This window comes from Heloderma suspectum, chromosome 5, assembly GCF_057233095.1.
Source record: "Heloderma suspectum isolate Gila_16-S chromosome 5, 16-S_ref, whole genome shotgun sequence".
Classification (NCBI taxonomy): Eukaryota; Metazoa; Chordata; class Lepidosauria; order Squamata; family Helodermatidae; genus Heloderma; species Heloderma suspectum.
In genome coordinates this window covers 88,912,197-88,984,285 of record NC_139462.1, presented here as the reverse complement: position 1 = coordinate 88,984,285, position 72,089 = coordinate 88,912,197, and the positions used below count along the sequence as shown (strand labels likewise).

Here is a 72,089-nt window from a genome sequence, read left to right as displayed (position 1 = left end):
GAAATTGGTGGAGAAACGGTCCGCCACCCCCCGGGATGGGACTTACCTTCGGCGAATGTCCCTGGCGGCAGTGGCTCCCGGCGGCAGTTCGGCGGCGGTGCGGCGGCGGCAGCGGCAGCGGCGGCAGCCGGTCTTCCGACCGGCTGCCACTGCTGCCATTTCCAAGTAAAAAAACAACAACAACAAACGTGATAGGATATGTAAAGATTTACTTAGCCTATCAACGGCTAGATTTTCAAAAAACACCATGATAGGCTACGTAAATCTTTACATAGCCTATCACGGCTGACTTGGGGGGGGGAAGCGCGTAGGCAAATGGCGGCGCCCATGGGCACCACCATTTGCGTTCCTTATTTTGGCCCAGGTAGTCTACGTAAATATTTACGTAGACTACGGCGAAAATAAGGGCAACGCTATTTGCATTGCCCTTATTTTTGCCTTAGTCTACATAAATATTTACATAGACTACCCGGGCCAAAATAAGGAACGCAAATGGCGGCGCCCATGGGCGCCGCCATTTGCGTATGCGCTTTTTTTTTTTTCAAAGTCAGCCGTGATAGGCTACATAAAGATTTACGTAGCCTATCACGGCTGACTGCAGGCCAGGGATGCAAACGGACGTGGCTACGGCCGCCGCCATTTGCGTCCTGGCAGGAGAAGAACTTTCGCGGCCGGAGAGGCGGGGCGCTCCCCCCCGGCCAGAATTTCGGCGGGGAGGGACGGGGCACCTCCCCCCCTGCCCAGAATTTCGGGGGGAGGGACGGAGCGCCTCCCCCCCACCGCGAAGCAAGCTGTGGGACCAGGTAAGTGACTTTCGTCCATCCCTAGACAGGGAGGAGGCAAACTGCTCTGGCTGGCAAGAAGCAGCCAAGTACCATTCCGCCTCCAGTCCTCCTGGAGTGGAGGTAAGTGGTCCCTATCTGCTGCAGATTGCTGAAGCCGGATTCCAAAGAATCCGGCCTCATTTGAATCCGCAGCGGATTTCTCTGACATCCCTACGGCCTGCTTGTGATTGAATACATGTGAAACTGACATGGACCAGATATAAACTGACCTGTACATCCCTGTACATCTTAACTATACATAATTATAGTGTACAACATGGGAACTATGCAATGTCAATATCACATAGAGGGATAATTTTCAGGCCCTATGGCAATTCCTATGAACAGAGGAAGGAGTCACAAATTATTTTGGGGTTGTAATTAAATATATTATATGGTATAAACCAAAAGTGATGACCACATCTTACAAATGTTTATCGGTCCTCCTACTTTTTTTTACCTCCCATTAAATATAGTCATTGTATTATAAAATTCCTAACCATGTGCTCAGAACATGCAAGGCTACAAGTATTTATGAGAAATGCCACAATTTAAGGAGTAGCCACCACTTTGGCAATTCACAGATATTCTATTAATCTTTTTCCTATGGCGATAGCCGGGATCATTTTGTAAATTCAGATTCTATTTATTTTATTGCTGTGGGTTTCAATTATGGGAAGTTATGTGGTATTTAAGTTGTATTTCATTTTTAAATCCCTATATAAGATGCCAGATTTCCCTGGCAGGGAGACAATGTATGAAGATATGTATTGCACTGGGGAATTTTGCTTCTTATTCTTTTTTCAATGTAATGCATATGAGAGCAATCCTCTGGCCCTTAGACAATGTCTGAGGGGCAAAGGATGCTGCAAATTTCTCCCCACCCCTCCGGGCCACCATGGAAGGCTATGCTGTGGCTCCCTCTCTCAAGATCTGAGCTACAACCTTGGGAATAAGAAGGAAATGGAGGGATTGGGGAGGGGTGCTGGTTGGTGGGGTGGGGGTGGGGAGAAGAAAGGCAGAGGATCCAGAGACCTCTCAGTCACTGCCACTGGTGAAGAGACCCATCTAGGGAAAATAGCCAAATCAGAGGATGGAAAGGCTAAGAAAGTCTCTGCCATTCCTCCCAGCCTGACAGGCTCTCTCCATCCGCTGAGCATCTGTCTGATAGTTAGGGATGTTACTAGAGAATTCCGCCACGGACTCCAGTGAGGCTGCATTCTTTAGAGTCTGGCCCCCCTGAGTCCATGGTGGAACAGAGCAATCCCCCCAGCCACCCCGCAAAATTTCCCCGGGGTGGACCTTATCTTTTGTCGGCCGTCCGCTGCCCTCATCTGTGGCTGCGAATGGCTGCCCCGGTCTGTGGCCACCATTTCCCTCCCTAGTTTAACCATGATAAGCTACGTAAATACTTATACGTAAATACTTAAATGCTATGCCATTTGCGTCCCTGCCTTTTGCTGTGATGGGCTATGTAAATATATACGTAGCCTATCACGGCTAACGCAGGGATGCAAATGGCGGCCGCTACAGCGGCTGCCATTTCCAGCCGCAGCCCGGCAGTGGACGGAGGTCCGGCTGTGGACGGCCCCAGCTGGCGGCTCCGTGGACTCACCGCAGAGCGCAGCTGGCCAGGGTGGATTCCTGGGGAGGGATGGAACACCTCCCCCCCACCACGAAAGCCCTGGACCGGGATGGGGTGAGTAATCCGTACACCCCTACTGATAGTATTAAATTCCAAATGCGCATACAGTGCAACCCTATATATGCCTACTCAGAAGTAAGTCCCATTGAGTTCAGTGGCTTGTAGGATTGCACTGGGGTAAGTGGGTATAGGATTGCAGCTTTAGTCTTTCTTCTAAGGATGACAGGTTATGAAGGATTCTGCAAATGAGTTTATTTATTCACAGATTTCTAAACTGCCTTTCAGACCTTAAAGGTCCTCACATAGTGTACAAACAATAAACAGAATGTAATCATACTATCATATATATATATATATATATATATATACACACACACACACACACACACACACACACCTCTAAAATGAACAGCACTAAAATCCACAGGATGGCAATTATTCAAATATAGATTCAAATTAAAAAGTCTTCAAGTTCTTCTTTTTTTTTAGACTATTAATGATAGAGCCACACAAATGCAGGGCCACCACTGAGAATGCCTCACTATTTAAAATGCTGGTTTTAGTCTTTAAAGCCTTAAATGGGTTGGGACCTGGCCTTAATCCATATGAGCTGATCCATTTGTTGAGATTAATGTGTGGAGCCCTGTGTTCAGGTCCATCTTAAGAGATCTAATGTAGAGAGCATTGCAGTAATGCAGCCTGTAGACAACCAGACCATAACTCACTGAGGGAAGGTCTATTTTCTCCACTTAAGGTACAATTGGCAAACCAGCTGCAGCTAGGAAAAAGTGTTCTAGGCCATCAATACCACTTCTTGTGCTCGCATCAAGAGTGCTGAATCCAGGAGCACCTCCAAAATGTGCAGCTGACCCTTCAGAGGGTGTGTGACCCCATCAAAGACAAGCTGCACACCTAAATTATCAGTGTTCCCAGTCCATAGGACTGCCATCTTTTCAGGATTTATTATGAAGGTTAATTTATTAGAATGACAGCAAGATCCTGTGCACATGTGTTTACTCAGAAGTAAGGCCTCCTGTATTCAATGGGGCTTTCTCCCAGAAAAGTGTGGATAGGATTGTAGCTGTAGACTTTTCACAGCATATATAATTGTCTTAGTTTTTTATTTAACCTTTGGGGGTTCAAATACACGTTGCTTGCAGAAATACCTAAGAAAACCCAACTATTGGTTTCCTTCCCATAAAGCAACATTAAAAGGAGTGATTGGATGTGGGAGATCAGTGGGGGCAGGTTGCTTAATCTTTTCCCAACTCACCACATGATTTGTATAGTGTGCAAATTAGGCTGCTCAGATTTAGGGAACTGGAAAATGGCGACTGTAGTCTGGGTCCAATCTGCACCACCCGTAAACAGAGTGGGCATGGGAAGTGGAGACTGCTCCTCCATCTCCTTAGTCCTGTCACTCACTGCTCACTTGGGGAGGGCAGGCTAACAGTCAGCAACAGCAAGAAGGGGGAGCAGAAGGATCAGAAGGCTCTAGCAGTTGTGGGCCTCCTGCTGGAGCATCGGCCCTGGCCCTGTGATGCCAGCCCCTGACTCTGGTCCTGTCTGCTCAGTATGACTGTATAATTCCTTGACCAGATATAATGCATTTGTGTGATTTGGTCCCTGTTGTGCTCTGCATGTGTTTTGAATGGCTTATGGATTCAATGGCTTTGCAAATGGTTCATTAATTCAATGGGTTGCAGTCAGTGTTAATCCTTCTTGAGTAGGCCCATTGAAATGAATGGGATTTATGTTAGACTAACATTGGATACAGCCCTGTGAATTTCATGTTGAACAATATGTAATACCTCTGATGTTACACAGGTCTAGTGGTAAACCAGATAATCTGTATTACAGATTTGCACATTGTGTTATCCTGGGGGATCATGTAAAGGCTGCCTGTTTAATCAATAGGCTGCCTGTTTAATCAATATGATTCCCAGAGTAGGAGTTAATTAAGTTTAACCATCCAAAAAAGGTAAGTAGAATTTATTATGCTTTCTTGCCCTCGCCCCTTTAGCTGTTTGTATAGGTATGTGAGAGTTAACATGAAAGATTTGCCCAAGACTCTTGCAATATTTAGAAATCCACTCCAGGTTTTTCTAGTAGTTTAATTCTAACAAACCAGAATGTTGAGTTCCAACAGAGTTTTACACAGAATAATTTTTCTCTCTCTCTCCATAAGTTATACCAGCTCAGGCAGCAATGAAAGATTCTAGTGAGCTTCACTCCACTTGTTCAAACTAAAGTAGTTTTAATGAAGCCACACTGTGCCCTGAACTCCTGGGTCTCCAAAGTATCATCCACCTTCTTTGTTTGTCATGTGGAATGAATAATTTCTTCTTCCCTGTTCTCTCCTGACAATTGAAATCTGGAGAAACCATTGTTTTGTTCAACAGAGATCTAGTGCTTTGTCAGAACCAATCCAATGAAGTCTTTAGAGTCCCAAGAACTAACCTCAGGGCCATTCAAACTGTGCCAGTCTGTGTGGTCTCTTGTACAAATGACAAGTCAGTCACTGCAAACATGTAATGTCTAGTTTTGAGTAGCATTGTTTTCTTGAGTTCCGATGTTAAAATGACTTACCTGAGAGTATTCCTGCTGACTTAATGGAACTTCTTATGGGTGAGTAGTTTTTCAGGTATGTTTTTAATTTTAATTAAAATATACAATGCTGTACACTCAATTACAAGTGTACAATATTGAAATTTGGAATTCAGGCCCCATACTTATTCCTCCAATACTGGCTACACTGCATGTGAGTTAGTTAAACTGCATTGTGAATTACTTTTAATCAGACTGTATTTCACACACAAAAGCACATGCTTCTTTGTACAAAATATGTCCCTTATTTGTCTAGATATTTGCCATGTATGTTTAGTAGGGATGGATGAGCCCATCTCCATCCGGGGGGAGCCTGACGAACTGCCCCCTGGAGCTCACACAGCCTGGGCCTGCTCAGCGAGCTTCTTTGCTCCCCCTGCCTGCCCGCGAGCTGCGCGAGCTTCCCCTCTTTCTCGTATGGGCTGTTGAGGGCCGGTGTGGGGAAGGAGGGCCTTGGCGCAGCCACGCCTCAGCATCTCGCCCTGGCCTTCTCTAGAGGAGGCCAGGGCGAGAGTGCTGGGGTGCCACCATTGCCCCTCTTCCATGCGCCAGCTGTCAAGGGCCGATGCGGGGAAGAAGGGCAATGACGTCCAGCCCCCCCCACTCTCCCTGGCGTCCAGCAGGTGGGGGGTGGGGGAGAAGAGGATAGGTGCCTCCTTCTTCCCTCTGTCCCCACCTGCTACAGCCGCGGCAGCTAGGGACAAGCTGGTTGTTTTCTGTAAGGTCAGGAAAACATACGGAAAATGACCAGCCTTTCCTGTGCCAATGCCACTGTAGCAAGGATGGGGATGCTGCCCTTCTTCCCTTCTCCTTGCTGAGGGAGCAGGCACCTGAGCTCTTGCCCGACTCAGCGCGCTGTTAGTCGGGCAAGAGCCCAGGTCTGCGAGCTGGTGTCTGGAGGACTGAACTGGCAACTTCTCGCCGGGCTTGGAGCCCCAGCTGGATGCTTGCAACATCCCTAATGTTTAGGCATTATGTGAATTTCATGGGTTTTATTGCCATCCCAAGGAATGTGTTGCTGTGGGGACAAGGGTAATCGGATTTGTATGGGTTTGTAGGCGCACACCAGATAATATTCTCCCTGAAGTTAAGTAACAGAAACAACTGTATGTCATACATGTCACATGTACACGTGAATGAGAAAGCAGAGATTGGGGGAGGGGGGAGCTGAGGTAATGCTCAGGTAGACCTGAGGTAATGCTAAACATTCAAAAAGTAATACGACTTTGGAGACAATGATCAGACATTTAAACAGCTCGATGAAGTGAAATACGTAGGACTATAGGTTTCTCCACACACAGCTTTTATCCTGTGATTGAGATTGCTTACTCACGGAAGTTTGCAGGTCCTGTACATGACATCATCAATCTCCAGTGCCTCTCTTGTATTTTCCTAGTATTTCCATGGCTTAATTTGAAACAGAAATAATTATGATACTTTTCTAATATTTTGAGTTTAAAACATACTTCTAACACCACAGACACATTTCTCGTTGTGGGGTATTTTACCCCCCGAGATTCCTTTGGAAAATGGCTTGGGGTAGTAAAATGTCCCTACAAGCATATTTGTGTTTACTTTTATGTATGATGGATGACATATCAAGCCAACCTGATTTGCACTTCTCGGGTTAATGTGCAGATGAGGTTTTCCTCCATTTTCACACTTCTCCAAATTCTGAGATACAGTTCTCAGCTTAAAAAATGTACCAAAATGTGTATAAAAATACATACAAAAATAAACAAGTATGTTTTGGAATTGTATGTTAAAAATGTGAAATTTTATGCACCTTTTTTAATGCAGATTGATGTGGAAACAGGACGAAACAGACTAATGAATGAACATAGCATCATAGGGTTGGAAGGGGCCTACAAGACCATCGAGTCCAACCCCCTGCTCCATGCAGGAAGCCTGAGTCCCAGGCAGTCTCCCATCAAAGTACTAACCAGGGCTGGCCCTGCTTAGCTTCTGAGATCAGACAAGATCAGGCACATCCAGCCCTTAGATATGTGAAACTGTCATGGACTGGAAATAGACTGCTCCATCAATTTCTAATCTCCAGTGGTAAAGCTGAAAACATAAACTCTAGAGACATGGTTCAAGATTTTACTGAGCTTTTTTGAAATAGTGAAATATTACTTCAGCATTATATATATATATACACATACACACACACACACACACATACACATACATACATACATATACATACACACATACATACATACATATACATACACACACACACACACGTACGTATAAATATATATATATATATATGCTGTGCACAGATGGCCTCTCAGGAGTCTCCATCTTATTTGTGGGCAGAGACATTTGGGAGATAATTTCACTGAATTTCTCCAGGGGAAAGATAAATTCTCAGCAGTTTCTCCCAGGTAGGACTCCCCATTGGCAGGGCTTGTGGCACAGCTTCTTTTGTTTCTGGTAAGGGTTTGCAGGTTTTCATGCTGCAACAGCATCAACTGTGTTGGGAAGCTGGTCTCCATTTTGCATCTATCACAATGCAGGTGTCGGGGGGGGGGGCAGTGTTGTGTCCAGCTCCAGGGATGAGGTGGAGTTAGTGCTTTGCCAAAATCTGTCCTCCAATTTCAAGAAAGTTTTCTTCCCCCATGAAAGGGGCTTCCATTGTTCTGCCTCATTCTCACGACAGTCTATAATTTATGTTGAATTTCTTTTGGTGGTGCTTTTGAGCTGACCTAATCTCAGCTAGACTCCCAGGCTGCCTGTATTTCCTGATCTGAAAAAGCCCTAAGGGAGGAATTACCTGATGGTGCCTTAACCTGGGCTTCAATTCAAGTGTAGGGATCTAAGGAGGCTTGTTGTTGTTCAGTCGTTCAGTCATGTCCGACTCTTCGTGACCCCATGAACCAGATAATTGTACAATGAAATAAAGGACACTTGTGCTCATTCGTCGGCTACCTCCTAAGGAAGGTAAGCTCAAGAAACCCAACCCCAGCCCCTGAGAATTCCTCCAAAATTTCTTCAGTATTATTCAATTTCTTTTTGAAAGTGATTTCTATCAAATTGAATGGGAATGGTAAAAAAAAAGTGGGAGAAATTTTCAGCACAGCATGAGAGAGAGAGAGAGAGAGAGAGAATCTCCCCACAGGTGTGACTCGCAGGAGTGCGCTGGTAACTTTTGAAATGCAAATAAATAAACAAAGTACATATTACCCATGTCTTTCATGACTTAAAAACTCATTCTAAACAAACAGCAAATGCTACATGCCTGTTGTTGAGCAATGTGTGAGCATTTCCATAATACTATTCAAACCTTTTCTAAAAGTACATAAAATAGCTCGTTTGAGTTGATGATGTTTGTGGCATTTATTAACAATTGCTGTGTAATGAATCTGAAAAATTATATCTTGAGAATACTTGAAAAGTCAGCCAAATCATGAGGATTGCTGCCAACATTTAAGCAAATCATTACCAAGGAGGAGTGAGGGAAAGGGCCATTGTTCTAGTCTATAAAATGTAGCTATTACTTGGTTCTCTTCCATTTCTGGTGTTTTTAATTTCACAATTAGGAAGAAACTTGTCAGAAGCACAATGAATGTACAATGAATGACACCAGGGAAAAGTCTTGCAGAATGTAACTGCCATCAATAGCAGGAGAAACAATGCAATTGTTGCAATGTTTAAATTTTTAAACCATTTGGCAGCTTAATCTATCTGAACAGTCGGGCATAAAATCTGTTATATCTGTTATGTTAGCTCTGATTTACACACAAGTGGTTATTTTGCTTTTGCTGTGGTACAAACAAAAGATGTCTTGCTCCAATAAAATGAAATGCTAATGAGGATTTGTTTGAATGATTTTTAATAGCTTGCCATGGCCTATAAGATGTGTAATGTATGTGTATGTGTATCCCATAAGCAGCATGTGGGAAAAAAGGAGAGCCTTTTAGAACAAAGTGGGTACGGAATTATTTAGACACTAGACAAGACCAGACATTGAAGTATATCAGCCTTCCCCAACCTGGTGCCCTCCGGATGTTTTGGACCAAAACTCCCATAATCTCATGGGATGATGAGAGTTGTAGTCCAACATGGTTGAAGGATATCAGGTTGAAGAATACTGAAGTACATATATGATTTTTTTTCAATGTTAGAGAATATTTAGGTTGCTAACTGGCAGCCCTGTTCTATGCTTTAGCTGCAACACTGAGCTTTTCTACACAAGGCATTTATTGCATGCTCATCATTCCTTACTTGCAGTTGTTTACAGGTCCTGTAGACGATGTCACAAACCTCCAGTTTCATTTCTGTTTTTCAAGAGCACTTTCGGGGGGGGGGGGTTAAGAGCAGGGAAATTTGAGTATTATTTGTGAAAGCAAAATGAAACGTATTTCCCTACTTGGTCTGAATTTTTATACTAGGTTACCCAGTTTACACATCCCAAATCTATATGTGAACCAGAACATAGTTTTGTGCCAAAGTTGGCACTTTTCAGAATTTTGCAATGCTGTTCAAGAATATGCATTTTATATATGCAATTTGTACCCTGCCTTTCTACCAAGAAAATGGCACTCAAGGTGGTCTATTAAGGGAAAATGTGAGAAAGGATGCACAAAATATATTATATTAGGGGAAATCGCTTTCACAAGGTGCATGCACTAAAAGAAGGGCAAACGTAAGTGCATAGTTTTGGGGAAAATGAGCATGACAATGCATATGAACATTCCTGTAAACCTTTTATTTTTTGCTGAATTCACAAAATGATGCGGAAATAGGCTGAAAAAAAACTTATAGTCGGGTAAATGAGAAACTGAGTGATACTGACAAATTGACAGATTCACCCATATGTAGCTTACAGCCCTCTAGATATTACTATCCTTTGCAAATATGCAGAAGTTTCTAGCAGATAAGTTAATGATAACAAGATTCCCTGAGGACTGGAAGTATGAAAAACAATGATGTAGGTAAAGAATCTTAACTTGAGAATATGATCTAAGGTTGGACTGGTTGGACTATTGTAAAAAGCACCACAATCTGGGTTAAGGGATGGCTGGACACTGTGCCTAGATCCTCCTAAACTAGAAGAAGTGGAAGTGATATGATAGAAGTACCATTGTCATTGATGTACACACACATTTATTGAACCTGTTCAGACCACACACTAAGCCATGATGGTTAGGAGTTTTGAGCTAACCATGGCTTAGTGTGACATCTGAAGGGGGGTCAGACCCAACCATTGTTGTTTATTAACCACACACAAACCGTGCTCACTAACCACCTACTGCAAGATCACTAGCAGCGCTAATCTTGGCTTAACATGATGTCTGAACAGGCCCATGGTTAATGGAGCACTTCCATCGAGCTCTGCAGCAAGAGAGGCCAAAAATGGACATTACAGGAGTGGGGCTGCTGATGGCTGTTGGCAGCCATTTTCTTCTTTCTTATTCTGTTATAGAAATAACTAAGCAAAACATAAATAGAAACAATGGAAAATTGTGCAGAAATTGCCACGTTGCTAAAATGTGCATTCACACCTGTGCACATGTGTGCAAAATCGCTATATCAATATAGCGATTTTGTGCACATGTGCATAGGCACAAATGTGTGTTTTAGCAATATACAGGGATAATGCACGTTTAGCGATATACAGCAATTGTGTGCATATGCGCATATGTGGATTTTAGCAATATCGTGATTTTTGAACAATTTTCTGCCATTTTTATTTATTTATTGCTTATTTCTGTAATGGAATCAGAAAGAAAGAAAGAAGAAAATGGCCACCAGCAGCCATCAGTAGCCCTGCTCCTGTCATGGCCATGTGAACCGCTGAGGCTGCTGGGATGCCGGATGGAGCAGTTGGAGGACTGCAGGAGGGAGGGTGGTTACAGAGTGGTTAGGCTTACCATGCTGCAGGCCATGCTTAGCTGCACGTGTGGCAGGGGTTCTCGCAGTGGTTAGAGCAGCAGCATGGTTAGCCTAACCACCCTGCCCCAATGTGAACAGGGTCATTTTGTCCCACTGTTGTCTCTGGTGAAAGAGATTTTGCAAGTTTTTAAACACTGAACTTAGGCAGCTGTAAAAGCTGTTTACTCATTACAAGCAGAAATACTTCTATCATGCAACATTTAATTCTCTGAAAAAGTATTATTTGTTCCTAGCACACTGATTCTAACCTCCCCATCCAGGATGCAGGAAAAACAAATTATACTTCAGCAGATGTCCAGAAGCTGTTTTAGAGTTCATATGAAGCAGAGAATTTATTTGGTTAAACAGCCAAATATTACATATTTGGGAACCAATCTCATGAATTTGTGCACTTGAATTAATAAGTTCTAACGCAGCTCCTCTGAAGGTTTAAATTAGTTTCCCTTTGTTATTTTCCTTTACTTCAATACTTCCCCCTGTTGGATGTTTAACAATTTGAAATGTCTGTACTTCATTTAAGCTGTCTGCCTCTGCAATACTATAAACCTGCTAAAATAATAATAAACAATGAAATGGATGGACTGGGAGCTGGGAGATCCGGGTTCTAGTCCCCACTCGGCCATGGAAGCTCACTGGGTGACTTTGGGCCAGTCACACACTCTCAGCCCAAACTACACAGTAACCCTCACAGGGTTGTTGTTGTGAGGATAAAATGGAGAGGAGGTGGATAATGTAAGCCGCCTTGGGTTCCTTGCAAGAGGAATAAAGGCGGGATATAAATGCAATAATAATAATGATAATAATAATAAAATAATAATGAATTCACCACAATGCAAAATACATACCTGAGCATCTGTATTGCACATTTTGGAATATGAACTCATTCAAATATAAATTGCTTTCAAAGAAAAATTCACCAGGTACATACAATGCTACATGAATACAACTAAACAAATCTTTTAAAAAAAGCAAGAAGAAGACAACAACAATGACTATAGGACTAAATAAATCTATGAGGCAGGTGTCGAATAGAAGCTTGGGTAAGAAGTCTAAGGGTGCAATCTTATGCATGTTTAGACAGAAAAATGTCCCACAACTCCCAGCATGACTGAGGCATGCTGGGAGTTGTGGGACATTTTAAAAAAAAATGCATAGGATTGCACCCTAAAGGCTGAGATAGTATTGTGTTCCAGTGAGAACCATTGTTGTGAAGAGAAAGATGGCAACAGAATTAGGATGAGATAGGTTTAAGAGTGGCTAGAAGAGGACTGGGAGAATCAGTCACACATTTGTATTGAAATTCCATAATTAGAAGCCAGAAGCAAACTGTACCGGCATTAAATTATTAAAAAGTTGATATATACTGAGCCCAGCAAGAAAATAATATGTGGGGAAACATAACATGTTATGATTTTAAATGTGATATATTTGTCCATTAAAAGATTCCACTAGTATGAAACTGACATCCTGCTGATGAAGACCAAAGCCCCAGTCAGGTGTTCTGATTCTGTGTGGAGTAAACATGCAAGGAGAGGGAATGTACTAGCCCCTCCCCTCCCTGTCTTCGCTTTTGTCATCCTGAAGATGTGGAGGACGACTTTCTGAAGAGGACAGCCTCATGTATCCATGGAAGCTCTCCACGTGATTCAGGACACTGTCTTCCCTTCATTCTGAATTGTGTGGAGCCCCACCATGAATACAGGAGGCTTTCCTCTTCAGAAAGTCGCCTTCTACATGTACAGAGTGAGCAGGGCTAGCACACTCCCTCTCCTCACATATTTACACTACTCAGAATCAGAACACCTGACTAGGGCTTCTGTTGTTGACAAATCATAGGCTTCGTCTATTGTAGACACCTATGGCTGAAAATACCTGTCATGTGCCAGAGCACTTTCAAAATACCTTTTGTTCTTGACAGTTTCTTCAACTCCCACTCCTTCATATCTCAATGTTCTGTGCTTAATTTTCTGGCTTTGGTCTGTACGTATTATGAAGAAGACAGCACGATTGATTGCGTAAGCCAATTGTCTTTTTTTTTCCGTTTAAACTACTATATGCCAATTCCACATTGCTACTACAGCTTCAGGTTGCTTTAATACCAAATTAAGGACAGAACTAGATGTTTGGTGGCAAACCCTGCACTCGATGTTGTGTTTGCCTCTAGTGAGCAAGAAATTGGGAATCCCGTGTTTGCTGCCAAACCTTTAGTTCCAGTTTACAGTACCTAACCTGACTCAAGTAAAGTGTTAAATCTTTGAAATAATCCATTGATGCAGTGCAATCCTATGCACAATTGTTTACTCACAAGGACACCCTATGGTGTTCAATGGGGCTCACTCCCAGGGTCACAGGATTGCAGCCTTGTAGTTGAGTTTCAAAGGTCCTGAGAAGGCAATTTGTTGTTCAGTCGTTCAGTCGTGTCCGACTCTTCGTGACCCCATGGACCATAGCACGCCAGGCCTTACTGTCCTGCGCTCTCTCCCGGAGCGTGCTCAAGTCCATATTCATTGCATCAGTGATGCTATCTAGCCATCTCATCCTCTGCTATCCCCTTCTCCTTTTGCCTTCAGTCTTTCCCAGCATCAGGGTCTTTTCCAGAGAGTTTTCTCTTCGCATTAGGTGGCCAAAATATTTGAGCTTCAGCTTCAGTATCTGTCCTTCCAATGAGCACTCAGGGTTGATTTCCTTTAGGATGGACTGATTGGAACTCCTTGCAGTCCAGGGGACTCGTAAGAGTCTTCTCCAGCACCACAGTTCGAAAGCATCAATTCTTCGGCGCTCAACCTTCCTTATAGTCCAGCTCTCACATCCATACGTTACTACTGGGAAAACCATAGCTTTGATTAGATGGACCTTTGTCGGCAAGGTGATGTCTCTGCTTCTTACTATGCTGTCTAGGTTTGCCATAGCTTTCCTCCCAAGGAGCAAGCGTCTTTTAATTTCATGGCTACAGTCACCGTCTGCAGTGATCTTGGAGCCCAAGAAAATAAAATCTGTCACTGCTTCCATTTCTTCCCCTTCTATATGCCAGGAAGTGATGGGGCCAGATGCCATAATCTTCATTTTTTTAATGTTGAGTTTCAAACCAGCTTTTGCACTCTCCACTTTCACCCTCAACAAGAGGCTCTTGAGATCCTCTTCGCTTTCTGCCATTAGGGTGGTGTCATCTGCATATCTGAGGTTGTTGATAATTCTCCCGGCAATCTTAATTCTGACCTGTGATTCATCCAACCCGGCGTTTCTCATGATGTACTCTGCATATAAGTTAAATAAGCAGGGGGACAATATGCAGCCTTGTCGTACTCCTTTCCCAATTTTGAACCAATTGGTTGTTCCATGTCTGGTTCTTACTGTTGCTTCTTGACCCTTGTACAGGTTTCTCAGGAGACAGGTAAGGTGGTCTGGTACTCCCATCTCTTTCAGAATTTGCCAGAGTTTGTTGTGATCCACACAATCAAAGGCTTTAGCATAGTCAATGAAGCAGAAATAGACGTTTTTCTGGAATACTCTTGCTTTCCCCATGATCCAGTGAAAGTTGGCATCTGTAGGAAATCTAATTAGAAAGAATGTCACTGGTTTTGCCACAATGACCCATACTGGGGACAACCATCTCCCCCCACCCCAATGTACCTGAAAAAACACTATGTTGTGACATAGCATTCTTCAGCATAGGTTGGCCCAGGGTGGGAAGCACATTTGGGACAAAATGACGCAGGATTAGAAGTGAGAATACCAACTTCTTCAGGCAGAAAACACAATTTTAAAAAGGGGGAGGCTCTGCTGCTATTGCAAATGTAAGTCTCCTGCTAGTGGAATGTAGGGCTGTGCCCCCCGCCCCCACTTCAGAGGCCAGTTTGGAGCTTTGGACTCAGCCCTGATCTGCCTTGGACCAATTCGAACCTGATCCAATCTGCTTCAGATTCCGGATCCAAAGGAAGATTTGGACATCTGAATTATTCGGATTTTACATTTTCCCATTGACCTGCATTGGAAAACAGAAATGGACATAACTTTTTTTTTAGTTTTTGTGATAAACACATAAAATTTGGAGACCTGGCAGTCAATCCAATAATAAAATACTCTCCTCCTTCTACCAAGTCTCTGTCACACTGGGAAATGAAAGCAGAATCTCCTGTTATATACAACCCCCTCCTCCACCACTGTGATTGGAGACTCCAGGGTTAAAAGTTCAGTCCTATTGGCACCTAGAGATGTCACTTGCCAAGGCTTAGTTCTCCCCTCCCAACTCTTCCTCTCCCCCTCCCTAATCTTAAGCAAATTGTTACATTTCCCAGACAGGCTGTCTGGCCTTCAGAATCATCCAAATCAGTCTGAAGTGATCCGAAGCAATTCAGTTCAATCCAACCTGCTTTGGACTGCTTCAGACCAATTTGGATCCAGATTGATTTGGTCCAAAACACCCTGCTTTGGTTCAGAATTTGGATCCAGAACCAAAGTGGTGCACAGTCCTAGTGGAATGTATATGAATTTCACCAGCCCACTACCAAAAAGTGCAGAAAGCACCTTTTCCCGCTTCCACCTAAGAATGAGGCTATGAAGGTGGAGAGGCCCTTTCAGCTCACACACTAGTACATTTTAATATGAACTGACTTGATCCACTCCACTCCACTCAGACTAATGTGAACATCAGAATTTAATCACATAGTGGCTTTCAAATGCTCCAGTCACTCACAAGTTCAAGGCTCACAGCTCAAGAAAACAAGACAAAACAAGCAACACAGATTTTAAAATCAATATTTTGAGAGAATGTATGCTTAGAAATGCATATTATGAGGGAAATGGCTTTAAAGGACATATTTAAATGCATATTTAAATTCTCATTTTTGTGTGGAATTTTTATGACAAAATCACAGATGAATGCAGAAACAAGATGGTACTTCTGGACAAACATATGACAGTGATACAAACTGATTCATCCAACCCTAGGTGAGAAGCACAGTGGTTTATTTTTAAATGTTGTTTGGTTTCCTTATATTCTGATTACAATACTCTACTCCTTCCATGTTTGACTCCTTTAGATCCTTTCTTACCCATTTTCAGCTGGAGCCTTCTGTTTCAGATGATTCCCCTTCCTCTTGGAGTCAATCAGGAGGTAAGCTCTAGCTTTAAGCCATTTCCTGTTTCTTGTCTCTAAAGGATTCCTGGGCTTCACAGTTATCAATTAAACGTTCTTATTAGCTATGACTCAATCTGCCAGGTGCATTTTCAACCACTGGACAGATACCGAAGGAGGGAAAAGAGATTGTAAAATATCTTTCCCATTCATCTGGGAAAACGGTCAGGTTACCTAACCACCGGCTACTCATTTGTTGGTTATCTGTTACCTTCAGTTAGCTCCAGAGGATAATCATCTGCCTTGAAAATCTGTACAGGTTCATAATTCTTTTATTGACCCAAATTGGATGAAATAGAGTATCACCATTTTCCTGCAGAATAACAAAAGGAGCACAGCCCTTATGAGCTATTCTAAGCTAAATCAGGAAGCAAGTGATATCCTAAGAAGCTGCAAGAAAAACAAATGAGAAAAAAATAAAACATCAGAAGCTAAAAAATTGAGCATTTCTGTTCTATAGAAACTAGGGATGGATGGGCGACCCCCCATCTGGGTTATCTAGGTGCCCACCCAGCCCCTGCCCCCACTCGCATGCCCCCAGACCTATGTTCGAGCACCACACTGACTCTCTGAGCTGTCCAGCCTCACCCGGACCCTGTCCTCCTGCGCCACGATTGCTGTGTTGCGAAAAAAGCATGGCGATGCAAAAATGCTCACATAGACTTATATGCAAAATGGTGCCATGAATGGCCCACATATGCAAGATTACCAGTGTAAATGGGCTATTTATGCCTGTAATCTTGTTTATATCGGCAATTCATGGTGCCACTTTTCACAGAACTCGATGTGCACATTTTTGCAATCACCATGTTTTTTCTAGGGGGGCACGAAAGTCCCTTACTTGTCCTCGAAGCTTTTCACGGTGGGGGGGAGGCGCTTCGCTGCTCCCCCCGCGAAGTTCAGGCCAGGGGGGGAGGCTTCCCGCCTCGCCCGGCCGAAATTCAGGCCGGGGGGGAGGCGCCTCGCCTCGTGCGGCCGCGAACTAAACAGTTTAAAAAAAAAAAACGCCCCCGTGATAGGCTGCATGACGATTAACGTAGCCTATCATGGCTAGATCTGCAAAGTCAGCCGTGATAGGCTACGTAAATCATCACGTAGCCTATCACGGGTGACTTAAAAAAAAAAAAAAGCGCGTACGGATAATGGCGGCCCCCATAGGGAGCCACCATTCCCGTTCCTTATTTGGTCGCTGTAGTCTACGTAAATCTTTACGTAGACTACGGCGAAAATAAGGGCAACGCTATTTGCGTTGCCCTTATTTTTGCCGTAGTCTACGTAGAGATTTACGTAGACTACAGCGACCAAATAAGGAACGCGAATGGCGGCTCCCTATGGGGGCCGCCATTTGCGTACGCGCTTTTTTTTTAAAAAAAAAGTCACCCGTGATAGGCTACGTGACGATTTACGTAGCCTATCACGGCTGACTTTGCAAATCTACCCATGATAGGCTACGTTAATCGTCACGTAGCCTATCACGGGGGCGTTTTTTTTTTCTTTTATTGGAATGGCGGCGGCGGCAGCCGGTCGAAAGACCGGCTGCCGCTCCTGCCCCGGACGAAGACCCGCCGAACCGCCAGCCGGACCCGCCGCCGGGAGGGACATTCGGGAAAGGTAAGTCCCGTCCCGGGGGGGGTGCAGGGTGTGGGGGGTGTGGAGAATTTCTCCCCGAAACTTGTTTGGGGGGCCGAACACGTTGGCGCTCGGCCCCCCGAAGTTTCGGGGAGAAATTCTCCGCCAACCCTAGTTTTTTCGCAACCTGGAGATCACAGTGCAGGAGGACAGGGCCTGGGTGAGTGCGGCTGGCTTGGCAAAGATGGGGGCAGGAGCTTGGGGGCAGGGGCTCTGCAGGAACAGCATGGGTGGTCCCCGGACTCTGGAACTGAAACGGGTGCCTGCTCCATCCCTAGTAGAAATGAGAAAAGCAGCATTCAGTATGGGTCATTTGTGTTTTTTTTGGAAGAGTGCTTGAAGAACCTAAAGAAATCTTATATTGCAAGATCAAATCAAAGACCATCTCGTTTTATATTCTACTACCACCATCGCCTCTTTGTTTAAGGTGAAACTAGACATTTGTTACCATGCTGCCAAGTGCCTTGGAGCCATTCTGTATCTGTATCTCTGTCCCTGCCTCCCGCTCATCTACATCTACTTTATCACATCAGATGACATGACCTCATTGTGTTGTACATTGCTCTGCCCCACTGCCCGCCCTGTCATTGTGTTACATTACGAGTAAGGAGGAGGAAAAGAGACACGAAATGGCAGCCATCCCAAGTGTCTCATAACTAAGGATGTACAGATTGTGTAAAATCCATTCCATCTGCATTTCACACATTGTCAGGTGCCTTTTACTTCTTTGTCTGCCCATCGATGGAATAGGATTTTTTTGTTTCTGAATTTGTGCAAATGTGCATTTGCACAACATTGCATGTGCAAAAATGCACAATTTCCCCCCAAAATATGCATTTTTATGTTTTAGCCTATGTGGGAAATGTAAATCTCTGGATTTTTTTTTTTAATTTTGCATATTTTTGACACCAAAGTTTTGCGAGAAATTCAGGAAAGTTAGAAAGCCAGACCGCAAGTCTGCAGAATCCATCGGATGGGGGAAGCTGGTCCACTGAGGACTTCGCAGGGCAGATTCATGAAAATCCAAATTCATTTGGTTCCATTGAGGATTTCTCTGACATCCATAACATCTTATTCCATCCTTACAAGCAAGACATGGATCATTACCCATTGGTTGTACTCATATCTGGCACTCAGAGGTACACCCCTTACAAACATAGAAATTTCATTTAGCAATTTTGACTAATATTTTGATATGCCTAGCCTCTTCCATAAATTGGTTTAGCCATTTTTAATGGTGCTGCTGTTGCCAGACATGTTCACCACAGCTGAGATGTTTCCCACCACTGAGAGTGGCAGGTTTATCACCTGCTCCTCTCTGCTTGGTCTTTTGGGGATCCCTTGATCAGAGAGGCCCTGGACTTCAGCCCTAAGGTCCAAACCAAGCTGCACCACTGGGGTTACCTCTTTTTGTTGCACCAGTTCAGGGGACCATGGTAGTCCATAACACTGGAGCAAGTGATGTCTTATACTGATACCCTTATGATGATCTTTATGATGATAGTATATGGAGCATTGTCAACCACTTCTTTAGTCTGGCAAACAACTAAGATGATTCCTTGGAGGTAAAGTGGGTAAAACTCAAATAGTTGATAGTTGTTATAGAAAATCCTTTGTTTCCACAGGCTGTTTAAACTGTTAAATGAAAATTGCATGCTTCCATACTATTGCAACAGCAGACACTGGCAAGATAGGAACAGTTAAGAAATCTTTTGTCTTGAGACAATGTTCTTATTTTTAACTCCAAACAATTTTCCAGATCTAAAATCTGGGCAAAATTATGGCTTTTAGATTAAAACAAGACTCAGCACTTATTTTTATATTTCAATATTCCATTGTGGTATCAGTGGGATAGCACATACCCAAACTAAACTTATAAATGTGAAGTTTCATCAGATACATAGCGATGCTTTAGCTTGAAATTGTGCAATGGACATTTTTGAGGTCATTCATTTCATAGTCTCATCTTTTTCCCCTCCTTTAATTCTACCTGCATAAAGTTGCCTTTTAAGTGTGAAGAGTGAAGACAGGAAGATGGGTAATACAAACAAACCCAATATAGCATATTGTTATGGAAATCGGTGGATTGTTTTTGCAAGAACATGCATCATTTATGCAACTGAATGTAAGCTGCAACATTTTGTTACACCTTCAACTGAAGAAAGCATGCAGGGGACAAAACTGAAACCAATTGCTCAAAATAACAGTTCTTTTATTATTTACAGAATGCTAGGAGAATTTCAGAGCCACAACATTTACTCTGGAAAGAAATAAAGAAAGCAGAAGAGAAACGCATAAAATGTATTGCCACAAAAAGGCCCAATTTGAAGACCTTTCTGTTCTGCAAGCAAACTGATACATGAACTTTCTGCATTCTTCAATATATCTAGGTATGTCAGAGAATTCTGCCACGGATCTCGGTGAGGCCGAATGCCAGTTCATTCAGCCCCCCCAAAACCATGGTGGAACGAAGCCCCCCGCCCCCCACCCCATGAAAGGCACGTGAAACGGGACACCTACCTGGTGCCGTTCGCGCTGCTTTGCGAATGGCGGCTGCATCTGCGGCCGCCATTCACTTCTTCATTATACCCTGCGGAGGCTGTGATAGGCTATGTAAATATTTACGTAGCCTATCACGGCAAAAGACAGGGGCGCAAATGGTGTATTGGCCACCATTTGCGTCCCTGTCTTTTGCCGTAATAGGTTACGTAAATATATACGTAGACTATCACGGCAAAATACAGGGACGCAAATGGCGGCGGCTATGAAGGCCGCCATTTGCGTCCCTGCATAGCCCAGTGGCCGGATGTCTGGCTGCGGGCGGCTGAGGGCAGGCTTGTCTGGCGGCTCCGCAGAGTCGCTGCAGAGTGGAGCCAGCCGGGAAGAATTTCGGGGGGAGGGACAGAGCACCTCCCCCCAGCGCGAATGTCACCCTTCGAAAAGGTAAGTGACTTTCGTACATCCCTAATATATATCTCACTCATTCGGTTTATTAAAACTCTGAAAGCTACAGGAACAGATATTATATTACAACCCTTGTATATTCTGAATAATGTTAGTGAGACCGTTCAATTACTTTTCATTCATTCTGAAATATGAGCCGGTTTAGTGTAGTGGTTAGAGTAGGACTGGGGAGTCCCAGGTTCAAGCCCCCTTCAGCCATGAAGCCCCTGGATGACTGTGAACCAGTTCTTAGTAGGGGTGGACGAAAGTCACTTACCTGTCGTCGAAGGCCGTTCGCGGTGGGGGGGAGGCGCTTCGCTGGTCCCCCTGTGAAGTTCAGGCCGGGGGGGGAGGCTTCCTGCCTCGCCCAGCCAAAATTCAGGCCGGGGGGGAGGCTTCCCGCCTCGCCCGGCCGAAATTCAGGCCGGGGAAGAGGCGCCTCGCCTCGCCCGGCCACAAACGCGAAAGTAAAAAAAAAAAAAAAAACGCCCCCTGAAAGGCTACGTGACGATTCACGTAGCCTATCACGGCTAGATCTGCAAAGTCAGCCATGATAGGCTACGTGAATCGTCACGTAGCGTATCACGGGTGACTTAAAAAAAAAAAAAGCGCGTACGTGAATGGCAGCCCCCATAGGGAGCCGCCATTCGCGTTCCTTATTTAGTCGCTGTAGTCTACATAAATGTTTACGTAGACTACGGCGAAAATAAGGGCAACGCAAATAGCGTTGCCCTTATTTTCGCCGTAGTCTACGTAAACATTTACTTAGACTACAGAGACCAAATAAGGAACGGGAATGGCGGCTCCCTATGGGGGCCGCCATTAGCGTACGCGCTTTTTTTCTTTTTTTTTCAAAGTCACCCGTGATAGGCTACGTGACGATTCACGTAGCCTATCACGGCTGACTTTGCAAATCTAGCCGTGATAGGCTACGTGAATCGTCACGTAGCCTATCAGGGGGCGTTTTTTTTCTTTCTTTCTTTCATTGTAATGGCGGCGGCGGCAGCCGGTCGAAAGACCGGCTGCTGCTTCCGCCTCGCTCGAACACCCGCCGAACCGCCGGCCGGACCAGCCACCGGGAGGGACATTCGGTGAAGGTAAGTCCCATCCCGGGGGGGTGCGGGAGGGGTGCGGAGGATTTCTCCCCGAAACTTGTTCGGGGGGCTGAACACGTTGGCGCTCGGCCCCCCGAAGTTTCAGGGAGAAGTTCTCCGCCATCCCTAGTTCTTAGCTCTCAGGCTAACCTACCTCGCAGGGTTATTGTGGGGAGAAATGGTGGGAGAAGGGAAGAACCATGTATGTCACCTTGAGCGCCTTGGCATAAAGGCAGGATATAAATATCACTTGCATTTGGTTACAGAAACCTGAGAGAGACTCTGAAGCATATGTGTGCAAGCTGAAGCCCACATGCAGTCATTGGTGGCCCCACATGCAGCCCACCAGTACCCATTCTTTCTCTCCTTCCTTCTGCGAACAATGATAACAATTTTTTTTTCAGCTCCTTCCCTCAGCAGGGAAGGTTTTCCTCTCCTGCTTGGAGGGGAGAGAGAAGGCTATTCTAGCCAGCTGGACTCTTTGATTCTTAAGAGAGAATCAAAGAATAAGGAGGGTTATAGCATCTTTTGCCTTTCTAGCTCACTGTACTTGAGGGTTTCTTTATCAAGAATAAGACCTCTGAGAGTGAAACAATGGAGCATATCAGCAAAAGATGCTCTGGCCCTCCATACTCTGTAGTTTTGCTCAAGAATCTGAAAGAGAAACAAAGGAGTAAGACAGCAGGCTAAATCAGCTCCTTTGTATTTTCCTGCCCAGGAAGGGGGAGTCATGGGTGAAGGCAGGTTTAATCTGCAAAAAGGGAAGGGAAGAGACTGTTTGTAGGGGGAGTGTGTGTGTGTGTGCATGTGTGTGTGAAAGAGAGAGAAGGGGAGGCATGTGTGTGTGCCCACTGACAGCCCAGGCCCCAAATACCTCCATCACTGGCAATGCCTACCCCCGGCATATGTCCCTTGACCTGTCACTATTAGGGATGTACGAAAGTTCCACCTGGGATATCGGTGAGGCCGAATGCCAGTGCATTCAGCCCCCCAAAATCGGTGGCGGAACGGCCTGACACCCCCCCACCCACACCCCCGGGACGGGACTTACCTTGGGCGGAACTTCCTGGTGGCGGCGGCTCCAGCGGTGGCTCCAGAGGCGGTTTGGCGGCGGTGGTGGCGGCGGCCGGTCTTCCAACCGGCTGCCACTGCCGCCATTTCCAGGTTAAAAACAAAACAAAAAAAGTGATAGGCTACATAAAGATTTACGTAGCCTATCATGGCTAGATTTTAAAAAAAACACCATGATAGGCTACGTAAATGTTTACGTAGCCTATCACAGCTGATTTAAAACAAAAACAAAAAACGCGCGTACACAAATGCACGTACGCATCTACGCTATTTGCGTTCCCCTTATTTTCTCCGTCTTAGTCTACGTAAATGTTTACGTAGACTAAGACATGCCAAACTAAGGAATGCAAATGGCGGCGGCCCTGGCCGCCACCATTTGCGTACGCGCGTTTTTTGTTTAAATCAGCCATGATAGGCTATGTAAATACTTATGTAGCCTATCACGGCTGACTGCAGGGATGCAAACGGTGGCGGCTACAGCCGCCGCCATTTGCGTCCCTGCTAGCCAGCGGCCGGATGTCCGGCTGGTGGCAGAGCCGGCTAGCGGCTCCGCAGAATCACTGCGGAGCACAGCCAGCCGGCCAGGATTCTGGGGGGGAGGAACGGAGCACCTCGCCCCCCCGGCGAGGATTCCGGGGGGAGGGACGGAATGCCTTCCCCCCCACCATCAACATAATCTGCGAACAGGTAAGTGACTTTCATACATCCCTAGCACTATCCAGCACATTTGACCCTTGGTGGCAGAAACGTTGGCCACTCCAACAGTATAGTATGAAGCTTCACCATTTTGATAATTGTTGTTCAGTCATTAAGTCGTGTCCGACTCTTCGTGACCCCATGGACCATAGCATGCCCCGTCTTCCTGTCCTCCGCTCTCTCCCGGAGTGTGCTCAAGTTCATATCCATTGCATCGGTGAAGCTATCTAGCCATCTCATCCTCTGCCATCCCCTTCTCCTTTTGCCTTCAATCTTTCCCAGTATCAGCGTCTTTTCCAGAGAGTTTTCTCTTCTCATTAGGTGGCCAAAATGTTTGAGCTTCGGCTTCAGTATCTGTCCTTCCAATGAGCACTCAGGGTTAATTTCCTTTAGGATGGACTGATTTGACCTCCTTGCAGTCCAGGGGACTCGTAAGAGTCTTCTCCAGCACCACAGTTCGAAAGCATCAATTCTAGTAGGGATGGCGGAGAATTTCTCCCCGAAACTTCGGGGGGCCGAGCGCCAACGTGTTCGGCCCCCCGAACAAGTTTCGGGGAGAAATCCTCCGCCCCCCCCGCCCCCCGCCCCCCCCCCGGGACGGGACTTACCTTCCCTGAATGTCCCTCCCTGCGGCGGGTCCGGCTGGCGGTTCGTCCGGTGTTCGAGCGGGACGGGAGCGGCAGCCGGTCTTTCGACCGGCTGCCGCCCCCGCCATTGCAATGAAAGAAAAAAAAAAAAACGTCCCCTGATAGGCTACATGACGATTCACGTAGCCTATCACGGCAAGATTTGCAAAGTCAGCCGTGATAGGCTACGTGAATCGTCACGTAGCCTATCACGGGTGACTTTAAAAAAAAAAAAAAAGTGTGTACGGATAATGGCGGCCCCCATAGGGAGCCGCCATTCCCGTTCCTTATTTGGTCGCTGTAGTCTACGTCAATGTTTACGTAGACTAGGGCGAAAATAAGGGCAACGCTATTTGCGTTGCCCTTATTTTCGCCGTAGTCTACGTAAACATTGACGTAGACTACAGCAACTAAATAAGGAACGCGAATGGCGGCTCCCTATGGGGGCCGCCATTCGCGTACGCGCTTTTTTTTTTTTTTTAAGTCACCCATGATAGGCTACGTGACGATTCACGTAGCCTGTCACGGCTGACTTTCCAGATCTAGCCGTGATAGGCTACGTGAATCGTCACGTAGCCTATCAGGGGACTTTTTTTTTTTTACTTTCGTGTTCGCGGCCGGGCAAGGCGGGAAGCCTCCTCCCCGGCCTGAATTTCGGCCGGGCGAGGCGGGAAGCCTCCCCCCCCGGCCTGAATTTCGGCCGGGCGAGGCGGGAAGCCTCCCCCCCCGGCCTGAACTTCGCGGGGGGTGCAGCGAAGCGCTCCCCCCCACCGCGAAAAAGCTGCGAGAAAAGGTAAGTGACTTTCGTTCACCCCTAAATTCTAGGGTTGGCAGAGAATTTCTCCACGAATCTTCGGGAGGCTGAGCGCCGATGCATTCAGCCCCCCGAAAGTGTTGGGGAAATTCTCCGCTGGCCCCCCGGCCCCCAGGCCCCCCGCCCCCCCGAGGATGGGACTTACCTTCGGTGAATGTCCCTCTCGGCGGCGAGTCCCGGCGGCGGTTCAGTGGCGTTTCGTCGGGGGCGGGGGCGGCGGCCGGTCTCCCGACCGGCTGCCACCCCGGCCATTGCAAAAAAAAAAAGTAAAGTAAAAAAACAACAACACACACCCGTGATACGCTATGTAAAGATTTACGTAGCCTATCACGGCTAGATTTCCAGAGTCAGCCATGATAGGCTACGTAAATCGTCACGTAGCCTATCACGGGTGACTTTGAAAAAAAAAAAAAGCGCGTACGCAAATGGCAGCTCCCGTGGGGACCGCCATTTGCATTCCTTATTTTGGCACGTCTTGTCTACGTAAAGATTTACGTAGACTATGGCGAAAATAAGGGCAACGCAAATAGCGTTCCCTTATTTTCGCCGTAGTCTACGTAAATCTTTACGTAGACTAGACGTGCCAAAATAAGGAATGCAAATGGCGGTCCCCATGGGAGCTGCCATTTGCGTACGTGCTTTTTTTTTTTCAAAGTCACCCGTGATAGGCTACGTGACGATTTACGTAGCCTATCACGGCTGATTTTGGAAAGCTAGCCGTGATAGGCTACGTAAATCATTACGTAGCCTATCATGGGTGTATGTGTGTTGTTGTTTTTTTACTTTTTTTTTCACGGCCGGGTAGATGGGGCGCTCCTACCCAGCCTGAATTTCGCCGGCGAGGGATGGGGCGCCTCCCCCCCTCGCCTGAACTTCGAGGGAAGAAGCAAAGCGCCTCCCCCCCACCGCGAAACAAGCTGCGGGACAAGGTAAGTCCCTTTCGTCCATCCCTAACAATTCTTCGGCGCTCAACCTTCCTTATAGTCCAGCTCTTACAGCCATACGTTACTACTGGGAAAACCATAGCTTTGATTATACAGACCTTTGTCGGCAAGGTGATGTCTCTGCTTCTTACTATGCTGTCTAGGTTTGCCATAGCTTTCCTCCCAAGGAGCAAGCGTCTTTTAATTTCATGGCTACAGTCTCCGTCTGCGGTGATCTTGGAGCCCAAGAAAATAAAATCTGTTACTGCTTCCATTTCTTCCCCTTCTATATGCCAGGAAGTGATGGGGCCAGATGCCATGATCTTCGTTTTTTTAATGTTGAGTTTCAAACCAGCTTTTGCACTCTCCACTTTCACCCTCAACAAGAGGCTCTTTAGATCCTCTTCACTTTCTGCCATTAGGGTGGTATCGTCTGCGTATCTGAGGTTGTTGATAATTCTCCCGACAATCTTATTTCCAACCTGTGATTCATCCAACCTGGCGTTTTTCATGATGTACTCTGCCTATAAGTTAAATAAGCAGGGTGACAGTCGTACCCCTTTCCCAATTTTGAACCAATCGGTTATTCCATGTCCGGTTCTTACTGTTGCTTCTTGACCCTCGTACAGGTTTCTCAGAAGACAGGTAAGGTGGTCTGGGCATGTGAAATGAGCGCAGTTGTACGGTAGTTTGAACACTCTTTGGCATTGCCCTTCTTTGGAATTGGAATGTAAACTGACCTTTTCCAGTCTTTTGGCCACTGTCGAGTGTTCCAAATTTGTTGACATATTGAGTGCAGCACTTTAACAGCATCATCTTTTAGGATTTTAAATAGCTCAGCTGGAATACTGTCATCTCCACTAGCTTTGTTGTTAGTAATGCTTCCTAAGGCCCACTTGACTTCACTCTCTAGGATGTCCAGCTCAAGTTCAGTGACCACACTATCATGGCTATCAGGGACATTCAGATCTTTCCTGTATAGTTCTTCTGTGTATTCTTTCCACCTCTTCTTAATCTCATCTGCTTCTTAATCGCATCTGCTTCTGCCTTCTTTGTCCTTTATCATATCCATCTTTGCACAAAACACTCCCTTGAGATCTCCGATTTTCTTGAAGAGATCTCTACTCTTTCCCATTCTATTGTTTCCCTCGATTTCTTTGCATTGTTCATTTAAGAAGGCCTTCTTGTCTCTCCTTGTGATTCTCTGGAAGTCTGCATTCAGTTGGATATATCTTTCTCTTTCTCCCTTGCTTTTTGCTTCCCTTCTTTCCTCAGCTACTTGTAAAGCCTCATCAGACAGCCACTTTGCTTTCTTGCATTTCTTTTTATTTGGGATGGATTGAGTTGCTGCCTCCTGAACACTGTTACAGACCTCTGTCCATAGTTTCTCAGGCACTCTGTCCATCAGGTCTAATCCCTGAAATCTATTCCTCACCTCCACTGTTTATTCATAAGAGATATAATTTAGGTCATACCTGAATGGTTTAGTGGTTTTCCCTACATTCTTCAATTTAAGCCGAAATTTTGCAATAAGAAGCTCATGATCTGAGCCACAGTCAGCTCCAGGTCTTGTTTTATTTTCTGTATAGAGCTTCTCCATCCTTGGCTGCAAAGGACATAATCCATCTGATTTCCATATTGACCATCTGGTGATGTCCATGTGTAGAGTCGCCTCTTGTGCTGTTGGAAAAGCGTGTTTGCTATGATCAGTGTGTTCTCTTGGCAAAACTCTATTATCCTTTGTCCTTCATTCTGTACACCAAGGCCGTGCTTGCCTGTTATCCCGGTGATTTGTTGACTTCCTACTTTAGCATTCCAATCCCCTATGATGAAGAGAACATCTTTTTCTGGTGTTAGTTCTAGAAGGTGTTGTAGGTCTTCATAGAACCGATCAACCTCAACTTCTTCAGCCTCAGAGATTAGGGCATAGACTTGAATTACTGTGATGTTGAATGGTTTGCCTTGGATTCATACTGAGATCATTCTGTCATTTTTGAGATTGTACCCAGTACTGCTTTTCCCACCCTTTTGTTGACTATGAATGCTACTCCATTTCTTCTAAGGGATTCTTGCCCACAGTAGTAGATATGATGGTCACCTGAATTAAATTCGTCCATGCTTGTCCATTTTAGTTCACTGCTTCCCAAGATGTCGATGTTCAATCTTGCCATCTCATGTTTGACCACCTCCAGCTTACCTTGATTCATTGATCTTACATTCCATGTTCCTAAACAATATTGTTCTTTGCAGCATCGGATTTTCTTTTCACCTGGAGACACATCCACAGCTGAGTGTCCTTTCGGCTTTGGCTTCACTCTTTCTGGCACTACTTGGAAATTCCGTCTGCTCTTCCCCAGTAATATATTGGACACCTTCCGTACTTAGGGGCTCATCTTCTGGCGTCATACCTTTTAGCCTTGTGATACGTTCCATGGGGTTTTCTTGGCAGAAATACTGGAGTGGATTGCCATTTCCTTCTCCAGTGGACCACATTTTGTCAGAACTCTCTGCCATGACCTGTCCATCTTTTGTCCTTTCTAGGGATGTACGAAAAAAACTTACCGTAGCCGCCGCCGTTTGCGTCCCTGCAGTCAGCCGTGATAGGCTACGTAAATGTTTACGTAGCCTATCATGGCTGACTTAAAAAAAAAAAAAACAACGCGCGTAGGCAAATGGCAGCGGCCATGGCCACCACCATTTGCGTTCCTTATTTTGGCACGTCTTAGTCTACGTAAACATTTACGTAGACTAAGACGGCGAAAATAAGGGGAATGCAAATAATGTAGCGTTCCCCTTATTTTCGCCGTTTTAGTCTACGTAAATGTTTACATAGACTAAGACGTGCCAAAATAAGGAACGCAAATGGCGGCGGCCATGGCCGCCGCCATTTGCGTACGCATGTTGTTGTTGTTGTTGTTTTAAGTCAGCTGTGATAGGCTACATAAACATTTACGTATCACAGATTTTTAAAAAACCTATCCATGATAGGCTACGTAAATCTTTACGTAGCCTATCACGTGTTTTTTTTTAAAAAAACACACCTGGAAATGGCGGCGGCGGCAGCCGGTCGGAAGACTGGCTGCCGCCGCCACCGCCACGCCGCCGCCGGAGCCGCCACTGCCAGGAAGATCCGCCCAAGGTAAGTCTCATCCCGGGGGGCCCAGGGGGGTCGCAGGCCATTCCGCCACCGATTTGGAGGGCCGAATGCACTGGCATTCGGCCTCCCCGAGATCCGTGGCAGAATTTTTGTACATCCCTAGTCCCTGCATGGCATAGCTTATGGCTTCATTGAGTTACGCAAGCCCCTTCACCACAACAAGGCAGTGATCCATGAAGGGGATTTTGATGATACATATGTCTTTTATTTTAGCTTCTTCTGGCATCTTCTACATGCTCACAATAAGATCACTGTGAAATGGTCCATGGGACTGGCATCCCAGTTAGCATTCAGGTGTTCACAATGGTCCAAGGAATTCACAGTCAGAAGAGCTTGAATGGATTCTAATAGTTTGCAGTCGGAAGTAAATGAAGGGATGAAGTGTAACATTCTCCTTTTTCCATTCTATCGTGGACCTTCCCTACACAGCCCTCAGCGAGTAAGGCCATTTCTTTTTTTCAGTCTTTGATTTGTGCTAGATTATATATCTTTTATTATCAACTGTATTCGGATGAAGTGCTTTTCACCATGAGACTCTCTGTTTTTATACTATTTCATCACTTTTGTTCATTTTCTGAAGCTTCCCTCCTTCACCTGCTGTTGTGCAAACGAGGTATCATGCTTTCCACTTCAACACAGGAAGACTTAAAGATTAGGTATCCTGAGTGCCAAAGGGTGGTAAGAACCTTTCTAACCCGTACTCCCCATAGCCATAGGCACCGTTGGGTCCTATGGGGTCATCATAATTGCTGTTTCCATCTCTTAAAAGTGTACAGATTTCTCTTTGGTGATGAGTTTTTATTGCCATTTGTATTTTAAAGCAATGCTAGTGTGCACTGAGAGTTGAAACTGACTGATGAAGAGCAATTATTTTCTGAATTAATATCATGCAGCATATTAGCGAATAACTTACAATCAATTGTAAGTTAGTGTGAGGTGGGAGTGACATTATCAGGGTTCCCTTCTGTGCCCATTATCATCTTTTCACACATGCAAGGAAGAGTATCCCTGGACAGATAGGGATTTTATTTTTTTGTGGTAAAACATTTCTTCATTGGCAGCATTTTCTTTTGTGTCCAAGTCTCAGAGGATACTAGCTAAAAGGAAAGGGGCATGTAAAGAGCATCCTAGCTGACCTCTTTTCTTAAATGTGTCCCAATTAAATGCACTACTGTGGTATCTCCAAGGGATGCATTTTCCTTACATCCTCTTTCTGTCTGAAGTACATCCTTCTTCTGTTTGCCTCCACCATTAGAGTGATGGCAAAAGCAAATGAAGCTTTGGTCTTCTAGACTCTTTCTAAACACCTTGTCAGAGCTGAGCTACACTGCAAACCCAGCCAGTGTTATTCAGTTCACTTTTGTTTTCTTTTGTGCAACTTTCTCTGTGGGCCGTCACAAAGAGGTAGCTCATTACACTGATACATTATGTTCCCTCCTGTTCAAAAGCAAATCAATTTTTAAAAAATCTTTTAAGAAGAACACTGATAAGAAATGCCCAGTATGCTGTTGAACCACCATGTTCACTAAACATCAAAGAGGGTTTTTATTTTTATTGTGTGTTTTTTAAAAGATGAATAAAAGATCCTTTTTTTGATTTATTATTAGACTTTCAGAAGGGCAGGTGACATTTCCTGCAACACTGACTTTAATTCATAATCCCCTGTTTTTGGAGAGCCAACAAGAATTACAATTTAAATGATTTTCACAGTTCCGCACTCGGCTAGGAAGAAATGCAGTGGAGAGGCTCATGTCAGCTGAGCCGGGGAAAACCTCCCATTGCCAATACCACCTTTGTGTTTCAAAGTTGGCTTCTCAGTGTGGATTGGATTCACACCATTTAAAAATAAATCCGTTGTCTGGAAAGCTGAAGATTCATCTATGTTGTCATGGTATTGGTATTTCCATTTTGATGCTTGGCGATAACTTAAGCTCTAGAGCGAGTAATGGTTTGTTGCATAAAGAGCTTTTGCTTAAAAGAACAGGAGAGGAAAGGATATACACACCTAGCAACGTTACTGTAAGAGCTTGGCCAATGGCTCTTTATGATGCAATTAAAAATATATTTACTTGGTATCAGCCACTTACTTTTAAGAACTGACTTTATAGTTTGATAGGAAATCAATATACTTTGTGGCTAGATGCATGTGAGTGCATTAAAATTGCATTACGTTTCACTTCTAACATAAAATTAATTGAGTCATATACACCGAGCAATGGCTGAAACTTAATTAGCCTTTGCTATGCTCTAATGTGGCAATGTCACATGGAAATCCACATGATCACATTTCCCATCAGTATTAAAATATCTGGAACACTGTGTGTCAGGGTAAAAGTACACATTTCTTTAAATACATCTCTACCAGCTGTGTCTTAAGTAAGTGCAGGGGTCCCAATCTCAGGGGGTAGGGAAGCTTTAATTTGTTGGCCCCCACTTGGGCCTCATCTGGTTTGGGCCCTCAGGCCTGACATTTGCAAAGCCAAAAAAGGGTCCATTGAAAATAATTGATCCCTGTTGTCTTTGGAGGATGGAGACCCTGATCCTGACCAGAAGCACAGCAGGAGCAAAGGGTTAAATGCACCCCACTCCTTGCTAGAGTCTTGATCTAGATAGTCTTCCCCAGACATATATTGGAGTAAAGAAAAAACAATGTAGCTTCAAGGGATGGTGGAGAATTCCGCCACGGACTCCAGTGAGGCCGGATTCCAAAGAATCTGGCCCCCCAGAGTCTGTGGCAGAACGGAAGACTTACCCTCGCCTCCACATGGAATCTTCTTTATCTGGATCCTCCAGCTCTGGATTGCCAGCAATACTGCTGCCATACCATAAATGGCTATATTTACCTTAAACTAAAGTCTTTATGGCCGCAAATGGCGTCCCTCCTGGATGCCATTTGCAGCCGCAATCAGTAGTCCCCTTCAGCCAGCGATACGGCATGGCGGCTGTATCTCTGGCAATCCAGAGCCGGCCTGTAGCTCCACAAAATCACTATGGAGCGGAGCCGGCCAAAGAGGATTCCAGGGGGAGGAATAGATTGCCTCCCCCCCCTGCGAACCCCCCCCCCCTGGACTGGCAGGTAGGGCTTTCATACATCCCTAGTAGCTTCTAGCTACCTTTCTAATGTTTAGTTGGACTCTCACTGCTCCCATTTCCAGTCTAGTGCAACACTACCCCACCCAGGAGGAGTGTGAAAAGTGGATATGATCTAAAAATATGGTTGAGCACCGGCTCCTGGGACAAATATAGCTTCAAGAGTGATGCCAACTCATTTTCTAGTTGTCAACGCAGATTTGAAAGGGGGCAGGGAGGAAGTCGCACCTGTGGCATGAGGACTTCAGTGTTCTTGCATAGGTTGAGGACTTGACCCAAATTCAGTTTCCGAAGAGACCCTCTGGCAGTACTAGTTACTGACAGCTGCCCAAAAACTTATGACGTGCCTCAGGAATGTATTGTGCAGAATGGGTAAAAAAAAAAAAATCCTTCCCCCCAAAGCTTCAGTTTGCTTTAGGGAATGAAGTGTATCCCCTCTAGGGATGTGCGAATCCCTTACCTCGTTCTGGTGGCGGTGTCCGCTGGAGATGGGGAGGCGCTCCGTCCCTCCCCTCCCCCGGAATCCTCCCCGGTCGGCTTCACTCCGCTCCATAGCGGCCGCCATTTGCGTCCCTGCCTTTTGCCATGATAGGCTACATAGATACTTACTAGGGTTGGCGGAGAATTTCTCCCGGAAACTTCGGGGGACCGAGCGCCAACATGTTCGGCCCCCCGAACAAGTTTCGGGGAGAAATTCTCCGCAACCCCCCTGCCCCCTGCACCCCCCCCGGGACGGGACTTACCTTTGGCGAATGTCCCTCCCGGCGGCAGGTCTGGCCGGCGGTTCGGCCGGTCTTCGTCCGGGGCGGGAGCGGCAGCCGGTCTTTCGACCGGCTGCCACCACCGCCATTCCAATGAAAGAAAAAAAAAACGCCCCCGTGATAGGCTACGTGACGATTAACGTAGCCTATCACAGCTAGATTTGCAAAGTCAGCCGTGACAGGCTACGTAAATCGTCACGTAGCCTATCACGGCTAGATTTGCAAAGTCAGCCGTGACAGGCTACGTAAATCGTCACGTAGCCTATCACGGGTGACTTAAAAAAAAAAAAAAGCGCGTACAGATAATGGCGGCCCCCATAGGGAGCCGCCATTCACGTTCCTTATTTGGTCGCTGTAGTCTACGTAAATCTTTACGTAGACTATGGCGAAAATAAGGGCAACGCCTTTTTTTTTTTAAAGTCACCCGTGATAGGCTATGTGACGATTTACGTAGCCTATCACAGCTGACTTTGCAGATCTAGCCGTGATAGGCTACGTTAATCGTCACGTAGCCTATCACGGCGGTGTTTTTTTTTTTTACTTTTTAGTTTGCGGCCGGGCGAGGCGAGGCGCCTCCTCCCCGGCCTGAATTTCAGCCGGGCGAGGCGGGAAGCCTCCCCCCCCAGCCTGAACTTCGCGGGGGGAGCAGCGAAGTGCCTCCCCCCACCGCGAGAAGCTTCGAGGACAGGTAAGGGACTTTCGTGCACCCCTAATACTTACATAGCCTATCACGGCTTGGCAGGGACGCAAATGGCAGCCGGCATAGTGGCCGCCATTTGTGGCCACAGCTAGGGATGTTGGAGAATTCTGCCACAGACTCCAGTGAATCTGGCCCCCCAGAGTCCTTGGCGGAACGGTATCCCCCCACCACCACCCCACAGAATCCCCCCCGGGAAGGAGCCTACCTGGTGGCGGATGCGGCAGCGGTGAATGCGGCGGCAGATGCGGCGGTGGCTCCGGCTCGTGTTCCGGCCACTGCCAGGCTGCTGCAGCCATAAATGGCGGCCGTTGTAGCGGCTGCCATTTGCATGGCTGCCTTTTGCCGTGATAGGCTATATAAGTATTTATGTAGCCTATCACGGCAAAGAGCAAGGGTGCAAATGGTGGCCGCTACACTATTTGCGCCCCTGCTCTTTGCCATAATAGGCTACATAAGTATTTACGTAGCCTAGCATGGCAAAAGGCAGCCATGCAAATGGCATAGCAGCTGCCATTTGCATCCCTGCCTTTTGTCGTGATAGGCTACTAACTTACTTAGCCTATCATGGCTTGGCAGGGATGCAAATGTTGGCCGGCATAGTGGCTGCCATTTCTGGTCGCAGCAGCCCGGCAGCAGCTGGAAGTCCGGGTGTGGCCGGCCCCAGCTGGTGGCTCCATGGAATTGCCGCAGAGTGGAGCTGGCTGGGGAGGATTCTGGGGGGAAGGACAGAGTGCCTCCCCCCCACTGCGGATGCCCCAGAATGGAGCCAGGTAAGGGATTCGTACATCCCTAACCGGCAACGGCTGGAAGACGACCCAGAGCTGCTGGAGCTGCCACCAGAGTTGCTGTGCTGCCACCGGAGCTGCCACTGGAGCCGCTGCTGCCGCCAGGTAGGCTTCATCCCAGGGGGATTCCATGGGGTGGCAGCGAGGATTGCCCCTTTCTGCCACAAACTCCAGGAGGCCAGATTCTAAAGAATCCAGCCTCACTGGAGTCTGTGGTGGAATTCTCCAACATCCCTAATCTCATTTTGTGTTAAAACAAAGCATAATTTCTTTCTTTGTCCACTTTATGGATTTTTAAGTTGAAACAACATTCCATACTAGAAAAGCTGATAGGACTTTAAATGGGGCAGAGCTATTGCTACTTCCCAGTATAATTATTTGGTGGAAAAAAGATAAATTATACATTCGTGCAGGAGACCTTTTTTCATTAGTGCTCAATTTAAAAACATAATTGACATAACTTCTGATATTAATGTAGTTTTATTATAAAATCATCCATGTGGTACCCTGAGACTTAAAATAATGAATCAATCAAGCTTCATAATATGGACTTAGAAAAGATGTTATTTATGGTCAGAAGAAACCAATTAATATCTCTCTGTAAACGTTAAAAGCATCCCCCATGCAAAATAAATTGTTTTTAATAAGCTATCCTGCATGTGTGACTTAAATATTCTCAAAACAGGATGTAAACAGAAAGAGTTTTAAAAAAGAGTATTGACAGCATATGCATGGCTTAATTGCATGAAAAAGGAGTTGTGCAATTCCCTCTAAAGGGACTAGGTTAAAACCGATGGAAGGATATCCCCCTACTACACACCAGCAATCATTGCCTGACTATGGAGGAGTAAGAGAGGATGAAGTGGGCTTAGAGGAAATGCACAGGGGTAGGAGCTGGATTATATCATTATGAAGTTTCTCTAACACACTAGGGCTGCTGGATGAATCCAGTTAAGGGGCTGGAGCTCGGTGAGCTTTCATCGGCTCAGACCCCTGGACTTCTGTTCATCTTCCACTGGTTGACCCAACTCAGCCTGCAGCAAGTTAGGGCAGCTAGTGGATTTTCAGTGTTTTTGAATTTGCACAACTTGTGCAAAGTATGTGAATTACAGCTGCAAATTGTGCAAATTGCGCAAATTTGTGCAAATTGTAGCCAACATGGGGGGGAAAAAGATATTAAAAAGCCCCCGGAGTTCAGAGAAAACGCGTTGCTCGGCTTGCAAATGCACAATCATTTTCAGCCACAGTAGCCTAAATAAGGGAATAAGAAGGCCGCCATGGTTTACGGCACGTGCCAGGCACTCACAGATGCTCATTCCATAACCCAACCCCCGCACGTAGGTTGTCATGTCATCCAAACCCGGAGAGGGTGGGTTGTTGGTGTGCTGATGTGGTTAACAAACCACCCACAACCCTAAATCAGCCCATGGGTTGTGAGTGATTTATTAACCATGCCAACAACCTACCCTCACTGGGTTCAGAGGACACAACAACCTATGACCAGGGCTTAGGTTATGGAATGGGCACCCATGGGCAGCACATGCCACAAACCATGGTGGCTTATTTAAGCCACCTTGGCTGAAAATGATTATGTGAACCCATCCATTCCCTTGCCCCTCTCCCATCATGTTCTTCCTTGCTGACAATACCAGTGGGGGTCAAGGGAGCAAGTGCAAGGCCAGCTCCAGGTTTTTGGATTTACATCCAGACTCCAGTGACTGGCCCTTCCCAGTGTGCCCTTCCCAGCAGCTACAGCTCCTTGCCACCCAGCTTCTTCACCCAGTCAGGGTGGGCATGTTAGCAATTGGTAACAGTGGTGAGGAAGAGTAGCGGTGAATCAGAGGCTGCTGCTGCTGGCCCTTTCCAGGGTTGCTGAGGTCTCAGCAGCTGCTGAAGGATGCCAATTCCCAACACCAACCCACATCTTCATGGAGGCCCTTGTGCATTTTGCTATGCAGATATGTGGACATAGCTACAATTGCCCAGCAGGTTACTCTCCAAATTAGATGTTAGCACTGTGTTGAGTCATATTGGCATGTTTCTTTTTGTAGCCATTTATGTTGCCCTGTGGCTTATCTGGCCACATGCCATAAACCATTTATCTATCTGTTTCTTCTGTTATGAATGAACTGCTTATTCAGAGCTAGACAAATAATACATGTGAAATATTTATGGGAAAAGAATTCCAAAGAGTAGTCTTTAATAGCCCATCAAATAATAGCAATAAAAATGACATTTCTTGAGGAATCATACAATTGATGCTTGGTCCCGGTACAAACTAGATAGGATGCTGGGAGATCCTGATCTCCCATGCTTTGTTTTTGTCTGTTGGTTTAAGTTCAAAACAGCTGTGGAGAGAATTGGGATAGAATTCAGTGGGACACTTATTCCCCACCAATTCCTTTCTGCCCTGCTCATTCCCTCCCAGAAGTGGTGGGTCCTGCCAATTCCATTGTGCAAGCAGAGATTCGGTACTTCCTAGGGGAATCCGATCCCCCAAATGAGCAGAAGTGCATGTTTCTGGGAGAAGCTCCGCCGACCCGCCTCCTTCCGGAAACGAGCATTTCCACTCATTTTGGTTTGCCCTGGAAGCACTAAATTGCCATTGTGCAAGCAGTGGGAGCTACTTTTGCAACAGAATTGGCAGGGCAGGAAGAGAATCAGCAGGGCTGGAAATGCTGGGTTCTGTCTTTGGATTGCAGGAGCTATATTGGGTGAGAAGGTATTTGTTTCTCTTGTGCCATTTCCCCAGTAAAAATTTGGGTTGTGCATGGACACACACACCCCTTCGGTTCGGATGCCTATTCAGACCTTCCAAAGCAGCCCTGGTTCACTTCGGACTGATTCAGACCCCATCCACTTTGCTTCAAATTCAGTTCCGAAGCAAGATTCAGATATCCGAATCATTTGGATTTGATGTTTTCCCATTGACTTGCATTGGAAAACAGAAATGGCCATACTTTTTTCACTTTTCATGATAAACATATGAAATTTGGGGAACAGTCAGCCTCCATGGAGCAAATCACATCTGCCAAATTTCCAACAGTTTGGCCCAGTGGTTTCTCAGATAAAATGTGCTACTCTCAGAAACTCAAACCAAAGCTCATAAACAGATAATCAGAGAAGTTTGGTGTTTAAGCCATGATTAGAAGGTGGTCACTATCCCTAATCTCTACTGTAGGTTTCCTTGAAGTGCAAATTACCCCTTTCCCTTAGTACTTTCCTATTCAGCATCACAGTGGATGACCTCAGGCTCTCAGTTGCCTTTTCTGACAGACACAGGAAGCAAACCCAGCAACCCTCCCAGGAGGGCACATTGACGTGTGGGAGCTGCTCCTTTTGTAAGAGTGCTACCACTGCTGCCCGCACCAGCTCCTCCAACAGTGGCCTCCGGGCACTGTGACTGGCCTCTGCACTCTGCTGCCCTACACCAGGATGCACCATTTGGACTGGGGGCAGCTCAGCTTAGGTACCAGTTCTGCTGGTCCCACCAGTACCTCACCAGCCTCTGCCTTTGCCAAGGCCCTGAAGATGCTTCATATTGGGCTTGCTTTGCCACACGGTGTAGTATAACATTTAAATAATATATGGTTACGGGTGTAGTGCTTTGCCCACTGTTTTTTGAAATGTGGACTGTGTAGTGCTTTGCCACACACTGTTTGCTTGTCCACAACACAAGCATGCACGTGCATGTGCACGCGCACAGATACACACACAAGAGCAAAAGAAAAGCAAATACTAAACCACCTACAAGCGGGGGGGGGGACTATCTATAATCCAAACAGAAGAGGAAAGGGTATTTATGTGTTTAATTATTTAAGGGAAAAGAGATCAAAAATGGGAAGGGAAGGAATGCAGGAATTAAGAAGGGCGAGGGTGGGGGATGGGTACAGGGGAGCCAAGAACAATGAAAGGAAGATAGAGGTAGAGATAGAGATAAAATCTAGGCAGAAAATACGGGAAAACTGGGGGCTGAGAATTGAGAAGCTAAAGAACAAAGCAAGGTAAGGAAAACTAAAGTACCTTCTTAATGGTTTTTTAAATAAACCATCAAGAAAAGAATGAAAGGTGAAACTTATTAGAGAAGTGGGAGACAAAGAACCAGGCAAGGAAAGGGGGAAACTCAAACTAAGTACTTTTTACATGTTTGTTTTTTTAAAGAAATAATCTACAAAAGAAAGAATGGGAATAGTTGAATTGGGAAAGAAGAAGAAAGACAAAGCTGAAGTACAAACACACATGTGTGTACACACACAGAGAGAGAGAGAGAGAGAGAGAGAGAGATCTAGCCAACTCTCTCTAACAACAAGTAAATCACCACCTCCAAACCAGCACTCTCTCTCACACACAATGAAATGAAAGCAGGCTGATGTCTCCAATATACTCCAATATATCCAGTATCCCCCTCCACCACTGTCACTGATCGGAGACTGCTGAGTTAAGTTCAGCCCTAATTTGGCAACCAGCGTTGCCATTCACCAAGGCAATCCACAGGTGATCCAGTCATAGATCTCCCTTTGAGTCATCTTGCAATACAAACCTATATTTTTTCTTAAAGTTATTTGTATGCAGTTTTATTTGAGAAGTTCTCTTAATGTATTATTACACTCAAAAGAAGCAGAAGCACTTAGTTGCTATATTTTTAAGTGCATGAAAAGCAAAATGCAATTTGGCAGAACAAACAAGTTACCATTTGAAAATTGCCAAAAAAAACCTGAAATGCTGGTCTCTTCACAATGTATGTCTGTATTCCAAGTTGTACTGAATATATTTATACTGGTTTTCCTTTTGTATGACTAACTGTAACAACAACATTCCCTTGCTACTCTCACATCAGTAGCAGCATTACTGAAAGCCATATGGATTGTTCCTAATTTTAGAACTCTCTGGAAAATGGGGAGAAGTCTATTATTTTCCATGGAAGACAAACTTCCTATATTTCTGTATGGCAGTGGAACATCAGGTGACCTTTAGGGGGAGGTGCGTAGGAGAGGAAAGGAAACTATAGCTTAATTAGAGCAGCCAATAAAATGTACGATTCAGCTTTAATACTCCTGAACTGCTCTGCTTCCCACTGTTCCTTATTACCTATGACAGTCTTCCACTGGAGCTAAAAAGGCTGCAAGATTTTCTATATTTCTACATATTTTAGCAGCTGCTGCCTTCACATCAGACAAGGTTCAGAGTGGCTGTAAAACTTGGGAACATTGTTAACTGAATCACAATTAAAATCAGCTCTCCTTAAATGAGTTAAATGTAGGCTTCATAAAGGGGACCCAGACTGAACCTAAAGAAGTAGGATGTCGCCATGTAGGCTGACACAAGGCAGAGCTAGACATTATAAGGAATGTCACCCAAAAATGAGGCGGCCACCCAAAAATGAAAAACCCTCTCATTTGGTGAATGTCTGAAATTTACCATAGATAATTGTTGTGAGTGTCCAAAAGCTCAGAGATATACCAGTAACATACCTAAATGTGATTGCTAAGGAAATATACCTTTTGGACATTCTGGGATTGACAACATTCACTAAGGGTGCAAGCCTATGCAAGTTTAGACAGAGAAAAGTCCTACAATTCCCATCATGCCCCAGTCAGCATTGCTGGCTGGAGAGAGGCTGGGAGTTGTAGGACTTTTTTTCTGTCTAAACATGGATAGGATTGTGCCCTAAATTGATATCAACTGAATTTAGATGCAAGAAAGTATGCTTTGAACCAGAGTTCAATCAGCTATTTATCTGCGCTTTAAACAGTTCAGCAAGTCTATGTTGCTTCTTCCCTAAATTGAATTCCACACTGCAGCAGCATGCTGAGATGAAGTAAAGCCAGTACAAGAATAATTGTTCATGTATAAAGCCATTTAAAATTCTTTGTCTCCTGTGTGGACCTCATGACACTGAACAATGCCAATGTTTTTTGGGTCACAAAAGCAAAAAAATAAATCGCTGCAGTGTTTGTTGGAAAACATGGTTAAGATGTCAGTATTGGCTCTCTGCTTTATATTTCTGCTTTGGGGAATTGTGTTGAAATAGTTTGAAGGGCTCTGATAATAAGAGCACTGATCCTGCACTAATGCTAAATTTAATTCACTTTAGAAATGTTCCACAAATGTTGTTTTCGTTTATTTTCTCCAAGCATAAAGGATTTATAAAGGGCACGATGAAGTTTAATGAATAAGCCCATAAATTTTTGGTTTCACACCATTTCCATTAATCTGAAAATCCATTTAATACATACGCTCCAGTTTGGGTTCTTAACAAGAGTTGCTATCAATTTTCATCTTTGAGAGCTTTGCATACTTTGCATAAAAGGGCATCAGAGACAATAAATCAAAACCAGAATGCCCTGGAATGTAATTTCCTATCAGAGCAATACTATGCCCACAAGATGCAAGGACCGGAAATGCACCACAACAACACAAGTGGAATGGCTACCGTAACCCATACATTCTCAGACTAAAAGTGGAGAGGGGAAACACATGTTGTTGTTTTTAATGGTATAAAAATGACAAAGGCTCCCAGCATCCCTGGAAATATCAGGACTGCACCAGTGATGATGCCAACATGCCATGTGAATGTGAAGGGAACCGCTAAACTCATGACAATGGGGTATGCCCCCAGGACACCCCCCTAAATCACCACACACACACACACATTGGTTGGTTGGTTTGTCTGTTCATTTATCGGATTTCTATACCACCCAGTAGCCAAAGCTGTCTGGGCAGTTCACACCACAAAATGTAAAACCATAAAATGGGATAGCATAATCAAACAATATAAAAACACTAAAAGGTTTAAAACAAAATATAACTAACTAGAGTAAAAAAAAAAAAAAAACACCACCAAAACCAAAAGAACATAAAAGCCAGAAGCAGTGTAAAGATCTTAAAACACACTAGCGGGTTTTTTTTAAATGAAAAACTAAAAAGTGTGGGAGAATAAGAAGAGCTTCACTCGGCGCCCAAGAATCAACAACGTAGGCACCAGTTGAGCCTCTCTGGAGAGGGCCTTCCACAATCTGGATGCCACTGCTGAAAAGGCCCTCTCTTAGTAGCATCTAGGGATGTATGAACCCCGCAACTAACTGTCCTGGGCGGGGTCCACAGCAAGGAAATCTGGGCTGCTTGGGGCTCTGCAGATTTCTCAGGAGCCTTACTGCATCTCCCAGATTTCACAGGGCAGCTCTCCTCCATTTTAAATGGCACCATCAGGTAATAGTGTCTGCTATTAGTCAATTGTGGGAAAAATTTGGCCGTAAATTGTGTCGTTTATGGCACTTGCAGCTGTAAAGCACTTCCATCTGTGTAAATTGTGGCTGTTAATGCCACAATTCACATAGAAGAAAGTGTTTTACAGCCACAAATGCCATAAACTGCACAATTTGAGGCCATATTTTTCCTGTGATTGGCTAATGGCAGTTGCCATTAGCTGACTGTACCATTTGGAATGGAAGAGAGCTGCTTTGCAGAAAATCCGATGGACCGGAGGTGAGTGGGGTTGGTCCGTTGCATACTTTGCAGGTCGGATTCTTATCTGAATCAGCAGCAGATTTCTCCACCATCCCTAGCACCCCATCTCACTTCATTTGGTGGGTTGTTGTGATAGCTCATTCTGCTCCCTGTGATCCTGCAAGGTAAACACATATAGGTGTTGGGTCAGCAGTGGCAATGGTTAGAACATGGTGTCTGGACTTTGCCAGTGGTGAGCTTAACTGCATGTGGGATGTGTGTATTTCTTTCTTTTTTCATTGCATTTATATCCTACCTTTTTTCCTCTTGCAAGGAACCCAAAGTGGCTTATGTTATCCTCCTCCTCTCCATTTTATCCTCACAACAACAAACCTATGAGGTAGGTTGCGCTGAGAGTCTGGGACTGGCCCAAAGTCACCCAGTGAGCTTCCATGGCCGAGTGGGGACTAGAACCCGGGTCTCCTGGCACCCAGTCCAAGACACTGTAGAAGACACTGCTCCCTGCTGTTGGGAGGGAAGAGCAGTACAGTTGAGCCAAGACAGGGGTTTTTGTTTTTCACATGTAGCAAAGGAAGTGAGGGAGACATTAGAGAGAGTCACCGCATTTTGTACCATGAGTCTAACCTTCCCTTCCTCACCTGTGTGGGGTACTCTGTCCTCCCCCACCCGCGCTCACTGTGGGAATGGAGTGAAGCAGAGTTTGTTGTTGGATGTTTAGTTTTGGAGTCTCAAGGTGATGTAGCTGTAGGATTCAAGCTGGAGAATCGTTCGCAATGCACTCAAGTCCCTTTGAGTGTTCTGCAGACAAGGTATTTATGGAAAGTGCTCCCTTTGTGAACAAGGGTTCAGCAAGGGTTCCTTGCAAGAGGAAAAAAGGCGGGGTATAAATGCAATAAATAAATAAATAGCCCTTTCTCCCTGTTTCCTTTCATCAAATTTCCCCCTTGTGCAATCTAAGAGTGTGTGTGACTGGAGGCCAGAGAGACAGAGCCCCATGCTGTGCATCCTGTCACCTGGGTTGTGGTCTTCCTGTCTGGCATTTATATATTGGTGGTGGTGTGCTTTGATTGGGTGCTGAGTTACATTATGTCCTGTGCTCTGCCATGGTGATGCTGGTGGGGCATCTGATGACACAGGAGCAGTTATTTTTTTCCCGTCCTTCAGGGTCAGCTCTAGGTTTTTGTGGTCCTTTAGACAACTGGATAATGGTGGGCACCTTGGCTTCAGCCCTTTCCCCTGAAACCCCACTGAATCCAGTGGGGCTTACTTCTGAGTAGACATGTATGAGATTGCACGATTAGTAAAGGAAGGACCCAGAAAATATTTATGTGCGCGTGTGTGTGTGTGTGTGTGTGTGTGTGTATATATATATATATATATATATATATAATATATTTCTGCAGCCATGTGGCAACTTACAGCAGAGTAAAAAGTCAAATGGGAGTCAGGGGAAAGCATTGGCAGAAAACCATTTTCAAATCCTTGGGTTTATGTTTCTTGTGCAGGCTTTATTTTTCAAATATTGGTACAGAGCCCAAATGAGGGAGGTTGTGATTTTGGCTCTGCTTATTTCTTTTGCTTCTCTTCACCATTCAGAGAGAGAGAGAGAGAGAGAGAGAGAAACTATTACATGCTAGACAAAGACCTTGGGCAAAAAGAGAGAAAAGGTTAAACGTACCACTTACTCTACTTGTGCTTGCTTCCTCGTGTGGTCAGGGTGGTTGAGTGCAGCCTCTGCTGTCACCTCATTGCCCATCTTCAAAGGAAGTGCACCTCACTGAATTTCTGGCCTAGCACCCAGCCTCCGCCACTGCTGCCTCGCTTGGGCTGTGCGCAGTTGAAGTGGTGGCTGGCATGGCATGTGGAGGTGCAGTGGCCTTGTTTGGGCTGAGGCACAGCTAGATGGGCAGCTGGCACACTCCTCCTCCTCCTCACTGCCTTGCTTGAGCAGTATAAAACACAAGAGGCGCCTGGACTGGCCCATGGCTTCTGCCTCACTTCCTCAAGTGTGCAGCACGTGGTGCGATGGCAAGGGGTGGCTGTCTGACTTGCTTGGAGACCTCAGCCACAGATTTATAGGCAGCTCCTCAGCCACTTCCTCATCTGGGCATGGGATAAGTGCTGTGCCTGTGTGGACACAGAGCAAGCATCAAGGGCAAGCTTTTGCTGCAGATCCAAGAGAAACTGACAAAATGGACAATTTATGGGGAATGGTGGCAGCAAGTGAGTAGGATTGGCAGTGGAATAGACAGGCAGTGGAGGGCCCTTCTAAGCCCTGGGGCCATCCACAGGCGCCCTGCCATGCCAACCTCTGCCATCAGCCCCACTTTCCATTGATGCCAGGACTGGGGCATTGTGTGAAATTTTGGTGTCAGTGAAGGGATGACCATAGATTGAAGGAGTATAGCAATGGTGGGGAACCTTTGGCCCTAGTTCAGATGTTATTGACTATAACACCCATCATCCTTGACCACTGGCCAAGGTGGGCTGGAGTATAGGATGTAGTGCAAGGCTAGACAACATTTTGGGGCCCATGGGCACATTTGGCAATTTGAGAAATTGTCCTGAGCAACACCACAAAATGGGTACACCGCAGATGAAAGTATCAACCTGAAGCCACCTACAACCTTCATTTCCTAAGAATGTCTCCACCTGTAGCCTAGAGGCATTCATGGGAAAAAGAAGATGGGAGCAGCTAGAACCCTTCACTTTTCTACCAAACAATCCCATCTGCCCATAAGAAATATTGTTATTAAAAAAAAAAAAAAGTAGGGGTGGGAAAGCATGTTCTTGGGTACCACCACATTGCCTGCCCTTGAGCTAGTGTAAATGTTCTCCTCCCTTGTGCCAACATCCATATTTTGGATGTTCCATCAGCATACTGAGGGAGTTCCACCAATGTATCTGTCATGGCAGTGGCATATCTGGCATTCTGCCTGTGTAGGGGGACATCAACCAAATCCTAATGCCCCTCCAGTTTAACTCCAATATAGGATTGTGCCCCAAATCACTTCTTAAAAATCATTGTATGGGTTGTTGTTGTTGTTTTTAAAAAGATTCAATTTCTATAGATTCTATATGATGCTTAAAAATAATTACTACAGTCCTTTTAGTTTATCTCTAAAATGAATATATTTTTTCTGGGTCATAGCTGCCTGCAATTTTGGTTTTTGGTGTTGTGTTTTTAAAAAATATCATTCACTAGATTCACATACATACTATCCAAATCGCTAGATGTATAGAGTTTAAAACTGAAGTGTCTAATTATACAGCTGTATAAACATAAGAGATCAATAAGAGGACAGAAGGGTAACATTCGGAGTTCTTATTTTATATGAAATATATTGTAACTTTCATCCTGGTTCAATTCATATATGAAAGGAGCAGTGAGGTTGATAGTTGAAACGGTATTCCCTGTCTGCTGTTTGGGAGGTGGGAGGTCAGTCTCAGCCCCTTCCTGGAATAAAACAAAATGCGAATGTGGCTGGGAAAGAGATCTGCAAAGGACTTTGTGTGGTCCAGCCAATTAGGGGAGAGCAATGGCACACATACTTAAATTGGCCTTCCCTCTCCTCTGGCACATTGTCAAACAGCCATGGAAAGGGTGTGCATTCATTTTGGAAATAATGAAAAATGGAACTGAATGAGGGTTATTTGCTTCAATTTTCATCCATTCAGAAACCACTGCATTGAGAAACTGATGGATATGAATGGCTAAGATTTTTGTCATTCCCACTTGTATCTACTCAGAGTCAGGCCATTCAGGGTGGGGAGATGCCTATTATGGCAACAGTTGAGGTCTTCTTAGCAGCTGTTTCCCAAAGGCTACCATTTTATTTACCCACAATGCCCTGGAGCAACACAAAGTTCCAGGCATTGTGGGAGAACAATGGCAGCTGCCCCACCCCCAAAATGGCAACCACCAGTAAGATGGCTGCTATTGGTACCAATGGAAACTTCCCTCCTGTGCTAATAAATAGTAACATTAGGGAGTGGTTGAACCCTGCCCCTTGGATGCCATGGTCTTGATTCCTCAAGTAACTGCTATTTTTTTAAAATAAAAATCAATCATGCAGCTCCCAGTGAGGTGTTTAGCATCTCATGTAGGGATGTTGGAGATATTTGCAACAGATTTCTATGCATCTGACCTGTGGATTCTGCAGCGAACCAGCTTTTTCCAAATCACGCAGATTCTGTGTACTTACTTGCAACCATTTTTTATTTATTTTTTTACTTTTGGGGGATTTGTGCAAACGTGCATCAGCACTAATACACACTTGCACCAGTGCGCACTTGCACCACTGTGCATTTGCGAACAGGAAGTAAATTCTCAGACATCCCTAAAATAATAATAATAAAAAAATCCAATTCCACCAATGAGCAGATAACAGAATAAAAGACACCTGACCATCTGAAAAACGCAGACAGGACAGGTTTAACAAAATCCTAGTCACATGTAGCTTATCCCCAAGTATAGACAATATTTTATGCTGCTTCAGTTATGCTGAAGATGCTAGGGCAATGGGACATTCGAATGCCCCACATTTCCCTTTCTCTGCTGTTCTCTCTGAAATCAAACATTCCCATCCAGATTGTACTCCATGTCCACTCAGCAGAGAAATGTGCAAGCTGCCCTTGCATCAGGACTTTGAACATCTCCAAACAGAGTGAGATACAAAAGTTCTATTTCAGGGAATATGGAGAAGCATTGTGAACAGAAAATACAATATTTATTTTTATTCAGTTTATTCAAAGCATTTATATCCCACTCTTCAGTCAAAAGACTCCCAGAGTGGCTTACAAAAATCAACAATCAGATGGTCCCTGCCTTCAGGCTCACAATCTAAAAAGACAGGAGACACAAGGAAAGGGATTGGGAGGGAGGGAGGGGGAAAAGGATGATGATGGTGCTTAATTCAGTTGCCCAGATGGTTGAAGTCAGGTTTCCACAGCATGTATCAATTGTCCTTGCAGACTGGCCTGTTCTTTGCTGTTCTTTTTGGCATGTGGCAGTTAACTTTGGCTGCAGCAGTCCATAGATGTTAAAGTTTAAAATCTTAATCTGGGTTATCTGGTAATCCAAAGGATTCCAGTTATGGACGCATGGAGGTCACCATGTTTTTGGCAGTCTTCAGAATCCTGAGTGCAGACCTGTTACACAACAAACTCTTTCAGATGATGCAGCCCCACTTAGCACAAATGGTATCCAGGAAACAAGAATCTCTAAAGACCAATATGGCTTAGGAGGTCACAGGTGCCTGAAGGACAACTGTTCCCATCCCAACTTGCCCATGAACTGAGGTCATCTTTAGAGGCTGTCTTCCAGGTGCAGGTGGGGACCAAAGAGAGAAAGAGACAGCTAGGGAGCTGTATCATACTCCGGTGCTTCCTGTCTGTTCCTCATATGTTCCATAAAGGATAATCTTTGCAATTTCTACAAGTAGATTGTACAGAGTACAGCACTTGGCATTTTCATATTTCCCACCAAACTTTGTAGAGAATAGAATATTTCTCCATTGGACCCTTGCCATTTACTTTTACATTTTCTCATCCATGAAATAAACTATTTGATAATAGTTGGGAGGAAAGGTTTAAAGCTTACTGAGTAGAAGACTATTTGCTATGATTGCCAGCTTTGTAATCATTAAGAGAAACTATCATGGCTTAATGTGACAAGCAGATAAATGATATAGGAAAATTCATTAAATCTTGCTTAATTCATTGACAAAAGAGCACCTTATTAGAAGCAATTGTTCCTCTCCTCAGATTTTGTGTACAAAATGACTGAACAGCCTCTTCAAACACTATGTATTACCTACATAGGATAAAGCATGAAATACACAGCCCTGTGAGAATTGCACCTCTGTCTATATTTCAGTGCAAGCATATGGCCAATAACAGCTTTACAGAACGTGTATAGACACACACAGACAAAAGGAAAAGACTGGTTGTCAAGCATGGTGATCTAGATCCAGCTTTCATACTTATTTCCTTCAAGGGAGCGTGTAACATTTGAACTGGCCCTCTACTCTAGCGAGGACCAGTACACACACAACATTTTTAGCATGGATGTGCAGTGTTTCACCTCAGGTACACTGGGTGCATGAGGCAGGGATCTGAAAGTTTTTGCCAGCTGTTGCTTTGCTAGATGTACACAGAAAAGATGATGTACACAAAAAGATGTACACAAAAAAGATGTACACAAAAAAGATCCCCTGCATATGTCAGTTCCCAGTAGCTGTTGTGGCCCTTAAATAAACAGGAATATGGTATAGGATTTTCAGTGTTAGTGAGCATATATGCTGAAGAGAGAGAAAAACAGTGTGTGAAGAAATTTGTGGCTGAGGCCTTGGAGACCTAACACTAGTCACGGTGGACAACACTGGGCTAGATGGATAAACAGACTGAACTGGTACAAGGCAGTTTTCTTTCTTTTTGAGCTAGGGGTCAATCGTGTTTGAAGGATATGAGGTAGGGATGTGCAAGTTCACCCCTGTCTGGGTACTCCAGATGCCCACCCAGCCCCTGCCCCTGCTCGCTGATCCCCAGACCATGCTCAAGCCCCTCCCATGCTTGGCAAGCAGCCTGCACACACCCCAGTGGCCTTGTTGAGCTCTCCGGTTGCCATTTTAAAAAAATTAAATGGTGACCACAAAAATATGCATGTTTTTGTATGCGTGAAAATGCACATTTTTGTGAATGTGCATATTCGCATGTGCAAAATGAGTATTCTTTGCAAAGGTACATATTAGTGTGTGTGTGTGTGTGTGTGTGTGTGTGAAAATGTGCATTTTCATGCATACGCAAATAAGTGCATTTGCAAAAAATGTGCATTTTTGCATGTGTGCAAATATGCACATTTTTGTGATCATCATTTTATTTTTTTAAAAATGGCAACCATGAAGCTCGATGAGGCCACTGGGGTGAGTGCAGGCCATTCACTGAGCACAGGCAGGGGGCGACAGGGGCAAGGGCTCGGTGAGCAAGGCTTGGGGGTCCTGGCAGGAGCGGGTCCACCTTCATGATGAATGATCAAACATCACCACCAACATGGTAGTCACAACTTTTTCTAGAGATAACTGGAAGGAAAATAATCAACTTCCTCCCACAATAAAAACATGGCATGGTAGAAAAGAACTTGCAGCTAGCAGCAGCATTTGTTGTGACAGGGTTCATGGCAAGCAGCAACATCAGTTCAGTGCTCAAATTGCAGGGCTGGTGGGGAGGGGGGCAGAGAGAACTTTAATGATATCCACAAAACCCCTTGACTCCTTCCAATTTAGCTAACGAATGGTCCAAGTAGATTTCTAAAAACAGTAGCTATGGATGCCAGGCCTCCTTTGACCACCCCCCTTTCCCATAATTCAGTCACTTCATCAGCTTTCCAATTATGCAGTCAGAAATTGGCCTTCTTGTGCTCTCATATGTGATATCATTTGTACACAATTCTACATCTTCCTCATCAACAGTGGATAATTATACTGTTAGTATTGAACCATTCATTAAAGCAGAGGTGGAGTGCTTCTGGCCTGCCAGATATTGTTGGACTTCAACTCCTAGCATCCTTAATCATTACCCATGCTGGCTAGGGATGATGGGAGATGGAACCCAATAGCATCTAGAGGGCCACAGTTTCCTCACACCCGCATGAAAGCCTATTCAGATGTTCTGAAATGGAAAGAGGGGTGGGGGCAGGCTTGTGCTGGCTGGTTCTGTCCCTGAACTCCACATATTGATTGGCTCTATATCTTACATACATACAACTTACATGCATGTACATTCTGAGCACAAAGAGGTGTTTAATACCCGGAGGATTAGGGTGAAGCTGGCCACCATTTCCCATTGCTTCTCCATGCATTGATTCTATTTTTTTTTTTAATTACATAATTTATATATCACTTTCTAGTAAACTCTCAAACAGGAATAATAAAAACATAGCATACAACAGTAAAAACCCAATAACATAATCACTGGTCAATGATAAACATACAGAGCCAGTGTGGTGTGGTGCCTAGAGCGTTGGACTGGGAGTCCCCACTCGGCCATGGAAGCTCACTGGATAACTTTGGGCCAGTCACAGACTCTCAGCCCAGCCTACCTCACAGGGTTGTTGTTGTGAGGCTAAAATGGAGAGGAGGAGGATTATGTACGCCGCCTTGGGTTCCTCCAAGAGGAAAAAAGGCGGGATATAAATGCAATAAACAAACAAACAAATAAATAATACTGGCTGGGCCACCCTTCAGGTGAAAAGTCTGCATGAAGAGGTAGGTCTTCAGCAGACATCTAAGGACCAACGCTGATAATGCCTGCCTAATGACAATGGAAAATGTGTTCCAGAGCGCAGGTGCTGCAATACTAAGCACTCTGTTATAAGTACTCCTGAGTAGGGATGCTGGAGAAATTCAAGACAGATTAAAATGAGCTCGGATTTCCAAGAATCCGACCTGTGGAAACTACTATGGAGCCGTGCGGCATCTGTGGACTTTCAGATGATTTTTTTACTTTCCCGAAATTTATGCATATAAATCCATAGAAAAATACATATGTTTCTGCTGAGGAAACGTTGAATAGAATGGGGGACAATACACTAAATGTTGCGCACTGAGGTAAATTATGTAAATACTTACATAAATATTTATATAATTATTTGCACAGTTTTGTGCATGACAAAAAAAAAAAATCACATCCATCTGTGGTCAGATGACAAGGTGAAAGGCACATGACAATCCCCAAAACACAGATGGAGCAGATTTTATACAGTCCATACATCCCTATTCCTGAGGAGTACTTACCTCAGGAGCATGCAGCAGCATCAGAAGTGTTCCTTCCTTCTGAGGATTGCAAGCACTGGGCAAGGATATACAAGGAAAGGCAATCCCTTACCAAATTCATAAGGTCTGAAGTGGGACTTAAGAGTTCCCTGCTTCCTTCTTTTAGTTGTTATTGTTGTCATTGTTATATTACCCTGATTTTCCGTTATACTAATAATCAAAGCAGCTTACTTCTAGTTCTGCTCACCTTACCATCAGCTCAAGTGTCCCTATACTGAAATTGCCAGTGACATCTGCTAATGTCTAGGATGGATGGGAATTCCATTTTAGCTTGAGTTTTGATTTTTTTTTCAAGAAAAAAATCCCAAATTTCTCTAAGTTCTCCATATTTGGGACAAAAAGAAGGTGAGATTTTTTTAATTGATTTTTTTGATGTATGAAACTGATGGATTTGTCCATCCGAGCCCAGAGCTTTGAGTTCTTAGCTCTTAAAAATCTGGGTTTGAAACCCTGTATATTCAAACATGTTAGTGCTGCAGTGCTGAGTGAAGGTTGCCACTAGGGATACTGGAGAAATCTGCACTGGAGTCAAATGAGTTCCGATTCCTATGCATCCACGCGGCAGATTCCACAGCAGGCTTCCTCTTTCTGAGTCACACGGATTCTGCAGACATGGAATGTGGAGGGATCTGTTTTGGGGGTGGAACTCGGCAAGCTTTGCTGCTTGACTCCCTCCCCCGCCCCCCAGTCTCTGGTCCGACGTCTGCCAGGTGGCTCAACCCAGTTCTCATTGAGTCAGGCCAGCTGGGAAGGCATAAGAGGGGAGCCCCTCTCATGCATCCACCTGCCCTTGCTGTTGCACTGCTGCCACTGCCACCACAGTCCAAGGACAGGGAGGAGGAGAGGGGAGCACCACTGCCCTCTCCTCCTCCCATCCCTCCTATCGCAGCTGCAGCAGTGGGACAGGAGGATGAGAGGGGGGCAGCACTTGTGCACAGTGCCCCCGCCACTGTGTGCAACTTGCTCCTTCTCCCCCTCCCGGATTCAGGAGGGGGAGAAGGAGCCAGTTGTGTGTAGCGGCACAGTTTTTTGTGCAAAATGTTGGCAGGTAGTGCTGGAGATGCCCATTGCCACTGCATGCCCCCATTTTGCACAAAAAAACCTCGGTACAGTTCCCAAGTCTCGGTAACTTTACCATGATTGGCCTGCTAATGCAAGCCAAGCTAAGTCCATCACAGGGATCTGTCAGGCCCTAAAAGGGCCGGATTTCTCTGCAACAGACACCCCTACTTGCAGATCAGTTTTTCACTTTTCAGAAGAATTGGCAAGTAGAACGAAATTCTGGTTAAAAAAAAAAGAATCTAATTCTATCAGTGAGCAGATAATGCAATGAAAGACACCTGAGAATCCATGAAACACAGAATGGATTTGACAAAATCCATAGACCCCCTAGTTGCTGCTTCATTTTTTTTTCCTACCAGACACCTCATCATTAACAGCAATATGGCAGGCAAGCACAACAGGGTCCTCTGTGGTGGGGCTGTGCCTATTGACACTGGCTGGTGCAGATGGGTAGGGATGTACGAAAGTCACTTACCTTTCCACATATTATTTTGATGGTGGGGGGGAGGCGTTCCATCCCTCCCCCCAGAATCCTCGATGGGGAGGGAGGCGAACCGTTCCTCCCCCCTAGAATCCTCCACGGCTGGCTGTGCTCCACGGCAGCTCTGCGGAGCAGCCGGCCAGGCCCAGCCCAGCCCAGAGCCGTCCACAGCCAGATTTCCAGCCGCGGAGGGCTCTGGGGGGGGGAGAAAAAAAAACCCGCGTATGCAAATGGTGGCGGCTACGGCTGCCGCCATTTGCGTTCCTTATTTTTGGCCGTCTTACTCTACGTAAATATTTATGTAGACTATGATGGCGAAAATAAAGGGGAACGCAAATAGCGTAGTGGGCGCTATTTGTGTCCCTTTTTGATTCACCGTTTTAGCCTATGTAAATATTTACGTAGGCTAAAACGACGACTCAAAAAGGGACACAAATAGCACCCGCTACGCTATTTGCATTCCTCTTTATTTTTGCTATCATAGTCTACATAAATATTTACGTAGACTAAGACGGCCAAAAATAAGGAATGCAAATGGCGGCGGCTGTAGCTGCCGCCATTTGCGTATGCGTTTTTTTAAAAATAAAACTTTACGTAGCCTATCACGTCGTTTTTTTTTTAAAACCCAGCCATGATAGGCTACGTAAATCTTTACATAGCCTATCACATCATGGTTTTTTTGTTTGTTTTTTACAAGACTGCAAATGGCGGCAGTGGCAGCCGGTCGGAAGACCAGCCACCGCAGCTGCTGCCGCCAAAGCCACCGTCAGAGCTGCCGCCACCCGGAAGATCTGCCCCAGGTAAGTCTCATCCCGGGGGGGATCCGCGGGGGAGCGGGGAGTGGCAGGCCGTTCTGCCATGGAGTTCGGGGGGCCGAATGCACTGGCATTCGGCCTCACCGAGATCCGTGGCGGAATTCTCTGACATCCCTACAGATGGGGGAGAATTTTGTTTCAGTTGGGTTTTGATTAGGGATGGGTAAATGAGCAATGTTCTAGATTGCCATAACTCTCCAAACATCAGCTCACTGCTCCTTTCCTGCCCAACTCCTACTTGCAATGGGAAACTTGCGCAAATCGAACAGCGATCAAACATGATATTTGTGCAGCTTTCCCCTATTCAATTTGTGCAAAATCACTAAATTTTTGCAAATTTCCTTAGTTTATGCAAATTGCCTAAATTTATGCAAATGCACTGCATTTCCTCCATACACTAAAGCAGGGCTGATTCAGCTACAGGGGAAATTTGTGCAAATTATGAAATTTGCATAATTTTAGGAAATTTATGCAAATTATGAAATTTGCATAATTTTAGGAAATTTGTGCAAATTAAAGGTGAGCACATGTTCAGCAATTTATGAACATTTTTGATAGACACATGGTCGAGATCACGTTTGAATGTGAGAACAGGGCATGCACGCATGTTTTGCCAGCAAAATCAAAATTCTCATACATCCCTAGTTTTGATAGGAATTATCCAACATTTGCAATGTTCTCTGTATTTGGGACCAAAAGAACCTGAGATTTGAATAAATCAAATTTGGGAGAAAGTCAACTTACAAATTTATCCATCCATACTGCTGTCCCAGACAGATTTGCCTCTATTAGGGATGTCAGAGAATTCCACCACCGATCTCAGTGAGGCTGAATGCCAGTGTATTCAGCCCCCCAAAATCCATGGCAGAACGAAGCCCCCCACCCCACCATCCCGTGAAAGGTGCACGAAACAGAGCCCTTACCTGGTGCTGTTCGCGCTGCTTTGCAAATGGCGGCCATGTCTGCGGCCACCATTAGCTTCACCATTTAGGACAGGATAGGCTACGTAAATACTTACGTAGCCTATCATGGCTAATGCAGGGATACCATTTACATCCCTGCGGAGGCTGTGATAGGCTACATAAATATTTACGTAGCCTATCATGGCAAAAAAGGGAATGCAAATGGTGGCCACCGTAGCCGCCGCTATTTGCGTTCTTGTTTTTTTGCCATGATAGGCTACATAAATATTTACATAGCCTATCATGGCCAAATACATGAATGCAAATGGCAGCCGCCGTAGCTGCTGCCATTTGCGTCCGCAGGCTCCATACGCCTGTGAATGCACCCGGCCGGTGTCTCCGTGGAGTTGCTGCGGAGCGGAGCTGGCTGGGTTAGGATTTCGGGGGGAGGTGCGGAGCGCCTCCCCCCCCCCCCAGCGAATCTCATCTGCGAAAAGGTAAGTGACTTTCGTACATCCCTAGCCTCTACCACTGCTACCTGCAGCCCAGTTGCTAAACAACAACAACAACACTGCTTAAATTAGATGCAGAAGAGGAAGAGATTCAGCTCTTCCTTCAGGAATGTTCCCTGTGACATATCTGGAAGCACATCACATTGCCACCAGCCGATTATATCAGGCTCTGTATGTTCTTTCCCGATGACAGGATTAGCCTTGAAAAGAAGATATCTCTGATTACATCTGTTCCATGAACAGCTGCTCAGATACAGAGACTGATGTTGAAGTATTTAGAATACAGGAAGCACAGAAGGCAAGACAATTCAGTTGGCTGAGTGAGTCAAAATGTCTGGGCCTGGCTTCTCCTGGCTAAGCTAATGTCACAAAAAAGACCCAATATCTGATTATTTAGAGAGCAGGCACGTCTTATCCTATTTTTTTACAAAATTCTCATGCACTTAAAAAAAAAAAATCAGGGTGGCCACTAATCACCAAAAGAGAGGACAAAATAGGACACTAATTTGTGTCTCCTAATGCATACATATAGATGTAAATGTAGAAATGATTACTATAATTTAAGTTAAAATACAATAGAATCATAGAATCATAGAACAGTAGGGTTGCAAGGGGCCTACGAGGCCATCGAGTCCAACCCCCTGCTCAATGCAGGAATCCAAGTCAGAGCATCCCTGACATATGACTGTCCAGCCTTATCTTGAATGCCTCCAGTGTGGGAGAGCCCACCACCTCCCTACATCTCACCATACACCCTACATCTCACCAATACATCTCACCATAGTGGGGGAAATGGTGCCATCTCTAGGAGAAGCCCAGGGCTCAGTGTAGCAATGCAGGCAAGATGTCACAACACCAAGGAGACCTCCTAGTGAGCAATGTGCCCTTCAAGGCCTGAGACTAGACTGAAGCATGTTATGCTTGAACAGACAGAACTCCCCTTCAAACTCCAGCCCCTCCCTTAAAGGTCCAGGCTGTTGTGGAGCCTAGCACTCCTTCATCTCTCCAAGAGCTCATACCCAGTGTGCTGCCTGTGATGGCTCCATGGACTGTGGAGCTCTCAGAGGTTGGTTTGCTGGCCCATTACTGGAATGGCTTGAGGGCTGCAATTTGGTGTCCACTCCAGGCTTGAGGATCTCAGGTTCATGGGCCTCTGGTATCTTGGGGATCTCTGGCATCTCAGGCTCCATGGTCTTCAGTTCTGCAGTGGGGTTTGGGCCTGATACATTTTCCACTGTCTCTACTGGTTCCTCAGCCTTTGTGTCCTGGACTCCAGGGTCATGACAGACTGTGACCAGGTGATCTGTGTACCTGCTCAGTCTGCTGTCCAGGTGCTAATTGCTGAGGGGCAACTTTAAGGCCCCTGCTCTTCCTTCGTATGGTTCTTTCTCTTTAAACCAGTTTTGGGCTGGGCAGCCCTTCAAATAGAGGAAGACATTAATGAAAGAACTGTTACCTCTTCAAATACAGTTGAAGAACTCTTCAAATACAGGACTGTACTCTATAAAGTAGGACATGTATTTCAATGTGTGGGCCTAGTCCAGTGAAAGAAGGGTGGTGTTTTTTGTTTTTTTGTTTCCTAAGCCCTATTGAAATGAGTTGAATTAAAGTGCACAGTTAAATCGCGATGTCCCACAATATCAACGGGATTGAGTCACAAGCCTTTCTCTGGATTGTGCTATATTTTGCTCTAAAACAACTCAGTGATAATTAAAGATATGTGTTTGTTTTCAGTAAGTGAAAGAAGCTCTAATGAGCATCCACTGAGGTGTGATTTATGCCTACTTCTAAGTGCCTGGCAAAATACTGGCATTCAGAAATGCCAAAGGCACCTCTCTCCCATGCAATGGAAAAAAAAAATCATAACCAACTCATGGGCCTTTCATGCTTCTGTTCTGTTTTGACTCTGCCCAAAGCAAGTGTAATAAAATGCAGAGATGTGGGCACAACTAAGAAGATATCAATATTCGCTCAAGGATTACATTGTTTTTCCTCACTCTTTTCAGGGCTTGCAGAAAAGCAGCACAGTCACTTCAGGACACAAGGAAGCAGTTTTAATGTTTTGTTTTGACATGAAGAATGTTGCAAGTTGTTTGCTACACATGGGGGGAAAATCTGCACAATCTGAGGTGCATATGCCAAGTTAATGGAGGCAATAATTGAATCTGAGCTTATCTTTTGGAATTTGCGGGATGCAATTTAATATACTCCATATTAAAGGTAATTGGTGTGCAGAGCAAAACAGCACTATGATAATGCTGTCTGCTATGATATAATGGTAAGATTCTGAAGAGAATACTCTCCTTATTCTCTGAAGAGAATATTCTCAGTCTGTGCTGCTGCCTCTCAAAATAGCAGACTTTTCCCCTTATAAATACGCATCTCTTCCCAGGATGCCTCTGTTAAAATCGGCTGGCTATTTAAAACAGCTGTGGACATTCACATAAGTATGTATTTTACCATTGACTGCTGTACCACTTAGCTGAGTAATACTCTTAGCTCCTGTTATGATATCTCCAGTTATTTATACATCTGTTTCATAGTGTACTAGTGGCTAAATGGAGGTGCTATGAATGCTATTGGGCTAGACATTTGGACAATTAAAACATGATGGCAGTGGTAGCAGTGTGGATGTGTAGACACTATGAGTGGTTGCAGTCACATATGCCATGAAGAACTTTTAACTCTCATGCTTCCTGTATGCAGCATCAGTGCAAGCAAGGCCTCTTTGTGTCTGTTGTATGAGGAGCAAGTGACATTAAAAATGGTCCTCAAAACTCTAGAGCTATAATTCTCAAATGTGTGTGAGGTAGGTCTCCCTAAGGAGGCACACACACATTGTTGCCAGGGGGTGACTAGGAGTGTAATCTTATGTATGTTCAGACAAAAAAAAAAAGTAATACAGCTACTGGCTAGGGAATGCTGGGAGTTGTATGATTTTTTTCAGCCTAAACATGCATAGGATTGTGCCCTAAATAAATCTCTAAGCATAATTTGTGTGTACGTTCTTGAATCCGGGAAGTATAGCTCACCAAACCTTTCCTTGTTGCAATTCTGACATATCAGTCATGCCAAGCAATGGAGGACAAATTCGGTTAGTTAACATGTTATTGTGAATTTATCTAATTTTGCACTCTGTCTTGAACTACTATGTGAACCAAAACTCAGTTATCCTTCAAAGTGGCCCCATAGCACTGGCCTGGCACTTGCCAGCAGGTCGTCCAGAATGGGGAGCAGAAGCAAGTGGCAACAATAGTGAGTCCGTCCATCCCTAGCTATAAACATCTGGCAAAAATCCTGCCTACAGTTTATTGTAGTTAGAGGCCACCAAGTACAAACTTCAACTTTCTTGTCCCTGCTGTCCTTAAGCCTCCACTGGGCAAAATTGGGATCTAGCATCAAGATGCTCAGACGATACTTTAAAAGACAGCAAGGATGAACAAGCGAGGTGAAGCTGATTGTTTGTGGGGTTACTTCACTGCCACTGTGGATACTCAAGGCAGGGGTGGGTGAAATGCATGCCCTTATTAGCAACTGCCCTTACCAGCAAACATGAGGCAGTGGTGAAGGCAGGGGGCAGCTCAAACTGCACCATGCAAGTGCATGGTTGCTGACTGGCCAACCCCCAATGTAGGCATGGACTGCTGACATCAGCAGGGTTTCTAACCAGTCAGCAATCACACATCTGTGTAATGCTCAAAAAGCAGCCTTGCCCTTCTAACAGTGTCCTCCACTCTTACCACAGAATGGCTGACTGCAAGAATCCCTCCCCCTGAGTTCATGTGTATTATTAATTTGTGAATAGATTAGGATGTCTCCTCCCATAGGGCTGGATCCAACGACATGTGAGTGGACTTGCCCTGGCACCACGGGACGTCCTGTGGTGTTCCAGGACTTCCCTGTCCTCTTCTCCCCCTGCAGCCCTTGGAACATCCCCAAAATCTGCTCTGGAGGGTCCCCCAGTCCTCTTGGGGGTGCATGGGGGATGCAGGGGAGAGGGAAAATCCATTTCACTAATGGTTTCCATTCTGCTAGCCGATGGCCAGCATTGAATCCAACCCATAGTTTGTAAAATCAACAGTGACACTCCATCTTTGGAACTTCCTCCTCTCCAAGGAGCCCACCTGGGAATAATTCTAATGTAAAAACATTCATGTAATTTGTGATTTTAGCATTGTTACCTGCCCCCAAGCCTGTGGTGTGATGGGGGTAACATTAAACCAAGTAAATACCTATAACAATAACGACTGATATTATTGTTATACAGGAGGTAATTGAGTAAAGAAACGAATGTTTTTTAGATGCTCCTGCAAAAGATGGGCATGTGACTTCTAATTTTTGCTTAAGCCTTCTATGTGAGTCAGGTGCCCATTTTTCAATGTTTAACACATTTAGCCTTAGAAAGAATGCAGTACCACAATCTGACAGTCCTCATATACAAATGCCATCACAATCCAATAGTTGTTATTAAAAGAACATACATTTAGATCAGATAACATTAAAATAAAACTATATTTCATTTGTAAATACAGCTTTGTTATCCATGTGCTTATACTATGGCCTGGAAATCATCAGATTTTCAGACATTAATCCTAGATGTTTATGTTCTATTCTGGTAGGTAAATCATTATTTCAGAGACTTCTTAGTAATGTGGCACCGAGAGCAGCTGCTCAAAGAAAAACAAACCAGATATTTCTGGGGGCACCCACGCCCTTGAGCACTTCCTAAAGCAGGTGACTGGATTGTGGCTTTCAACCACAAGGGAGCATATAAATGCAAATGCAAGAGATATCCACAGACAGAAACAGATTTCTAAATATTGATTCTCGTGGTAGACCAGAAAACTCATGTGTAAGCAGTGCTCATCCAAATCCCATTGATTTTGATGGATACATCCGTAGATAGGAATGTGCAACCCATCTGGAGCTACTAATCATATGCATCACCATTGGTCTGCACAAATAGAAATGTATTATAGTGGAGGGAAATCCTTAAAACTAACTAGATTCATGTAATCATTTAATTCATGCTGTCCAGCAGTTTTATCAATGTTCCCTGACACTCATGTTTCACAACCTACTGGCTGTATCTTCAAGATCATGCTATTGTTCTTTTGGTAACTGTCCCCTGACCTTGAGGGAGAATGTTATCTAGGATTTGATCTGTGCAGAATACAAGAACATTGAAGGAAAAAAGAGAGCATTGTATCACAAAGTAGAAAGAAAAGGTGAAAGGGACAAATCACAGATCCCTCCTGTATTCATACTAATTCCTTTTAAAATATTTCTTTTATTTTTTGTGAGCTGCCCAGAGAATGTATATCAGCCTTCCACAACTTGGTGCCCTCCAGATGTTTTAGACTACAATTCCCAAGATTCCTGACCATTGGCTGAGGCTGCTGGGTGTTGAAGTCCAAAACATCCAGAGGGCACCAGGTTGGTGAAGTATGTTAATGGGTGACCTTCAAATATATAAAGGAGGAGGAGGGGGAAGAAGAAGAAGAAGAAGAAGAAGAAGAAGAAGAAGAAGAAGAAGAAGAAGAAGAAGAAGAAGAAGAAGAATTTAACAACAACAACAACAACAACACAACAACAACAACACAAGACCTACAGGACTGATTTAGCAAAAGCTTTTGAAATCTGATTTGAAACTTGGAAGAAGAATGATTTCCAAAGACACTCCCCAAAACAACTTAATGTGTTATAGAAGAAAAATATGCATAGCGCCCAAGATGAGTGTTTCTGCCTGAGGGTAGCTCCAGAGGTGGTAAGGCAAAGGTCCACCAGGGCTTCAAAATCAACAAACCACCTACCACGTCAACAGTGTTCCCATTCTGTCTTTGTGGAAGACTAAAGGCAGAGTGAGGAAATCATCTGTTTGCTCTTGCATCTTTCAGGTATGGGGACCCACTAGCAGTGTCTTGCCCATAGCCATTCCCTCCCCCCCACCACCCTCAAGCCAGCATTATGTTTTCTTTTGCAAAGAGCAGATAAAATATCATTCTCCTGCCCATCCTTCTATTCTGTAAAGCCCTTCAGCTAAAAGAAAAAGAAGCCGCTGTTAAATTTAATAGCTTTTCTTGCAACTGAAAAAGAAGTGTTTAAGTCTTTAACATGTGGCTCAGAACTGCTATTTAGTTTCTGTCATTTAGTCATGTCAAGCTCTTCACATCTCAACAACAAAGTTAAGGCAGGCAATCATGTGCCAATTTCCCCATAATGTAAAGAAATATACTTCTATTTCCTGCTGAATATAATTCCATTTGCAGCTGAGGAAAATACAAAAATAACGTCGGCCCAATTCAACAGCTCGGAGAGCTGCAGAGATCAAATTCAGTTCTTAGGAAGTGTGTTTGGAGTATTGCAAAAAGCGGGGGGGGAGAGAAAGATGGGTGGAGGTACCATTCAAATAAGTGGTTATGGGACTGGAGCTATCTGATACTTCTCTAGGTTTAGTTTCACCCTATAACGCAGTCTTCTCCAACCTGGTGCCCCCCAGGTGTTTTGACTACAAGTCCCATCAGCCCCACCCAGTATGGCCAATAGTTAGGAAGTATGGGAGCTGTGGTCTGAAACATCTGGACGGCACCAGGCTGGGGAAGGCTGCTCTAGTATAACACATTTTGAAATATTTTCATGGCCAATGATGTCTTCTGTGGGTGTTTTCTTTTTTGAGATAACATTTCCTCTCATTCCATTCCCCATTATTATTGTCCCCCCATAATTATTACAATACAATAATCCTCTACCAGAAAAGACTAGAAGCATTTTTTTTTCTTCAGAGATAAGAGTTGGTAACACTTGGTAAACTTTATTCGGCAGTGAATGCATCTTCTACAGAATATCTAGATGTTATCCATTGCCACCGTGCACTCACAACACACAAATCAGAATCTACAACTCACCCAGCAGATTTACATACAACACACAATGCCTTTTCTCCCTGCTACTTTTTATAATCTATTATTTTATAATAGGGTTGTGCATGGACCCTCTGAGCTGACTCAGAAGCTGCTTTGGGGCTTCTGAGGCAGGCCTGATTTGCTTCAGGCTGATTTGGGGGGACTCTGATCTGCCTTGGCCCTGAAGCTGAAACAGGATTTGGATGGCTGAATGACACTTCAGTGCCCCCGCTGATGCTGTGCAGCTCCTTACCTGGGCCCTCAGGACATGCGCCTGGGCCCTCAGGATGTGCGCCGGCAGCAATCATGAGGAGGAGTCACCATCATGATCACTGCCACCACTATCACCACCACCACGTCTGCTGCCACCACCTCCACCGCTGCCTCACCACTATTGCTGTTGCTGCCGCTGCTATTGTCACCTCCGCCATCATCACTGCCTCTGCCTGCCTCCTCCAGCTCCTGAGCCCTGGATGTGCACTGGCTCTTGTTGCAAGGAGTCACCATTTTTAAAATGGCAACTAAGCTGGAGGCGCCAGCACAACTGGACCAGGGTGCCGAATCTCTGAAGCTCACCAAAGCGCTTTCACAGAGCCCCTGACCCACTTCGGGTTGCTTCCTCTGCTTTGCCTTGGAAGGGGCCCCAAGTGGCCTGCTTTGACTTGCGCTTCGGGCCTTGGGCCAAAGTGGTGCACAGCCCTATTTTATAAGGTACAGGTACAGCTTGAAGGTCAAACAGTCATTTTATATAATAAAGTATAAATGGAGACATGCTACAATTATACAGTTCTCTTCATAGGAAGGTTTGCCTGGCATAATCATTATCTTGTAGATGCAAGCCAAACCCATCATCTTTGACCAAGCTTTTAATGGCAACTAAATGTTAACTGATTGTAACTAATTATTGGTTGAGCCAAATGGCAGATTTCAGCTGGGAACATTCTGTGCCGCTTTTTTGCTATCTCCTTTGCAAAGTGTTTGCTTTGTTTAAGAATTCTTATTTTGCATTCTATTAATTTTTTGGGGGGAGGGGGAATTATTTGTTCTTAATATTTTATTGAAAGTTTTTTTATTGTAAACATCAACAAATAATCCCCATTTCCACTCTTCTATCCCCTCAGTCATTTACCTCCCACCCAATTCCACATCATACGATTTTTTAAACTACAATACAAAATAGTACAGTATATTAAAAAAAAGAAGAAGAATGTAAATGACTTTGGATATTTCTTAATAGCAAATTGTGATATAAATATTCTAAATGAACAAAAAAGAAGTTCTGTTGAAATCAAAGGCTCCCGCCCCGGACGAAGACCCGACGAACCACCAGCCGGACCCGCTGCCGGGAGGGACATTCGGCAAAGGTAAGTCCTGTCCCGGGGGGGTGCAGGGGGCGGGGGGGTGCGGAGAATTTCACCCCGAAACTTGTTCAGGGGTCGAACACATTGGTGCTCAGCTCCCCGAATTTTCGGGGAGAAATTCTCCGCCATCCCTAGGTGGGAGAAGAGAAGAATGGTATTGGTAGCATGGCTGGCTGGGGCATGCTGGGAGTTATAGGGCTTTGTTCTGTCTAAGCATGCATTGGATTGAGCCTTAACTAGATTATCTGTAGAGAGCTCCTGGAAAGGGCTTACAAACTATGGGAACTCGAGCTACAAGCTTTCATTAGTTTGTTCTACATGGCCACTGATCCCTGAATAAAAGGGAGTCAAGATCCTGATCACACCAAAGTTTTTTGTTTACTCTTTTCCCACTCTCATCCAGTGTACATGTAGGTTTCTCTAGCTAAATTGCTTAGGCTTCGATCCTGCTCCAGTTTGATAAATGGGAGCTTTGTAATTAACTTCAATAAGAGGAAGATTGTGCTCATAGAGTAGATATGCAGAGTTGGTACCACTGATATAACAAAGAACTGCCATCTCAGAAGACAGGGATTCAAGCTACTACTAGCTTACTCTGTATGTACCCTTTTACAAATTACTTTGATATCTGAGGGCTCTAATGTCCTTTCTGCTCTAAGTCTCAATAATTTCAAATACTCTGGGCACAGAGATTCCTGGAATAATGGGCTCTCAATGTACTGGCACTTCTCTCTGCTACTGGAAGCTGGGGCTGTTGGTAGGCTGCCCATCTTGGCAGAAATATTTAAGGTTGGCTTAGGTGATTTATTAGAACAAAGAAGAATGGCAGGCTTTTACAAGAAATCCTGGATGGTACAGCCTCCAGTTCATTACTTTTTTGTATATTATTGAACAGAACATAAGAATAGAATGTTTAAAGTATAAAGTAATTTTCATTTATAGCAAATCAAGAACGTCTCTAAATAACAGAGGAATGTTATGTTTCACCCACTGCTACCTGTTGTTAGTGTGGAGTATGGCTGGCACTTTTTTTTATTTCATTTACAATATTTATATGCTGCTCCACATCAAAAGATTTTGGAGTGATGAGCAACAAAGATAAAAGAATAAAACAACATATTAAAACAATTAAAACATTTCAAAAGAAACAAATTCTGAATTTAATAAACTGTGGTTGGTCACTCAAGGTAGGCCTCTTGAAATAATAATGTCTTCAGGAGGTGACGAAAGCAACACAAGGCTGGTGCTTGCCTGACCTCCAAAGGCAGAGAGTTCCACAGGAAGGGGGCCACCACACTGAAGGCTTTTTGCTTGGTGGATTCCAGCCAGGCCATGGGTCCATGTAGAATCACCAGGGGCATGCCCTCTGATAACCTCAGTGACTGGGCAGGTTGGTTAAGGAGGCGCTCCATCAGGTATCCTGGCCCCAAGTTTTTTAGGGCTTTATGCGTAACTCAGTGAAACTATAAGCTATGCCGTGCAGGGCCACCCAGGACGGACAGGTCATGGCGGAGAGTTCTGACAAAATGTGGTCCACTGGAGAAGGAAATGGCAAACCAATCCAGTATTCTTGCCAAGAAAACCCCATGGAACGTATCACAAGGCTAAAAGATATGATGCCGGAAGATGAGCCCCTCAGGTCGGAAGGTGTCCAATATACTACTGGGGAAGAGCAGAGGGTATTTCCAAATAGCGCCAGAAAGGGTGAAGCGGCTGGGCCAAAGCCAAAAGGACACTCAGCTGTGGATGTGTCTGGTGGTGAAAAGAACATCCGATGCTGTAAAGAACAATATTGTTTAGGAACCTAGAATGTAAGATCAATGAATCAAGGTAAGCTGGAGGTGGTCAAACATGAGATGGCAAGATTGAACATCGACATCTTGGGAATCAGCGAACTAAAATGGACAAGCATGGGCAAATTTAATTCCGGTGACCATCATATCTACTACTGTGGGCAAGAATCCCTTAGAAGAAATGGAGTAGCACTCATAGTCAACAAAAGGGTGGGGAAAGTAGTGGGGTACAATCTCAAAAATGACAGAATGATCTCAGTACGAATCCAAGGCAAACCATTCAACATCACAGTAATTCAAGTCTATGCCTCAACCACTGAGGCTGAAGAAGCTGAGGCTGATAGGTCCTATGAAGACCTACAACACCTTCTAGAACGAACACCAAAAAAAGATGTCCTCTTCATCATAGGGGATTGGAATGCTAAAGTAGGAAGTCAAGAAATTACCGGGATAACAGGCAAGCATGGCCTTGGTATACAAAATGAAGCAGGGCAAAGGCTAATAGAGTTTTGCCAAGAGAACACGCTGATCATAGCAAACACTCTTTCCAACAGCACAAGAGGCGACTGTACACACGGACATCACCAGATGGTCAATATCAAAATCAGATGGATTATGTCCTTTGCAGCCAAAGAAGGAGAAGCTCTATACCGTCAGTAAAAACAAGACCTGGAGGAGCTGACTGTGGCTCAGATCATGAGCTTCTTGTTGCAAAATTTCGACTTAAATTGAAGAATGTAGGGAAAACCACTAAACCATTCAGGTATGACCTAAATTATATCCCTTATGAATATACAGTGGAGGTGAGGAATAGATTTCAGGGATTAGACCTGATAGACAGAGTGCCTGAGGAACTATGGACAGAGGTCCGTAACATTGTTCAGAAGGCAGCAACTCAATCCATCCCAAAGAGAAATGCAAGAAAGCCAAGTGGCTGTCTGATGAGGCTCTACAAGTAGCTGAGGAAAAAAGGGAAGCGAAAAGCAAGGGAGAAAGGGGAAGATATATCCAACTGAATGCAGACTTCCAGAGAATCACAAGGAGAGACAAGAAGGCCTTCTTAAATGAACAATGCAAAGAAATTGAGGACAACAATAGAATGGGAAAGACTAGAGATCTCTTCAAGAAAATCGGAGATCTCAAGGGAACGTTTTGTGCAAAGGCGGGCATGATAAAGGACAAAGAAGGCAGGGGCCTAACAGAAGCAGATGAGATTAAGAAGAGGTGGAAAGAATACACAGAAGAACTATACAGGAAAGATCTGAATGTCCCTGATAGCCATGATAGTGTGGTCACTGAACTTGAGCTGGACATCCTCAAGAGTGAAAGTGGGCCTTAGGAAGCATGACTAACAACAAAGCTAGCGGAGATGACAGTATTCCAGCTGAGCTATTTAAAATCCTAAAAGGTGATGCTGTTAAAGTGCTGCACTCAATATGCCAACAAATTTGGAACACTCAACAGTGGCCGCAAGACTGGAAAAGGTCAGTTTACATTCCAATTCCAAAGAAGGGCAATGCCAAAGAGTGTTCAAACTATCGTACAATGGTGCTCATTTCACATGCCAGCAAGGTGATGCTCAAAATCCTACAAGCTAGGCTTCAGCAGCATGTGAACCGAGAACTACTGGAAGTACAAGCTGGGTTTCGAAGAGGCAGAGGAACTAGAGATCAAATCGCCAACATTTGCTGGATCATGGAGAAAGCAAGAGAATTCCAGAAAAATGCCTATTTCTGCTTCATTGACTATGCTAAAGCCTTTGATTGTGTGGATTACAACAAACTGTGGCAAATTCTTAAAGAGATGGGAGTACCAGACCACCTTACCTGTCTCCTGAGAAACCTATACGAGGGTCAAGAAACAACAGTAAGAACTGGACATGGAATAACCAAATGGTTCAAAATTGGGAAAGGAGTACAACAAGGCTGTATATTGTTGCCCTGCTGCGGAGAGCTCTGGGTAAAAAAAAAAGAAAAAAAAGTGTACGCAAATGGCGGTGGCTACGGCCGCCGCCATTTGCGTTCCTTATTTTTCGCTGTCTTAGTCTATGTAAATATTGACGTAGACTACTAAGACGAAGAAAAGAAAGGGGAACACAAATAGCATACTGGGCGCTATTTGCGTTCCCCTTTCTTGTCTTCGTCTTAGTCTATGTAAATATTGACGTAGACTAAGACGGCGAAAAATAAGGAACACAAATGGCGGCTGCCATAGCCGCCGCCATTTGCGTACGCTTTTTTTTTTTTTTTTACCCAGACGTGATAGGCTATGTAAGTCTTTACGTAGCCTATCACGTCTATGGGGGGGGGAGAAAAAAACACAGACTGCAAATGGCGGTGGTGGCAGCCGGTTGGAAGACCAGCCGCCGCCGCTGCCACCGAAGCTGCTGCTGGAGCCGCTGCCGCCTGAAACATCCGCCCCAGGTAAGTCTCATCCTGGGGGGGATCGGCAGGGGTGGGGGGGTGGCAGGCCATTCCATGATGGATTTTGGGGGGCCGAATGCACTGGCACTCGGCCTCACTGAGATCCATCGCGGAATTCTCTGACATCCCTACCCATAGGGCTTCCATCTTGCCAGGATTCACGTTCAGTTTCTTGGCTCTCATCCAGCCTGTTACTGAGTCTAGTCCCTGATCCAGGACTTGCCCAGCCTCTCTGATGTCACAGGGAGATAAAGCTGTGTATCATCAGCATACTGATGGCACTTAGCTCCAGACCCCCTAATGACTGCTCCCAGCAGCTTCATGTTAAACAACACTGGGGACAAGATGGTACCCTGTGACATCCTGTAGCCCAATTGCCAAGTGGTCAGATAATAGTCACCCAATGTTACTCTCTGATATTGACTCCATAGGTAGAACCAGAACCACTATAACACAGTGCCTCCAATACCCATCCCACAGATTCGATTCAGGAGGATACCATGGTTGATGGTATCCAAAGCCAATGAGAGGTGAAGCAGGGTTGCACACACCCCACCCCTTTCTCGATAAAGGTTATCCATCAGGGTGACCAAGGCTGATTCAGTCCTGTAACCAGATCAAAACCCAGACTGGAATGGGTCTAGATCAGTGGTTCTCAACCTGTGGGTTGTGACCCCTTTGGGGGTCGAATGACCCTTTCACAGGGGTCGCCTAAGACCATCGGAAAACACATATTTCCGATGGTCTTAGGAACCAAGACACCACTCCTCTATCCATCTCCAGGCGGGTCCGCCCACATGCAGATACACCCACATACGAATACCTGGCGTGATGACATCATCGCACCAACCCCATCACATACACCCCGTACAAATACAGGTGTATGTGTCAGGGTTGGCGCCATAATGTACTTATGCGGACCAGTCACACATGTGTAGAGAGCAGCTACTGTGTAGAAAGCAGCTGCTGTGTTGAAAGCAGCTACTCTGTTAAAAGCAGCTACTGTGTTGAAAGCAGCTACTCTGTTAAAAGCAGCTGCTGTGTTGAAAGCAGCTGCTGTGTTGAAAGCAGCAGTATTGGAGGTAAAACGACACTTCATGAATTATAATTACTAGGTAAACGTAAAATCATGTACTGGAAAATCATCAACTACTGCAAAATATATATATCTGTACCATGGGAACTTAATCTGGATGCTGATCGGTCTTTTTATATTCAACTGTGGTTGATGTGAATACTGCCCCCTTGTGATAGTAACAGGTATGTAAACAACAACAACACAGAATGGTAAATCATAGGAAACTTTAATGAACTGTATTGACTGAACTATGCCATGTATCATCTTTTGTATTATTAAAGCTATTGTTATATATTATTTTCATTAGCAAACCATCCCATGACAATGGATCGTGTAGAGAAGAACGTTAAGAAAAGAAAATATAGTGAGGATTTTTTACAGTATGGTTTGACCTCAATAATTACAGCAGGAATTGAGAAACCGCAACGTGTTATTTGTTGTGAAGTTCTATCAGCTGAATCTATGAAGCCGAAGAAACTAAAACGCCATTTTGATAGCAAGCATCCGAGCTTTGCTGGCAAGGATACCAACTATTTTAGAAGCAAAGCTGATGGACTCAAGAAAGCCAGACTTGACATTGGTGGCAAGTACTACAAACAAAACGTAGCAGCCATTGAAGCTTCATATTTGGTGGCACTCAGAATCGCCAGAGCTACGAAACCTCACACCATTGCTGAGGATTTACTGTTGCCAGTGACCAAAGACATTGTTCAAGTTATGATCGGAGACGAATTTGTTACGAAATTTGAGTGCAATTTCCTTATCTAATGACACTGTCCGCAGAAGAATAGATGACATGTCTGCTGATATTCTTGATCAGGTAATCCACGAAATTAAATCTGCTCCACTTCCAATATTTAGTATCCAGTTGGTTCATTTCTGAAAGAGCATAAGATCTCTTGGGAAAAGGTTTGTGGTGTTTGCACAGATGGTGCTCCAGCTATGCTAGGATGTCGATCTGGATTTCAACGTTTGGTACTGAATGAGTCACCAAAAGTCATCGGAACTCACTGTATGATTCATCGGCAAATATTAGCAACGAAGACGCTGCCACAAGAGTTACAAGAAGTAATGAAAAGTGTCATAAGTTCTGTCAATTTTGTAAAGGCAAGCATTTTAAATAGTCGACTGTTTTCACAACTGTGCAACGAGTTGGATGCGCCGAACAATGCTTTGCTATTTCACACTGAAGTGAGATGGTTGTCGAGAGGAAAAGTTTTAAAACATGTTTTTGAGCTTCGTGATGAACTCAAAATGTTTTTTAATCAGAAAGCAAGACCGCAGTTCGAAGCACTTTTCAGCAATAAAAGGGAACTGCAGAAAATAGCTTACTTGGTTGACATCTTTGCCATCTTGAATGAGTTAAATTTATCACTGCAAGGACCAAATGCAACATGCCTCGATTTGTCTGAAAAGATCCAATAATCCCAAATGAAACTTCAGCTTTTGCAAAAAAAAACTGGATGAAAATAAAATTTACATGTTGCCTACCTTATCTGCTTTCTTTGAGGAACATGACATTGAACCAGACAAAAGGATTACGATGATAATTTCTGTGAAAGAACACTTGCACATGCTTGCAGACGAAATTTCATCGTACTTTCCAAATCTACCTGACACCCCATTTGCATCATCAGGCCGCGCTAACTGGAACTGATCCCATAAAATCGGGCAATTGATGGCATCTGACACCTCAACTGGAACTGCACTAACAACTACTGATGAATGACCTCCCACACACTGTCCGGTCCAGGGGGCTCTATGGAGGGGCCATCCATGGTGCTCGGGGTCCCATGGAATCCTCAGAAGCCCAGCCACATCCATTGCAGTTCATGAAATGGCTGTCTGGCTCCCTATAAGGTGTGATACACTAATGGCAGCTGCCATTAGCCTATCACGGGGGGGGGGGGGAGCCATAAATGGTGTATTGTACACTATTTGTGGCTATAAAGTAGTGACTTTGACCTAAATTGCAGCCAGTTGTGGCTGTATTTGAGTCAAAGCCAGTGCTTTACAGCCACAAATGGCATCTAATACACCATTTGTGTCTGTATTTCTTCCCACAACACACTAGCCTAATCGCAGGAAAAAATACAGATGCAAATGGCATATTGTACATTATTTGTGGCTGTACAGCACAGGCTTTGACCCAAATGCAGCCTTAAATGGCTGCAATTTTGGTCAAAATCAGTGCTTTACAGCTGCAAAAGTCATACAATATACCATTTACGGCTGTATTTTTTCCACGATAGGCTAATGGCAGCCACCATGTCTTCAAGGGAGCCAGAGAGCCATCCCATGGGAAATCTTACAGAGCCAGAGAGGTAAGTGCACCCGCTCCTCCATGGACTCCAGAGGTCAGATTCTCTGGAACCTGGCTTCATTGGAATCTGTGGCGGAATTCTCCGATATCTCTACTAACAACAGCATCAAGTTTGCTGTGGAGACAAGCAACTGTGTCCTCAAAGTGCAATGCAAAAAATTCACAGCGGGTCCTCAATGGGGCCAGGGGCTCCATTTGCTAGAGAGGGTGTTAACAGCCTCTGAACCACCCAGAAGAATTCCACTGGATGGCTACTTGGGGACGCAATGGAGGCAGCAAAATAAGCCTTCTTTGCTGCCTGCACTGCCTTGAAATAGGCATGATTACATGCTCTAGAGCATGCTTGGTCATCTTTGCTTCGAGTCTTATGCCATTTGTACACTAGCTGATGTCTAGCCTGTTTGGTTGACCGCAGCTCCCCAGTATACCAAGAGCATTGTAGAAGAGCAAAGGAATAAATCTAGTTAGTAGTGTGTAAGTGTAACTAACAACTTAGTAAATAGGTGCTACCTATAAATCATAATGTGTGATGTGATTAGAAGTTGACTGATGTGTTTAGGGATTTGGAGGAGAAATACAGGCATTAGCCAGCAGCACTCTGGCCACCCATCCATGCATTAGCCACCCATCCTTAAACACTAGCAAAAATGCCTGTCATAATGAGGGGTGTGGGTGTTGTATGTTGCAGTGTCCCTGCTCTACACACAGATATATTTCACACTCCCCAGGTCTCCCTGTCAATGACCCAGGGGAGAGGATATTGGGCAGTTTTTGCCTTTTTTGCCCCAAGTGTACTGCTTTACTTTTGCCATAGATGAGAATGGCAAGCATCTGTTTATGAACAACAAAATAAGGCACCAGCTGTACAAAACCCCAAAATGGCAATGTTAACAGAGCACACAACTGGAAAATAATCTGAATCACAAAAACCGTGATTATAATCAGGAAGCAGTACTCAAAAGAAACAAAACACAAATTCCTTAACTAATACATAAACAACCATAAGGATATTAGAGACAAAAATATAGATAGGGTGTACAAAGATATAAACATCAAACTAGATGGAACAATAATCTGTGAACCTTGGTATAAACGTAGATCTTGATCTTGGCTTTTTTCGGACACCCTGTGGCTCCCTGCAGACTGCAGTCCACATCGGGGTGTCCAGTTGGTGAAAATGGCCCCCGGACCTCTGGAAGTTACCCACCCCTGGTTTATAATATAGATGAATTGGGATCTATCTTTGAGGTCAAAGCTAAATTTGATCTCTTGCACAGCCACTGATATTCAAGTTGACTTCTATCTGCACAGTCCCATCCCTGGGTTTTGTTTATTGGTGTGTAGCATGTTGAATTCTGTGCATATCCCCTTAAATATGGCCTTGTCCCCAGACCTCCACTCCTTTTGCCACATGTACTAGGAGAAAATCTGCTGCAGTCCTGTGTTAGAGCCCTGCCAGGAGCTGTACACAACCCTGTTACTCTACAGAGAGCTTCGGCTACTGGGCAGTATAGAAACAAAATGAATGAATGAATGAATGAATGAATACCAACACCAGTGAGGAAGATGAATCCAGTAATGACATTTCAGCAGACAAAACAACTAGAGTGAGTGTGATAGGATGTTGTGTGACCTGGCAAATAAATGCATAATACTAGTCTAAGTAGTATTTTTTATAGGTAATCATAAATGTATATAGTAGTGGGGCAGCTACAAACCATCGGAGCACTCACATG

The 72,089-nt window shown here is 44.7% G+C and overlaps 1 pseudogene; it reads left to right on the top strand.

Annotated features, from left to right (window-relative positions):
- Window positions 1-38,240: 38,240 nt before the first annotated feature.
- Window positions 38,241-69,687, top strand: LOC146344106 (protein FAM200A-like; annotated as a pseudogene).
- The last annotated feature ends 2,402 nt before the right edge of the window (window positions 69,688-72,089 follow it).